The 72089-nt window shown below is 36.3% G+C and overlaps 2 pseudogenes; one reads left to right on the top strand and one right to left on the bottom strand.

Annotated features, from left to right (window-relative positions):
- The first annotated feature begins 24282 nt into the window (after positions 1-24282).
- On the top strand, positions 24283-33152 carry LOC131035576 (chaperone protein ClpB1-like; annotated as a pseudogene).
- A 1755-nt stretch (positions 33153-34907) lies between these two features.
- On the bottom strand, positions 34908-59886 carry LOC131035577 (chaperone protein ClpB1-like; annotated as a pseudogene).
- Between the last annotated feature and the right edge of the window lie 12203 nt (positions 59887-72089).

Genomic DNA, 72089 nt, shown 5'->3' with positions numbered 1-72089 from the left:
CCTTTCTCCAAGAATTGTCTAGGATCATTTCGTCAGATAATATGTAACATTGAATGACTACATCTTTTCTTTGCAAATGCTTATTTTATTTAATTATTATCTGAGCGTGAATTAAAATTTATATCTGTACGGAAGCAGAACATACAAGTTGAAGAGTCATGTGCAAGCAAATTTCATAAAAGAAAGCAAGTAGGCATTATCTTGAATGACATGGAAACAAGCTCATCAGCTGCCTAGAAGAGAGCAATTGGAGAAAAGCAGAGGAAAGTGTTAAATGGTGATAAATAGATAGAGAGAATGCAATACAAATAAACAATGTCTGGAGTGTGTGATGTGACGTCTCTAATTTATGTCCAGAGGAACTAATTGGTTTCGGAGTTCCTACGAAACCTATCGGGCCACGCTTAGAGGAAACCAACATGTTCATGCAAGGAGCACCTTTTTTCTATTATGAGAATGATGCTTTTGCACCGAAGGATATTTGGAAGGCAATATCCAAAAATTTCTATAGTGTGGAACTAGAGTTGGCGAACTCAAAGTAATTTTCAGATTTCAGAAGACCAAGAGGTTATGTAGACAATCTCCCAATAGAAGGCCGATTTCAAGCATTACCTCTCCCCCCCATGACTATTCAGGAAGCACTTCCTCAGACAAAGGACTATTGGCCTCCATGGGATCAAAGAAAAAAATTGAAGCATAGACTCTAGACGATGTGGTGGTGTCTTTCATGAAGAACTCTGCACTATAATTGAAAATTCACAAGGGAAACTGCAAGATAGTGAAGAGAAATACATTCTTGAAAAGTGGGAAGAATGGATCTTGGTTTGGGTGGGGCAAAGTCAGGTGGCTCCTCTAGAGGTTGACGAGATAGAAATCATATTAGGATTTGAAAAAGATCACACTCGTGGAACTTCGTGTGCGACTGATTGATTGCACTATTTGGGTAATGCATTCCAAATAGATATAGTTGCATACCATTTATCTGTCCTGATTAAAGACTTTTATTCTGATGGCATTAAATTAAAGTTCTTTCTCTTCTATCTGGTATTGGTGGAGAAGAGGTTGCTTTGCATCGACTTGACTTGCCACCTATCAACCTCTTCTCCACCAATACCAGATAGAAGAGAAAGTACTTTAATTTTATGCCATCAAGATAAAAGGCTTTAATCAAGATAGATAAATGGTATGCAACTCTATCTATTTGGAATGCATTACCCAAACAACGCAATCGATCGGTCGCACACGAAGTTCCACGAGTGTGATCTTTTTGAAATCCTAATATGATTTCTATCTCCTCAAGCTCTAGAGGAGCCACCTAACTTGGCCCCACCCAAACCAAGATCCATTCTCCCACTTTTCAAGATTTTATTTCTCTTCACTATCTTGTAGTTTCCCTCGTGAATTTTCAATTATAGTGCAAAGTTCTTCATGAAGGACACCACCACATCGTCTAGAGTCTATGCTTCAATTTTTTTCTTTGATCCCATGGAGGCCAATAGTTCTTTGTCTGAGGAAGTGCTTCCTAAATAGTCATGGGGGGAGAGGTAATGCTTGAAATTGCCCTTCTATTGGGAGATTGTGTACATAACCTCTTGGTCTTCTGAAAGCTAAAAATTACTTTGAGTCCACCAACTTTGGTTCCACACTACAGAAATTTTTGGATTTTGACTTCCAAATATCCTTCGGTGCAAAAGCATCATTCTCATAATAGAAAAAAGGTGCTCCTTGCATGAACACGTTGATTTCCTCCAAGTGTGGCCCAATAGGTTTTGTAGGAACTCCAAAACCAGTTAGTCCCTCCGGACATAATTTAGAGACGTCACATCACACACTCCAGACATTGTTTGTTTGTATTGCATACTCTCTATGTATTTATCACCCTTTAACACTTTCCTCTGCTTTTCTCCAATTGCTCTCTTCTAGGCAGCTGATGAGCTTGTTTCCATGTCATTCAAGATAATGCCTGCTTGCTTTCTTTTACGAAATTTGCCTTGCACATGACTCTTCAACTTGTAAGTTTTGCTTCCGTACATATATAAATTTTAATTCACGCTCAAATAATAATTAAATAAAATAAGCATTTGTAAAGAAAAGATTTAGTCATTCAATGTTACATATTATCTGACGGAAAGATCCTAGACAATTCTTGGAGAAAGGAAACATTATTGATAATCACTTTTTGCAAATAACACTGAATCAAATAAATAATAAATGTTTTATGCAATTTTTAAAAGTAGAACTCGTTCAATGCTTACATGCACCGACGACAAAGCCGTTTGACCCACATCATCTCTCGCCGTCGGAATTCCGACGATAACTAATGAAACATCCGACAAGGATGCTGTATATCCGACATCACTTCCATGTCGGACAGTCATCGAGGAGCAAACATAGCATCCGTTGGAATTCCGATGGATATCCGCTGAAATTTGTGGCCAGGGGAGCAAATATAGCCACTGTCGGAGGAGTTCATAACATCGTCGGATGACCAACACAAATGGCATCGTCTGGAAGCCCGACAACGAGTTTTCAATGGTAAAGTTGGTCAGAAGTCTGACCTTGCATCGTCGCAAATCTGACAATTAGCCATCAGAAATTAGGCCCAAATGTACTAGTGCATGGGCAAGGATAGTATTACAAGGATTTAATTTTTGTGAGATTCTTAAAAACAATTGTGATTTATTTAGCAAGGTGATATATTTTTAAAGATGCATGCAAATATAATCTTGTAGAATCTAATAAATTTCATTTTCTTTATGTAGTTGAAATTTCTTATTTAAAGGTCAACATCATTGCTTAGATCCAGGAAATTCATCGAAGCCATAAAGAAGCTTATTTCATATTAGTTAGCATTTCACCATTAGGATGTAACTATAGTTGTAGAGAGAAATACAATTGTCTATCATCCTACGCAAGTGTCATACATAGTAAACATGGTTGTTTTATTGGGTGACCAACATTGGACACTCATATTTATTGAATAACCTTGAAAATTACTTTCAACAAACCCTAAAAACTATTGAGTTATCTCTTCCTTACCAATTCTAAGATTATAAAGTGTAAATTTTTTTTTTCGCAAGGGTAATATAGTATACTAAGAAAGAAGAAAAACATGTTGTGAAGCTAGGTAGAATAGTCAACACCATTTGAGAACAACCATACCATCAACAATAAATGACATCCTAAGACTATTACAACAAGAATAAGATGGTAAATTAACCTAATACATTATAAAACACAATAAAGGTTAGTTACTTAGCTCATTAAGTTACCATCCAGAATAATTATTCAAATACAACAACACTATCAAATATAGGCGTAAGAAGTGTTGGTTTTAATGTTGGGTGTTCTCATTCATCATGATGCCCCTTTATTCTACCGCATTACTCTTCTGTAATGGTTCGAGATCTCTCCTGCTTTACATAATCAAAACATAGTCATAAGATATTATATAACGTCTAATGGGTGATGATTTTATTCTCAAGAGTATCCTAATAAAACCATGGGGGATATTGCACCTTTAAAATATTTTTATGGTATCCATAGAGCTACAATTGACACTAAGAATTGTTAAGATGGAGTTAAAGACATTAGAGAAGACTATAATTAAGTGGTGTTTGTCATGAAAAGATATAAAATATAGGCATGCATCCTTTTTATAGGATTTATGCCTATTCCTAACATGATTTATAATTCTTTCATTTCGCCGAGAGGCGATCTACAATAGAATCCATCTTGTAGTACCTAGTGGGAGTGCTAATATTTCCATTTAAGATAACAATCATGCTAGGTTATTATCATAATTAAAGTAGATTATATCTTAATTTCTTTTATCAGTGTGCCATGTTATAGAGAAGAACAATATAACAAAAGGATGCTATCAGGAAATCATGAAATCCATAAACAATTAGGATCTATTCATGGTTATTAAGGCTACTATAAATATTATAGGATGGTCATGTGCCTAAATGATGTAGAGCATCCTGCCACATAATATGGAGGGGGAGACACGTGTGTGGTGACTGCAAAGGAAGAGTAATGCACAAGGAAAAGAATAAAAACTAGTCTCAAGAAGAATGTGTAACGGAAGGAAGAGGAAGGATGACCTGAGAAGCCACGATTGGAAAAGGCATTGAAGATGTTGCAGATTTGACTTCTTTTTAATTTAAAAACCAATCAACTATGAGAACGTAGCAGATTAATGAGTAATATAACGTGGAGATATAAGAAAGGCTTTAAAAACTTCTATTTATTCCATCGACAAATGTTGGAAATGAAATGGAGTAGAGTCAAAACACCTTCAAAATATGAATCGATGACAGAGTAGTGAATACAAAGCAAGAGTGGGGTGTAACCGCTGCATTAAAGGAAGGAGAAACCGACGGGTAGATGAAAGATTGCTACCCAAAAATGATATGGGCAATCAGTCCATTATATAGGTCATTTTTGATATTAAAAAAGATAGAGGGGGGAGATTTTGGGGTCACAGGTGTTCGGCCCAAGGCCAGGCATTGTGGGATGACTATGTGGTGAAGTGAGTATTGGCTTGCGTAGTAGAGAGGCATGGGGTGCATAGCTAGGTGTGATTGAGGAGTTGCATGGGATCAAAGCATGTGAAAGTTCAGTTAAAAAACAACAGGGAGAAATGTGGGTGAATGTGGTGTGGCAGTCTGAGAGAATGACATAAGGCTACTTGGAAATTGGTTCGAGCTTAGAGAAATGGAGCTTCAAATTAAGGGTCTGAATAGAGTTGAAAGCCCATTGATAGGCCAAGCTTGTTATTTATTGGTTTTAGTAGCTCTATGGTGAAATGAAAATTAATAAAATTGAATGTTGTCTTAATCTTTGTTTTCTTTCTAAACGAGTTCATGAGTTGTGAAATGTCGTTTGTGTAAACTTGTAATTTGTTGTTGGGGATAGAGCCTTTGCATTCCTGTATCAATGGTATCAGAGCCAAAAGATTCTAAGAGTGCAAATAAATTCGCCGGAGCGAGGTAGTTTGCACCAGGATCCGAAGGTTGGATTTTGTGAGATATTTGTTGCATGTGTACATGCAAATTGCAAGAAGAATTTTTTAGAGGTTTGATGAGTTGAGGCTCCTGTAGGTGTAAACAGATCGCCAAATGTGAGGTAGTTTACATGTGCGAGTCTGAGGGTTTAAAGATTTGAGTAGAAAATAGAAGATCGAGGTAAAGTATGTATTTCTTGTTACACAATGAAGGGAATAGATGTGAGACCAAGAGTCCGGATTTTGGACTTAGAAGAAAGAATTGATTTCTGTAGACTTCAAAAACAGATAATAGAGATAAGAAAATAGCATGTATGATTGATGAGATAGAAGAAACAATGGAAGGGACTTTTGGAATTTTGATTAAAAGACATAGTAATGTTGGAAAAGAGGAGGAGAAGATCAATGAAAAGAATAAGATTGCAGATATGTAAGAGATGGTGCAAAATGGGATGAACAATCTCATGAATAGAGTGTCCATATTGACTAAGCTAATTAGAAATAAGAATAGAATTTCAGAGTTTAGTTTAGAAGAAACTAGAGAGGGAAGTGAGAGTTATCTTGAAGAGATGACAACATCAAGTGTTGCAGATTTGAGTAGTGTAGTGGAGAGCGATAATGACATCATACTTAGTCACAAGTTTGAAGATGAAGGTGTGATTGAAGAAATGCATAAAGAAGGTAAAGGTATAGAAGATACAATAGTTTTGTGACAAGCCAAGAAGATACTCAAGATGTGGAAGCTAAGATGATGCACTTTGATTATCCCTTGTTTAATGCAATGATGAGAAGATTAATGAAGATGAGGATGTGATCTTGAAAGAGGAGATTAGAAGAATCAATGGCTTCTTGGAAGGTGAACTTGAGAAGAAGGAAGATATTGTTGTAAAAGAGGAACATGTTGGTTTTGCAAAAGCTAACCAAGAATAAGTTGAAAAGGATGACTTGATGTGTATTGAAGTAGTTGACATAGAAAGGGATGAATTGATTCTAGGTGGGACAAAGGTTGCCTCAAAAGGTGAGGTTGAATAAAACCTTATTGATTTCTTTCATGTGAATGAGAGTAAAAAGGTGGAGGACATAATTGTAGTAGTTGATGGCGTGTTGATGACTTTATTGATGTCAAATTTGAGAAGCTTGATGAGAAGGTAAATTTTTTATAACTTTTGCCATAAAGAATTTGAGAAATATTTTTGTGTTGAAGTGAGTAAAAAGGAGGATAGTGAAATGACAAGGTGGATACAAATGTTGCCTATTTGTTTGTAAGAGTTGTGAAAGATTGTGCAAGTGAAACTTGATGGAAGTGGTCGGTTTGTGGTGGATTGAAATCCGCAAAAGAGCGGAAGCATGGAGAGGATATTTGGTGGAGGAGATCAGCTGATGGTGGGTTGGATCCCACGAAGAAAATGAAGAGAGGAGAGAACTATTGGTGGAGGTGGATGATGCATGGTGGATGCCAATCCACGAGAGGAGTGAAGAGTGGTAAGAAAAGACATGGGAGGAGGGTGACAGTTATTCTTGTGAGATGCTAGAAGAAGAGGAAAAAGAACTAGTTTCATTTGCAATTGTCACAATGATGGAGTTTGCTATAGATTGTTTGCAATCTCAAATAGTTATTTTATCACTCAACTCCACTTTTGTGAGCTTATACTTACAAAATTTCTACCAGACGCATCTGATGTAGATCTTCCTAGCACAGGGAGACACGTGTGTGGTGATTGCAAAGGAGGAGTAAAACACCAAGAAAAGAATCTATAACAGTCTCAAGAAGAATGTGTAATAGAAGGAAGAGCAAGGATGATGAGAAGTTGTGATTGGAAAAGGCATTGAAGATGTTATAGATTTGACTTCTTTTTGAAATTTAAAAACCAATCAACAATGAGAACATAACAAATTAAGGAGGAATATAAGGAGGTGATATAGGAAAGGCTTTAAAAAATTCTATTTATGCCATTGACAAATATTGGAAATGAAATAGAGTAGAGTCAAAACACCTTCAAAATATGAATCAATGACATAGTAGTGGATAAAAAGAAAGAGTGGGGTGTAATAGTTGCATTAAAAGAAGGATAAACTGACAGGTAGATGAAAGATTTCTACCTAAGAAGGATATAGGCAATCGTCCCATTATATAGAGGGGTCATATTTTGATATTGAAAAAGATAGAGGGGGGATATTTTGGGGTCACAAGTGTTTGACCCAAGGCTAGACATTATGGGATGGTTGTGTGGTGATGTGAGTATTGGCTTGCATAGTAGAGAGGTGTGGGGTGCATAGCTAGGTGTGATTGAGGAGCTATGTGGGATCACAACATGTAAAAGTTGGGTTAAGAAACAACAGGGAGAAATCTAGGTGAATGTGGTGTGGTAGTTTGAGAGAAAGACATGAGGCCGCTTGGAAATTGGTTTGAGCTTAGAGAAATGGAGCTTTAGAGGGTCTGAACAGAGGTGAAAGGCCATTGACAGGCCAAGCTTATTATTTATTGGTTGTAGTAGCTTGATAGTGAAATAAAAATTAATAGAGTTGAATGTCATGTATCAATCTTTGTTTTCTTGCTAAAATGAGTTCATGAGTTGTCACATGTCGGTTGTGTAAACTTGTAATTTGTTGTTGGGGATAAAGACTTTGCATGCACGCATCACTAAATAGTCTTATTAAGGTTATTGTAATTGACAAAAATAACGATAATAATATCTTTCTAGGATTTAATTAGGTTTCCACCTTATTGTTAGGTATCATTAAAATTCAACAATAAAAGCTAATAGGAGTATCTCATCAAGAGTAAGAGTGTCTTAAATTCTAGATCAAGACTAATATAATTTCATGTAAAACTCTACCATTTTACTCTTATAAGATAGTGTTCACCAATTGGATAGTCTTATATCACCTAAGAGGATTTTCATGATAATTTAACATCATTTAAAAATTCCATACCAGACATAGATAGAGGAGATAGTCTTCAAATACATCTAGTATCACTGTGATAACCTTGTCATTAATTCAAAATATTGTCATGAATAATAAACACAATTGTCCTTGTATGATTTTATTGAGTATAAAGTTACAAACTAACTTTAAAAATTTTGTATAATTGATAAGATCCTCATCATAGTTGTTACAAGTGTGGTTGTCACTGCACCAAAAGATCGACCTTTTAATGCCCGATATAACCACTAGACTTATAGAATCCATAGGAGGTGGTTAAGCCATGTCACAAACCCGAGCGCTGTGCTGCACAACACAAGGAGACCAAGGGCACACACCTTGCAATAATAGTAACGTAGGATGCCATGACACAATAATATTCATTATTGTTATTTACTGTACAACTTATAGTTTTAGTTCAATTTTCTCATTGATTACTATAAAACAACCTTAAAGAATATTACGAGAAAGGAAAGAAGTTGGGTTGCTAGGATATATCTGTTGGTATTTTGGTATGGTTTTTTCATTGATGTCAACACCTACTAACACTTATCACCTCTGACACTTTGGAGAATCGGCAATGTTCACCGGCAAGCGACTTATGCACAGTCACTAGTATCTAGTACACCGACAAGGATATAAAGTTCACCGGCACTTGGAATGATATGAAAAACACCTAGTTATGTCGAAGACATCATTTGGAAACTTTGTCTTGGAGATTTGTTCATTGGCACATTCGTATTTGCATATTTGTTGTTACCGGTAAATAGGTCTAGGATATACACCGACAGGTTTATCTTTTCCAGATCAACACGACACACTATGGAGATGTTTTATTATTGTTGTAAATGCATCAGGCCGACATGTTAAATCAGTTATTGCATGGGACATTGTTTTATTTGTAAATTGATTTTATTGCAATATCCTTTAGAGCTGACCTACTAAAATTGGTGTTAGATTATAATATAAATGTAAGATCTTATTTGTAAGATCAAGTGTGGAATGTGAAAAGGAATTGTGTGAAGGTATATACGAGAATAAGTAGAGCTATACACACATACATCATTTGAAGGTGAAGGAGGGTTTTTGTGAAGACATTCAGAACTACACCAGTATTGAATCCAACATAGAAAGATGCTAATTTGAGTAGTACATCCTTATTGGATTTAACCATCCAATTGTAGTCAGTGTGACTCCTATTTGTGTTTGAGCAGTGAGCTCTAGGCGCTTGGCCTTTCTGCATGTGCAGACCCCATTTGTATACACATACTATCTGCAGTAGTATCATCTGATTGTGGGTAAGGTTTCCCACCGTGGTTTTTCCCCTTACAGGGTTTCCACGTACAAATATTGGTGTTATGTGTTGTGGATGTTATTGTGTTTCTATTTCATGCATTAATACCTACCGATACTGTAATTAACTGATAAAGCTATCTACCGGCATAAAAGACTGGTTTACTGGTATTAAGCATTAAAGTTGGTTAAGTTGTTTTAGTTTAAATTTATTTGACAATTGATTCACCCCCCCCTCTCAACTATCCCCAGGACCTAACAATTGGTATCAGAGCTTAGTCCTCTTTTGTAGAAGTTTAACAGCTTGAGGAGATCCAATGTCTACTAACTATTTTAGGAAGGACATTCCTAAACTTGATGAGACCAACTATGGCATATGGAAGATTAGAATGGAGACACAGCTGAATTGCATTGGAAAGGACATCTGGGAAGTTACAAAGAATGGCTATACTACTCTTACTCCCGATCAATCTAATCCACCTACCTAAGGAAAAGATGAGGAAAATGATTGCAAAGCTAGAGAAGCACTTTTGAGTGCATTATCAGATCAGCAAATCATGGTATTATCAGACAGGTCTACTGCTAAAACTATTTGGGATCATTTGGAAACACTGAATGAAGGAGATTCCATAGTCAAAATTGGAAAACTTGAAAGTTTCCGGGTCAGGTATGAAAATCTGAAAATGGAAGAATATGAAAGGATTTCTGCTTCTATGGAAAGAGTCAATGAAATTGTTTTGGGTATTAAATGTTGTGGAGGAACCTTAAGTGAAGATGAAATTGTTTCAAAAGTTTTAAGGGGATTGCCACCGGCATATAAAATGAAGGTTACTGCTATAAATGAGTTGAGAACAATGCCTAATACATCAGTAACTAGGGATACATTGATTGGAAAACTTTTAGCTTTTGAAATTGAGGAATTTGGTCTTGTTGCTACTATAAAGACAGATTTAGCTTTTAAAGCATCAACATCATTTGCACCATCATTTGACAAGTCTGATTGGAAAGCCTTTTATGCAAGAGAACTTGAAGAAAGCAGGAGAGAAAATGAAGAACTTGAAGCAATATTTGCAAGGAAAATGCCTAAAGGTCCAGTTGGAAGTAAGTATGAAGGTAAAGAACCCTTTAAATGCTTTAACTATAATAAGACTGGTCATATGGCTTCAAGATGCCCTGATAGACATGCTAGACTAAGAGAAGAAGCTAGGAGAACATACAAGCCTAACCCTGAATATCAGAGATACAGATTTAAGAAGAATAAAGACAAATCTTGTTATCTTGCTGATGAAGGAGTCACTGGTGATTCTGATGAGGATCTGACAGACAATGGATGGGTTTTTGTTGCTATAACAGAAGATCAACCGACACCTACTGTTCAACCGGCAGAACAAGCCTTGGCAGATAAAATTGAAGTTAAGGATGAATGGATTATTGATTCAGGATGCTCACATCATATGACTAGTGATAAAGGTAAATTCTTGAACTTTCAAGAATATAATGGAGGTCTAGTAAGATCTGGAGATGATAAAGCTTATTTAATCAAAGTTAAAGGTACAATATCTCTTGATGGTAAGCATAATAGTGACAATGTTTACTATGTAGAATGTTTAAAGCATAATCTTTTGAGTGTTGGTCAATTAGTTGAGAAAGGATTTCAGTTACAATTCAAGAATGGAAAATGCAAAATTATGAATAGAACTGGTTTGGAAATTGCAACTTGTAATCAAACTAGAGGTAATATCTTTCATTTGAATAATAGTGAAAAGACATGCTTGATTGCACATATTGATGAAAGTTGGCTATGGCATAAGAGACCTTGTCATGTAAATTTTTATTGCATGGTAAGAATTAGTACTACTAAGGCAATTAGAGATTTACCTAAGATTGTTAAGCCTCACAATCCGGTATGTAAGGAATGTCAATTTGGAAAACAAGTTAGAGCTACTTTTAAAATTATTCTAGAAAAATCCAATAATGCTCTTGACCTAATTCATACTGATTTATGTGGTCCAGCTAGAACTAAAAGTTTACAAGGTGATAGATATTTCATGCTAATCATTGATAGTCACTACTCTAGAATGTGTTGGGTTACTTTTCTCAGAAAAAAATCAAAAGCACTCGGGAAGTTCAAATTATTCAAAGCAATGGTAGAGATTGAAATTGGTAAGAAAATCAAATGTCTGAGATCAGACCAAGGAGGAGAATTTACATCCAAGGAATTTAATGCATTCTGTGAAGTGAATGGAATTAGAAAATAGTTATCAGTGCCCCAGACACAACAACAGAATGGAGTTGTTGAAAGGAAAAACATAACTATCTTGGATGCAGCCAGAAGTATGTTATTTGAAGCAAATCTACCACATGTATATTGAAGAGAGGCAGTAAGCACATCGATCTACACATTCAACAAAGTTCACATCAAAGGAGAAACTGGTAAGACCCCTCATGAACTATGGTTTGGTATTACTCCTACTCTTAAATATTTGAGAATATTTGGAACTAAATGTTATATTAGAAGAGATTAGTATATTGGCAAATTTGATCCTAGAAGTGATGAAGGAATATTTCTTGGTTAGTCATATAAGAGAAAGGCATATAGATGCTTTAACAAAAGATTACAGAAAATTGTTGAGAGTACAAATGTAAAGATTGATGAACAATTCAGAGGAACTTCAAGGTATATAGACTCCGAACCGGGAATAGATATTCTGACAAATGAATCTACACTCAACCCACCGGTACAGAATGAAGATCTAGTTACACCAGTATCATCTGAAAATTCCACAATAACTGAGGAACAACAACAAACGAAGACACCCCGGTATATAAGACTGAATCACTCTGAAGGTCAGATAATTGGAAACAAGTATAAAGGAGTTATGACAAGAGGAAGGCTAGAAAATGAAGAGGTATGTCTTATTTATCAAATTGAACCATCATCAATTAATGAGGCATGTGAAGATAAACACTGGATTAAAGCTATGGAAGAGGAACTAGAACAAATTGAGAAAAATAACACATGGACATTAGTTCCCCGGCCTAAAGACAAAAAAGTGATTGGAACAAAATGGGTACTCAGAAATAAACTTAATGAATATGGTAAGGTAATCAGAAAAAAAAAAAGCCTAGTGTGTAAGAGATATTCTCAAAAAGAAGGAATTGATTATAATGAAACCTTTGCACCGGTAGCTAGAATTGAGGCAGTCATATTATTTTTGGCTTTTGCAGCACACAAGAACTACAAAGTATATCAAATGGATATTAAATGTGCATTTCTGAATGGAGATCTTGAAGAAGAAGTTTACATTGAACAACCTGATGGATTTTCTTTGACAAATAACAAAGATATGGTTTGCAGGTTAAGGAAATCTTTGTATGGGTTAAAACAAGCTCCAAAAGCTTGGTATGCAAGATTGGATAAGTATCTTTTGAAGATTGGTTTTTCTAAAGGTAATGCTGACAACAACTTATACTACAAAATGACTAATGATGACATCTTGGTTATAGAAGTTTTTGTTGATGATATAATCTTTGGAGGAGAAGATGGATTATGTAAAGACTTTTTTATTGAAATGCAGCAAGAATTTGAAATGTCTATGATTAGAGATAAAATTCTTTTTAGGATTACAAATTTCACAGACTGATAAAGGTATATTCTTAAGTCAATCCAAGTACTTGAAGGAGTTACTAAAGAAATTTGGGATGGAGAACTCTAAACTGGTAAGCACACCTATGACTACAAATGACAAATTATCACTAAGGGATGAATGTACACCTGTTAATCCGACTAGGTACAAATCTATGATAGGAGGCCTACTGTATTTAACACAAACAAGATCTGATATTATGAATACAGTATGTATTGTTTCAAGATTTCAGAGTAATCCCAGAGAAAATCATGAATCAACAGTAAAAAGGATTTTTCGGTACTTACAGGCACTACAAATCTTGGATTATGGTGTCCTAGAGATGAAAACTTTGAATTATGTGCATACACAGATTCTAATTGGGCAGGAGATGTGGATGATAGAAAAAGCACTACTGGCGAAGCATTTTTTCTTGGAAGCAGATTAATTTCTTGGTTAAGTAAGAAACAAAGTTGTACATCTTTATCAACAACTGAATCAGAATATGTTGCAGCAACAACTAACTGTACACAGGTATTATGGCTTAAGCAAATGTTAAAGGATATAAAGGTAAAATGCAAGGAACCTATTACTATCTATTGTGATAACACTGCAGCAATTGATTATCTAAGAACCCGATATTACATTCTAAAACCAAACATGTTTCTATCAAATTGAATTTTCTAAGGGAGAATGTTGAAGCAAAAGAAATAAAACTGGTTTATGTGAATACTAAAAAGCAGATTGTAGATATTTTCACTAAACCTCTACCTAAGGAGACTTTTGAATATCTCAGAGACCAACTTGGGGTTATACCCCCACTGGTAGAGACTTAGATAGTTGATGTTTGTCATCAATCGACAGAATTAACAGAGAAATCTTTTACTCCGGCTTTGATGAGGAAGCTACTTCTCAAGGGGAGTAGTTAGTGTACTAAATTGGTTGGTATTTTGTATCGAAAAAATGGTTTTTATATTGCTTTGGCATTTGATGTCAAAGGGGGAGAGATTGGTATGTAAAAACACAAGAAAAACACATGTCACTCCCAGGGGGAGAGATTGTTACTTTGGGGAGAGATTGTTTATATCTGAATTTTGATTTTTGGTTATGATCTCTTTTTGGGAGATTGTTGGTTTTTGGTATTTGGTATTTCTGTTTTGGCACTTTGATGGTTTTTCCATCTTGTGTAGCCATCAATGCCAAAGGGGGAGATTGTTGGTATTTTGGTATGGTTTTGTCATTCATGTCAACACCTACTAATACTTATCAACTTTGACACTTTGGAGAATCGGCAATGTTCATCGGCAAGCAAGTGACTTATGCACAGTCATCGATATCTGGTACACCGGAAAGGATATAATGTTCACTGGCACTTGGAACGATATGAAAAACACCTGGTTATATTGAAGACATTGTTTGGACACTTTGTCTTGGATATTTGTTCATTGGCACATTCGTATTTGCATATTTGTTGTTACTGGTAAATAGGTCTAGGATATACACTGACAGGTTTATCTTTTCTAGATCAGCATGGCACACTATGGAGATATTTTATTATTGTTGTAAATGCATCAGGCCGACATGTTAAATCAGCTATTGCATGGGACATTGTTTTATTTGTAAATTGATTTTATTGCAATATCCTTTAGAGCCGACCTACTAAAATTGGTCTTAGGTTATGATATAAATGTAAGAACTTATTTGTAAGATCAAGTGTAGAATGTGAAAAGGAATTGTGTGAAGGTATATGCGAGAATAAGTAGAGCTATACACGCATACATGATTTGAAGGTGAAGGAGGGTTTTTGTGAAGACAATCAGAACTACACTGGTACTGAATCCAGCATAGAAAGATGCTAATTTGAGCAGTACATCCTTATTGGATTTAACCATCCAATTGTAGTTAGTGTGACTCCTATTTGTGCTTGAGTAGTGAGCTCTAGCTGCTTGGCCTTTCTGCATGTACAGACCCCATTTGTATACACATACTATCTGCAATAGTATCATCTGATTGTGGGTAAGGTTTCCCATCGTGGTTTTTCCCCTTACAGGGTTTCCACGTACAAATATTGGTGTTATGTGTTATGTGTTGTGGATGTTATTGTGTTTCTATTTCATGCATTAATACCTATTGTTACTGTAATTAACTGATAAAACTATCTACCGGCATAAAAGACTGGTTTACCGGTATTAAGCATTAAAGTTGTTTTAGTTTGAATTTATTTGACAACTGATTCACCCCCCCCCTCTCAGTTATCCTCGGGACCTAACAATATCATAGTGCTACTACGGATAGATCCTTCTAAGAAACTCCTTGAGTCACATGGTACCATTGAAATCTATGAGGAAATTATTATAAATTTTTGTAGACTCATAAATGAGAAAAATCACATGAGTGGTGAAAAATATTGTATTAGAAGCATAATTAAGGGAATCCATTCAACAAGACTTAATGCCTCAACCTTATGCAAACTACATTATATATTATCCCAAGGTTATTGTACAACTATAATCATAATATGAATAGTTACTTATATGGCGATAATAATCATGATTGATTATAATATTAGAAATATTATTATTGAATGTTGTGTTATATGGGTCCTCTCAATTCAAAAGCATCATGGTAACTAATAATATTCAATAAATATAAAAAATATTATGGAACTATTATAATCTATTACCTCAAAGTGGGAAATTTTCATCATCAATACTAATGCTAATCATGGCACTTGGGACCTTACTAATCTCAAGATCTAACATTGAGCTCTAAACATATTGATAATCATCATTACCTCAATAACTACCATAAAAGGGAGAATTATTATCATGATGGACGCACCTAGTCATCCATAGGAAAATAATTTATCCATTAATAATCACATATTATTGAAGCATTTCCATCAAAATATCAATATTTTATTCATCAAGACTATCATAAAGATAGGAGGATGTATTCAAATACAAAATATTATCAAAAATATAAAGGAGGCTATCATTAAGGAATGATAGACTCATTATCACATAACACATTTGCATATGACTACTCTGAAGCATAGAGCCTCCAATAGAATTAAGAGAATTTCAAAGAGTAGTCATTGGGTAGACAAGTAGGAGGAGATGTGTCTGGAAGCTATTTGGTTCTTTTACTGGCTTTTGGTTGATGAAGGCCCTTTGGATCTTGGTGCGCAAGATGAAATTCTCAAAGAAATCTTGATAAGCATATCACAAGTTATGAATAAACAACTCACCAAAATACCTTCTCTTGAATAGGTTAAGGATGCAGTCTTTTCCTTTGAAGGTAATAAAGTTCTCAAACCTGATGGGTTTCTTATGTTTTTATTTCAACTTTTCTGGAATATTGTGGGAGTGGATGTTGCTAATGCTGCTAAGGAATTTTTTGGGTCTCGATCGCTCCTAAAAGAGCTTAACGCCACTCTTATCATGCCGATTCCTAAAAATCCAAATGCTAGCTACTTCTAGGAGTTTAGGCTGATGGTATGATGAAAGAATAAGTATCCGGTAGAATGCTGAGAGGGAGGGTGAATCAGTATATTGAAAACTTGATACAAAGTTCCCAAACTCAAACTCAGTCACACAAAGTAAACATATCTCAGTCAAGATCAATATTCATAAGAATAATTGACATCAACCTGTTTAACTGTCATGACAACTTAACAGTAAACAACTTCAATCTTGTAAACATCAACAATGCCTAATCATAACTCAACATATTCATCTCTCAATGCTTCTAGTTATCATGCCTTATCAGAAGTTAATCAAATCAACAAATAAGATCATAACCACAAAACATTCACCACTTGACACAAATGTTTATATGTGGAAAACCCAAATAGGTAAAAACCACGATGAGATGAGACTCACAAGGATAGCTATCTGAACTCTTCTAAAGTTCGCCTTGTTAGGAGCCAAGCCTGTTAAAGCTTTACAATAAGTCCTATTAATAGTTAATTCTGGTTAGGAATCACCCAATTAAGGGATTTACAAATATGCCTTGATGAAAAGCACAATACCCTATTAGGAGTAACCTTGCTGGAGGATTTAAAAATCCAAGCTAATGGACCACCTTGTTAGAAGATTTAATGAGTAACCAAGCTTGTTAGAGCTTACTTGGTTAAGGGATTTCACTTTTGCTGTAATTGTTAGAAAATAATAGGTTTTCTTGATCTGTCTGAGTAGCACTACATTTTCTTGATCAGATCCTTTTAAGCTTCAATCTTCCTTCACTCAAAGTGCAGATCCATTCACTGGTTAGGCAACTATGCACTCAACAGGTTTATGCCAATCTTGCCAACAACCTTTACAAACAACTTCATCGACCTTAAATACAAATCAATTAGGTCGGTAACACAACAAAAACCTAACTCTCATCATCGAGATTACAAACAAGTTGATACAATCTTGACCGTTAGAAATCATGACAATCTCTTAACATTCTTCAAGAAAATTCCAACCACTCCATGATCACCGCTTCATCGGACTTTGTAACTCATCACACACTATGCATTAGATGCAATCCACTTTTCTCCTTCCCTAGACAAAAACAAACACGCCAAAACATTTTGAACTTATCCTCATACAATGATCACACATGTCTCCATCATTACCGCTCATCAGATAATAAACCAACAAACTTGATCGGTTAGGGTTTACTGATTACATTGCATAGAAAGGTTTAACCCTTTACACCAATTTATTCCTTCAACTCACAAACTTTACATACCGGTTTACAACATTTTCCACAAAGCTCTTCTTATTGGTTACTAGCCAATATCAAAAACAACAATATCAATAATAACATGAATACCATTACCGGTTCAATTGACATCAATGACAACATATAATTAATGCAATCTCTATGCAAAATGCCAACAAACTCAAAATTCCAACATAGGCCCATTAGCCTCTGCAATTCTATCTATAAGATTTTTTCTAAAATTTTGGTTCTCCGATTGAAGAAAATTCTTCCAAATCTGATTTCATAGCAACAAAATGGTTTTGCCCTGGGATGCCAGATTCTAGACGCTATTAATTCTGTCCATGAGAATATCCATTCTCTTTCAGTTAACAAGAAACTAGGTTTCTTGTTAAAGCTAGACTTACTTAAGGCTTATGACAGGGTGAATTGGTAGTTTTTCACTAGAATTGTTTAGGCCTTTGGTTTCAGTGATCATTTTGTCAATTCATGAATTAGTGTATCTCTACCCCCAAGTTTTTGGCATTGATCAATGGTTCTTCATTAGGTTTCTTCTCGGCTTCCGGAGGAATTTGGTAGGGGGACCCCATCTCTCTGTTCCTTTTCATTTTAATGGGAGAAGCTTTCAGTAGAATCATATAGAGATATGTTAGAATTGTTAGGCTCAAAGGTCTTCGCCCCTCTTGTAGTATTAAGGTAAATGCTCGCATCAACAATTTGTTGATGATACTCTTTTGTTGGGTGAAGGATTGGTGTTGGAAGCTAAGAATATGAAGCAACTTCTATCTCTGAAGGTTATGAAAACTGAACACGAAGCCAGAATTGTCAAGTGTGAAAAGGGTATGGATGAGTTAAAAGGTGATCTCAGGGATTTGGTGGATATCAGTAAAGAAGCCATGAATAAAAACGTCGATGGTCTCAAAAAAGTAAATGAAAAAATCATTTTTCATGAAGCCCAGTCGATCAGTAGCATTATGCCATCAATTGTTAAATCTAAAAACAAGAATCTGGATAAGAATCCACAGGGATTGGATATGTAGGTTTCTACAGGACAATCTTCCAAAACTAGGAGCAGGAACCAAGAGATAAGTGAGACAAGGAGCATCTTGGAGGAGCTCAAAGAAATCAACAAAAACATCATTGAGAAAAATTCTGAGCTTATGGAAGCTCTTGGTTATTTTTTTTGGTAGGATTGACCAGGTTTAATGTTATTTCTGTGTTGAGCTCTATAGGGTGTTTTCTCTATTTTTGTCTTTGTTGGGCTGTTGGCTTCAGACTGTTTTGCTACTGTTTAGTTTGTTTCTTTTGGATATGGATTTTGGGTCCCTGTAAAACCCATTTTATATTAATAAAAAACATAACATATTTGCATAGTTATTACTTCACTTTATTGTGTAATCATAAACAATGATCCTAAAGGGACTACTATACTGTGGTCATAAGAATAACCACACCAATCTTGTGATAGTAAAAAGTTACCTATATGACCTTATGATTTCATCAAGTCATGGACATTAATGTCACATTTTAAAAATTAATTTAGGGTACTCATCATGTCTTTACTATCAAAGGACTATTAATACAATTGCTAAAGTCAAAGTGTCATTTAAGAAATTGTGTTATTAGAGGAGTTTGACAATCAAGGAGGGTTGTTCCATCCTTAAACACTTATTGCCTATATATCAAGGTAATCTTAAAATTCAAAGGTACTTCAAAAACCATACTCGATTTAATGGCAATCATATTTACAATCAAAATCCTAGCTAAGCCATAATGATGATAATGGGTTGTCCAAATATCATCAAATAGAAACATGATGTTTCAACTAAGGTAGAAGAGAGTTATTGTATCGATTTTGTTATGAAGGATAACCAAAATTCAAAGATTATTCACTCATTATATTGCATGACTAGTAGTGGATGCTTTTACTGTTGAGGAGATGCTCAAGGATGGTGGCAAACTGGACATGACAAAGGTTTTGAAGGATGCCATACAAAGGAATAACTTGAAGACCTATGAATGCATGATGTCTATAAATGGGAGCATGTTCTGATCTGAGAAGATTGAGAGATCACATGAGGTCATAGAGGCCATAAGGACATTTTTTTTCTATCTCTATGTTTGACATATGTAATCTTTTATGAGTAATGAAAGGTAGCTACCCCTAGGTATCAATTTGCATAAAAAAGATTTGTAATATGAGTGTTTACTACGATTATTTTTTGAAAAGTTTTAGGAAATATACCTACATATGTTAATACCTATGTGGATTTTGTTTAGGTTTTGAGCATGCTATATAATATTGATTGTTGTTATTTTCATAGTTAGACCTAGGGATTGTTGGTATATTTTCCTATAAATCTAAAACTATGTAAAAAAATAGTGCCTCTTGCACTCATTTTTGTGATTAACATAGATTTATTACCTTACCATGCATGTGGATTTTGGATCATACAAGTAATCAAAAGTATAGGAAAGGCAAAATTGAGTTTTTGTTATAATATTTTTTTTCTTTCACATAAAAGATCTACTGGAATGGAATAAAAGAGAAAGAAAGTATGTTATCATCCATTTTGTTAGAAATATAAGGAGAATGTTCATGTAATAAGATAAGGAATAAAATCTACAAGGTCCCTTAAAAAATAGAAGACTTTTAAAATAGATGATAGAGAGTTGGTAGGGACAAGATAAAAAAAGAGGAGGTAGTACTATAGAAGATAAGGAGGTGGAAATTATTGGTCCTAAGAAAGAAGATCTTGTAATTTCCTCTTTTATAAATGCCCTAGTTTATGCTGTACAATCCTACTATGGCTAGGAACATTAACTCAATCATAAGAGATCTCTAATTTTTGGAGAACTTCAACCATAGGGAAGCTCGAATCAAATGACTCAATAAGGTGACTTAGAGTGCCTCTACACTAGGCCCAAGAGTGGATATACCATCCCTCTTGGTCTCAAGTGGCCCATGCCATACATTTGAGGTGGTGTACCTAGTGAGGTATCCTATAATAATTCCTCTTCATCATATCATCCCATTCCACTTCCTATGATTGGACTCCTTAGCAAGTTGATCCACCATGCTAGAGGGTTGAGGTGTATTTACAATAGGGTGCCCTGTAAGTTCATCCCTTCTAAGCCCAAAGGTAGTACCCCTTGTAATCCCTTGGCCTCATGGGACCATTCAATCATCACATGAGGTAGCGTACCTAGAAGAGTACCCCTTCATCGTTCCCCTCCTTGTAAACCCTCATTGCCCCTATCATGGTTGAATATAGAAATCAAGTAGTATATAATGTGAATCCTATGCAGTCATAAGAATACAACATATTATAAACAATCAGATATATATTATAAATATTCATATATAGGATATTATAAATCATCAATGAGAAGGTAATATTCATCATGTTGTGCATAAAGAACTCATACCCAAATCCACAAGTATATTTGAATTGTTGTACATGTATACTTAATTATTAATACCCAAATCTAATAACTTCAATAATTGATTGATTAAATGAATGATTTCCTTTTATTTGATGATTTGAGGTATTGGTGAGTGACGATTAAGTGAGGGTTGATTTGATAGAATGATTTACTAATACATTGATTGCTTGATTTGAATGATTGGAATGATGATTCGTAAGTGACGCTTGAATGAATTGAATGATCTCTTTTATAATTTATTGGTGAATGGGTGACCACGTTTCATAAGACTTGATTCACCACCCTCCATTAGAATTGAGTCAACACCCTTCATTGCTACATTTAAGATTAATAAATTGATCTCTTTCCATCTCTTCCTCAAATGAACCTCCCTCTTTTTATATCTTCCCATGTGAGGGAGTGACCACATCTCTTCATCATGCCTACCCTTTGGCAAGAGACACAACTTTTAGAATTTCCACCTTTTGAAATAGTACAACCTTTCATATTTTTTTTCCCTTTGAAGGAGACACAACCTTTCTACTTCCCATTCCTTTCTTCTTCCATTAATCCTTGCTTGGTTCACATGCTTCCATTCATTTCTTCCCTCCTTTTTTTTTTCTTTTCCAAATGATCTCTTCTCCCTTTTAAATTTCATGTTTGAGAGACTCATAAATCTTCATTCCCTTTTGACCTTTCATTAACTTAAGCACATTTTAATTATGTTATATTATATTTTTTATTATTTTATGTTTTAATTTATTATTATTATTTATTATTAAATACTAGTTTAAAGAAGGGACTTTACAGGTCAACTATTGGAGGAAGGTGAAGGGGAATTAGTAGATTTGAGAGTTAAAATGGTGGTCTATTAAGATCCCATATTTGAGAGAAGTGGATGAAGGTGGAGGTATTCACTTATTGCAAGAGGAGGCAAGAGAAATAGGGAAGCTATTAGAGAAATCGTTGTTGGATAAACCTAAATAGAAGAGTGGATGTATGCACATCCTATTAAAGGAGAGATCCATATCATGAAGAATATGGAGAAAAGGGTTTAGTGGAGAGAGAAAAACAATGGTTTTTATATTGGAGGACATCTAGGAGAGATCCATATCATGAAGAATGTGGAGAATAGTTATCTTTCCCACACTAGGAATCTAAGAGCATTTATGATGCCTAAGAAAATTCTAAGAGGGAGTAAATTTGTTGACCTAATTATAGTTCACTTACATTATGACATGTTATATAAGGCACCTTGAAATGAAGATAATGAAGTCAACATTTTCACCATAGTGAGAGACAATACCCTTGGCCCTTGAACCATTTACTAAGCTCCATTGAACTCTTGGTTTTTATGATATGACATTTGATTGAACACCAATTTTTTGCATTGTCTTATTCTAGATTTCTATCAAAGTCAGAGTAAAAACTCATTAATTTAGTTGACCAAGTGGGGACATTTGAATTTTAGGAGTGCCCAAGTTGGTGAGTGTATTATGATGATCTTACAATAAAACTAAGGAATATATGTAATATGCCATGCTTAGCTTGTAGACTCATTTTGGGATTTGGGTGGCACATTTTGGATACTTCTAGCTAATGGTTTCCTAATTACCATTTGATTTAAAAAATTCATGTTTTCTCAATCTTTGCTACTCGTGATACTCTTGCAAAGGCTTATACTGTAGAAGTGTATTGTAATAGTTGATTACTTAATAATAGTTTAGTTGCTTTAGAGTGTGGGGTTTTCCTCAAAAAAATCTTATTCTTCACATAAATAATTTTGATGTAGTAGTTTGTTTTTGTGCTTTTTTTTTTACAAAACTATGCGATTAATTTAATTCTTGCAAATACCTCCCCTTATAGATTGTCTAGCTAGTTATTTTTATTTAACTTACCAATTACAAGGAAGCAACAAAGAGACACAAGTGATTCTAACGTGCAATGACAACAACTGGAAAGGTGGCACACTGTTTGGTGAAATATAGTTGTGGATGCATTGGAAATAGATTTCTCCAAGCCACTAAGAGATTGAAAATGTGCAAAGACATGAGAGAGATCACAAAAGCTTAAATTTGATAGTAATACGATTATATTTAGTGATCACACTAAATTATTTTTAAGAGACAAAGAAATTTTTATATAGAATTAAAGAATTATCATAATTTAAAGTTATAGAGAAAAATAATAAATAAATATTATATTTGAACCAACAAAATATAAGAATATTATCATTTAGAAATGATATAACCACAAGAACAATTATAAACATGGGATATAGTGTGGCACATGATATGTGAGTGTTGTGTAACCAACAGACAGTATACCAACCTGAGTAGCAATTCGAGAGGGCAAACTTCCATACATGGCAGGAGCTTTCTTTGAAACAGTTCATATTTGATATGCATCTCAGCGAGTGAATCCTCTCTAATGGTCAGAGAATTAATTATGACATTTTGGATTTGGAAACATTTAACGGTAACCTTGGAAACATCTCAAACAAAAAGCATGCACTGTGGATTATGAATCCGGATAATTTGCTAAGATTTTGGAATGAATGCTGCTATACTGTGCGTCAGCCTATTACATTAATTATTTTAGCAAAAATCTCGTTCAGACATGAAGTTGCAGAGGCAAATTTTCCCTCAAGAAGGGCGCATACCTATATACCTTTGGCATTTGTTCATTGTGCCACTGTAATCTACTGGTTAGCATATTCATTGCTTTGGCACATTAACCGAATATGAATCCAGACAGATTCAGTGATAAGACGAAAGAAGCTCTAGCAGCAAGTGTAGAGCTTGCTCAAAAATATGGGTATGCACAGGTCACCACCATTCATCTGGCAGTGGCTCTTATTGAGGATGCTTCTGGGCGATTTCGTCCACTGCTAGTGCTAGTGGAGATGAATGAGTGGAATCCTTGTAAACTAATTTTGCCTTCGTAGGCTGTCATATATAAAAAGTTGATAGACTTGGAGTATTTAACTAGGGTTCGGACTTGGGGTAGGGTCTGACATTAAGTTGCAGTTTTTTGAAACTAATGCTGTAGGAAAAATGACAACAGAGGTTGTAGGGCCTGATCAAATTGCAGGGGTATGTGTAATCTGAGAGTTTTTCTATTGATACTTTTAGAACTTGTAATTGTAGGTATGAGTTAAATTCAGGGTGAACTTGTAATGGCGGTACTTAGTAGTTTGCATGCTATGGAGACAACAGAAAGTTAATTTGTAGTGACAGTACCATCATTGCACAACATCGAGGATTAATTAATATATTTTACTGATTCATGCGTGTGGTGAGTCGTTCGACTGGTATTCCTGTTAACAGGCTTGCCCAAACTGGTAAGGAGCGGCTCTTAGGCTTGGATGAAAGGTTGCATAAAAGAGTTGTTGGGCAAGGCGAAGCAGTTAAGGCAGTTGCAGATGCTGTGCTTAGATCAAGGACAGGACTTGGAAAACTGCATCAAACTATTGGATCCTTTCTATTCTTGGGACCCACTGGAGTCGGCAAAACAGAGCTTACAAAGGTTCTTGCAGAACAACTGTTTGATGATGAAAACCTGCTAGTCCAGATTGATATGTCTGAATACATGTAGCAGCATTCAGTTTCAAGGCTCATCGGTGCTCCACCTGGTTATGTCTAATGCAATAGGATTCTTGTTGATTGGTCTTATTTCAAATAATTTTCCTTGTTTATATACTGAATAGTGAATAAAAGCGGCCAATATTTCAGCTGAATTTAAATCAATTATTGCAGATATATCAGTTATGAAGAAGGTGGACAACTGACTGATGCAGTTAGAAGACGACCATATAGTGTTGTTCCATTTGATGAAGTTGAGAAGGCACATGTATCTGTATTCAGCATCTTGCTTCAGATGCTTGATAATGGTAGATTAACGGATGGAAATGGTCGGACGGTTAACTTCTCCAACACCGTCATTATCATGACATACACCCTCATGCAAGAAGTAAGTACAATTAAGAAATGGCTTCTTATTGTTTCTTGTACCCATCCTGATCTTGTTGGAGATACTGCCACGCTAAAAGAAAACTTTTGGTGCTAAATCTTCTTTTGCTTTTATTGTAGGTGAGAAAGCGCTTCAGACCAAAGCTATTGGACAGTATTGATGAGATAGTTGTTTTTGATCCTCTTAAAACTGAGGAGCTGAGGGAAGTTGCTAGATCTCAGGTGAAAGATGCAACTGTACCGCTTGCAAGGAGGAGAGTCTGATGTAACTCTAGACCTTGTCCTTGAGGAAGACTGCGATCCTGTAAGTCTATTTTCAGAATTATTTTTCTTGTTCGTATAAATTTCTGTCACATGCTCCGATGCTTGTCCAAACTACTGTTCAATAAGTAAGAAGCATTTTAATGACAGCTGAAATTTGGGCCTTACATCAGAAGGGTCCTTGTCCAAAAGCATGGTTTTCTAAATACCTGAATCTAAGCTAGCTTCCATTGACCTTCCAAAAAAGTGGAGGATCGCTAACGAAATTATAATGGGTAAGGAATGGTTTAACAAAGTAGATGTGGGCATATCACACTATAAAGATCCTGATTCAAAAACATTAACTTGCTTAAACAAAAGTGTGGAAGACCCATAATGGATTGTTAGGACGTCCTAAAATAGTTTAAACAAACTAATCTAAAAATATTTAAAAACTCCTTTCTATAAGGCCAAATAATCTAAAAATATATATTACATTGAAAGCACCACACATTGCAGAGAACTTTATCAAATTCGGATTGTTGGAACTTTATTTAAGGATTTAACTCTAAATGTGATCCCGTTATATTTTGGTTATCAGTGTTATATCGGAATAGTAGATTTTAGCTTTAACAAAACATTCATACACCAACCGGTATACTGGTATAAACATAATTGAAAGAAGTAATGCAACTAATGAGCCAAACACATAAATGAGAATCATAACAAACAAATTTATACGTAGAAAAGAGGAAAAACCACAGTGGGATTTGTGACCCACAATATCTGTTACAAGCTAGGGCTGCCATTGCACTAAAAGATCGACTTGCCAATGCCTAATACAACCACTAGACTTATAGAATCCATAGGAGGTTGTTAAACCATGTCGCGAATCCACATGAGGGATGCTGACCCACTGCCAACAATCCCCCTCCCAGCATCACTCGTCGAGGTCTGCGTGATTTGAACCTGTGACCAAGCTCTGATGCCACTTGTTACAAGCTAGGGTTGTCGTTGCACCAAAAGATCGACCTATCAATGCCTGATACAACCACTAGACTTATAGAGTCCACAGGAGGCTGTTAAACCATGTCGCGAATCCCCGCGAGGGACGTTGACCCACTGCCAACAATATCAATTGACTAGCCATATGAAAACATATTACAATATACGATGGGTCTGCACTTCAGGAAGACTTACAACCTAGAGTACACTGCTCAATCACAATAGGAGCCTCACTAACTACATAAAATTCCAGACAACAATTTAGAGAAGTGTGAACTACTAAGATAGCATCTCTTATGCTAGAATATAGTTTCGGTTTAAGCTCTGTTTGTTCCGGTTAAAACCCTTAACCCCTTTACTGGAATAACCCTTACAATAAATTCCTCACATACATAATCTCTCAAAGTAATTTCGCATCATATTACATTTCCATATCCATTCTAAGTCCATGTTATAAAATGATCTATCAAACTGACCTATATACCCTATACAACTTTTATGCCTTATGTCATCTTACAAAGATATATACAATATTAGATTACATGTTGGCCAAATAAAATAAATGTATAAGCATTAAAACAAATCACCGATGCTGGATCTAAGATATATCGGCCTCCAATACCGATAACCTTTACTATACCATGTCGGCCTGCATTGCCGGTGACCAAAGAAATCTTCTATCCTGCCAGTGCTGGTGTAGAATATGTGAAGTGCCTGCTGATACACCATATGAAGCCAGAACCCAAAATCATGTTTCCATCAATGACAACATAGTGAAACCAACCAATAGAGTGTCAATTGACAACAATCTCCCCCTTTGACATTGATGGCACCACTCATGTGAAAAATGGTCATGGTTTCATTTGTTGGTTTCATTCTACCTTGCTCCCCCTGACCTGAATATGCAAAATAATCCATATCTCCAAAACTCTGAAAACTCTGTAACTCCCCCTAATGTATGCAATTATTTTTTACATCTATACTACTCCCCCTTTGACATCAATGCCCAAAACAATTTGTAAAAATAATGTCAAAGAATAAGAACTGTACACTGAATACCTCCAAAAATGTCTTATCAGAGCTTGACCAGTTTCAACATTTCTAGATAAGCTTTCTCCAGTAATTTCACATAAGTATCCCAACCGGTTTTGAATGTGCTTGAGATAGATACAAGTCCACTCAATAAATGTGCAAAAGATTCTTTCTCATTTACCTCTGCTGGTGTGGGCTTTCCCAGCATATCCATGCATTTTCTCTTATGTACAGAGAGTGAATCCAATCTTGGATTCACCAAACCTCTAAAACTTCTGGCTCTCTGAATGATTTTATCTCTTTCTTTTTCAAGAGCAGAAATTTGGTTCTCGAAAGTCAAAATTTGTCCATCAATTGATGTTGTCAATGAAATTAGTCCATCAAAAGAGTTAGCAATACTAGCAATTTTCTCATGTATCTCTTTTATCTTTTTATCTACATTTGTTGTAAGAATTTCAGTATTGCAACGTACCCTATATATGTTTGTACATTGTTTCAAAGAATTTTCAATTAGAATTAACTTCTCCTCAATCTTCTTCTTCTCTGTCTCAATGATCTGATCAAAAGTGACTCTCTTAGCCTGAGTGAATCTTTCAGGTGCTTGTCAGTTAGAGATTTGTTGTGAGGATTGAAAGTCTTTTGACATATGCTCAGTGATTACCTTAAGCTTGTCAGAAGGGCTCGCTTCATTTTCAATCTTACATTCCGGGACCAATTTGTGCAAAACACTTATTGACTGATCTGTAATCCCCTTGTTTGTAGATCCCCCCTTCATTAGTTTTTGAGCAGCCATCATCATCAGTTCTATGGGACTCATCTGTATGATGGTTTTATTTTCTACTTGAGAAGTGTCAATTATTAATAATGATGGACTCGCAACTAATACCCTACCAGATTCCCCTGTTTTCTCAGATGATTTATCCTTTATTACTTCCTCACTTGCATCGGTGGCTTCACCACTTGGTGCAGTCTGTCCAACTACCGGTTCCTCTCTAGGAACAGTATCCTCAACTTGTAAATTAGTATCTGGAGGACAATTGTTCTCAATGTTAGTATCTTGTACAATATTCTCAGTATTGATTGGTGTCTCAGTATTTGTTTGTACATTTGTGTTTACCGGTGGCTCAATTTCTACTATCTTGATATTTTTCAAAATTGAGGGTGGAGTACCCATAATTCCCTTTCCTTTCTTTTCAGCTGGTGTATCTACACTATCGGTCTTGGTCTTCGGTGAAGTAAAGAATCCTTTGTGTGCTCCCAAAAAAATAATCCAAGCTTTCTAAGTTTCCTTTATTACTTCATTCATTCTCCCTAGCATCAAACTTGTTATCCTGTGTTTGCTATTAAAAACCTTTCTATTTGCAGCCTCAATTGTCTTTTTCATTTCATTTGGAGCTATAGTAACACAATCAACTAAAAGTTATTGCATTTTAATGTGTTTATCTTCTTGCATAGCAGATAACCTTCTAGCATCTAACATGTTATATAATTCAACCGGTATTTGATTTTCTATCTCTATTAAGGATTTCTTATAAATATCTAAGTATAACAGGACTGCTTCCTCTACCTCTCTTTGTTCATCAACCTCTACTTTGTCATAATAAAACTTAACATTCTTCGGTATGCCATCTTTATTTATTTCATCTACAATTTCTGCACAAGTTTTGGGTGGTATGATAGTTACATTACCAGTTTCAAGTGCTAAATCAATACCACTCTTCTTTCTCCTCTTGGCAGTACTGGATGCGGCTGAACATGTGGCCTTAGTTGCTTGCTTCTGTGCTGGTAATTTGATTGTGACCTTCCTAACTGGTTGCTTCTTTGCTTCAACCTTTGGTTCTTTCGGTTTCTTCCTAACAACCCTCTTGAAGGCTAACGATGTGTCATCCTTTGACTCAGAATCTACAGTAACATGTTCAACATGAACCACCAGATCCTTCCTCTTTCTCCCTTTCTCTGGGACAACATCAATTAGTTCCTTTATGTCCTTTGAGACCTCTTGAATAAATTTTCTTTCTTTTCCTTCTCATTTCTCCCTTTTCTTCTGGTTGAACTCTGTTTCAACCTCCAGAGTCTTCTATTGTGCAGTTCCACAAGGCTTCTCTGCCTCATCAATTTCTGCATCAATTAGAATTTTCGCATATGCATCAAGGATTAGTACATCTACCTCATAGCCCATTTCTTCTATCCAAATCTTTTGGGGCTTGACTGCTTCCATGAGAGTCTCATCTTTCTTTAACATGAAACATATGTTGGTAGACTATTTCTCTACTATATGCTCAGGTACTCTTACGCTAGACCTCATAGATTTTTGAAATGCCTTGAAGTAACCCCATATCTTATCATCTATTTGAATTCCTAATGCAACAATTGATTTTTTTAACTGTCTTCCTATCGGAAAGTCAAAAGCCCATTGTTTCCTACCAGAACCGGGTGTATCATTTAGAAAATATAGCATCAAACAGACTAAAAAATTCCTATACCGGAAGGTGCCCTTCTTCTCACCTTTAATTTTTCCTAATTTGATTAATAACTCATCAAGCATCTAACCGCAAAGATCTAACTTTACATTTTCTCTCATCATCTTTTATGCAGCCAAAATACATGAACGAGAAACATAATTCAATCGGTTTGACTGAGTTACCTTATATCTTATAACCATGCTGACAAATTTGATGTCCGTATTAGTGATAGTGCTCACTTTCATCGATCTCTTGTCAGATATAGCACCAGTGATCTTCCTCACAAATTCGTTTGACACTTTCTTATCTGGATGTTTCCCTACCGATGACAAACTAGTAATTGCCTGGATGGATTCCTTAGTGATTTTATAAGGTCTATCCAACCATATGAATTCCCCATGTACTCTACTGAGTACATATTTGATTATTTCATCCTCAAACTTCAGAATATCTAGAATATCTGTAAACCCTAGATCCTCAATATGTTGATATGTCGGTTTAATCTTTCTATATTCTCCCATTAGTTCATTCATATATACATTCCCTTGATCTCTGAAGTTCCTATGTCCTCTATGTGACAATGAATGTATGCCCTAACATTCTCTACATATACAACTCCCTCCGGAACATGAGAAAGCGCTCCAACCGAATCTTCCTTGGTAGCCACATGTGGATACCGCTTGAAAATTGGCCTGGGGCGGTCCTTAACCTCCACTACAGTTACTTGTTTGCAACAAAAAATAGGAACAAAAGATGATCCTTCTTCCATGTTTCAAGAAAAATACCTTTAGATTGCTTCTGGTGAAAACCTTCAACAAGTTCTTCCAGACATCGATGAAATTGCTCAGAAAGAAATCTGAATGCCTCTTAATAGCCTCTGATCGCACTTAGTCGCTCTAAATCGCTCTGAATGTAGGGTGATTAACAATGAAGTGTATTTGACATTTTATCCATAAAAAAAACTAATCTTCCATAGACATAAATGATTGCTGGTGAAAGATATTGAATCTCGCTTAGAATATATCCATGTCAGATAATCCTCTCCAATATCTGGAACATCTTCTAGAATCTCTTCCTGGGGCATATGCATATCTTCATGAATTTTGCCTACCCCTAAGGCATCTAGCTTAGTTACCGGATGAGCTCACTGCCAGTGCAGGAGAAACCTCTTCTGCTGGATAGGTAACCGGGACATTCCCATCTAATGATTGCTCTTCAGTCTTCCTAACCCATCTCCGAGTATGATCATGCCAGATTTCACTAACCTTCTCTTTCCCTTTTTCATTTGATCCTCCATTACTAACCGGTGGATTTTTGCTTCTACAAAACTTAGCAATATGTCCAACTTCATTGCATGCATAACATGTAGCATTATTCTTTTGAATTGCTTTGCTAAAACCGATGAAATTGCTTGACCTGCACTGATTGGCCATATGTCCAAATTTTCCACAAGCATAATATTTTACATTCATTTTGCAGTCTTCTATCTTATGACCAAACTTATTTCATTTAGAACATTTACCGGGAGCAGAATCAGGGTTCTGATTTGCTCTGTTTCTACATTGCCTAGCCATGTGACCAAATTTATTGCAAACAAAACATCTACAATTGAATTTATAAGCATTGAATTATCTTGTCGGTGCCTTATGGTTTTGATCATCATTAGCAGTACCAGAACTCTGTCGTTGCTCAAATCCAAGTCCACTGGAATCTCCAATCTATCTCTATCTCTTCAGTAACTCATCAAGCTGTGCTGAGCTGATTTTGAATTTTTCTTTGTATTCACTTGCAATGGTTAAATCTTCTCTTAGTATTATCATTTGTCTCTCAAGCTCTTGCCTATTGTTCTGGGATTGTACCAAATCAGTTCTCAACATATCATTTTCATGAACTAACCTACCACATTCTTCAAATTTGTTCTTCAGGGATACAACAAGATTTTCTTTCTTTTTCTTTCTATCCTCAATCTCCTTAGACATCCTCATAGTCATAGTTTGCATTTCATTCTTCATAACCATGTTCTCCTGACTCAATTTTTGACATTGCTCCTTAAGTGCATTTTTCTCTTCGTCATCCTAATTTTGCAAAAGTTCCTTCCTCCTAGCTTGAACAAATGATAGCCTCTCTTGTAGGACAAGAATGAATTCCTTAGCAGAATTCATCTCATCTTGTAGCTTTAAGTTCTTCAACCTTTTAGCATCATAATATTCAAGTGCCATCTCAAGCTGCTTCTCCAAAGTCATATTCAATGATTCCAGTTTTAGGATCTTCCTCAAGCTGTTAAACTTCTTCTGAGGAATAAGGCTCTGATACCAATTGTTGGAAACCAATAACAGTGAGAGGGCGGGGGGTGCATCAGCGTTATACCGGAACAGCATATTTTAGCTTTAACAAAATATTCTATTAATACCGGTATACCGGTATAAATAGAATTGAAAGAAGTAATGCAACCAATAAGCCAAACACATAAATGAGAATCATAACACACAAATTTATACATGAAAAACCTCAAAGAGGAAAAATCATAGTGGGATTTGTGACCCAGAATATCAATTCACTGGCCATATGAAAAGATATTACAATATATGATGGGCCTGCACTTGCAAGAAGGCTTACAGCCTAGAGCACACTGCTCAATCATAATATGAGCCTCACTGACTACATAAAATTCCAAACAACAATTTGGAGAAGTGTGAATTGCTAAGATAGCATCTCTTATGCCAGAATACAGTTCCGGTTTAAGCTCTATCTCTTCTAGTTAAAACCCTTAACCCCTTTACTGGAATAACACTTACAATAAATTCCTCATATACATAATCTCTCAAAGTAATTTCACATCATATTACATTTCCATATCAGATTACATGTTGGCCAGATAACATAAATGTATAAGCATTAAACAAATTGCCGATGTCGGATCTAAGATATGTTGGCCTCTAATACCGATAACCTTTACTATACCATGTCAGCCTGCATTGTCAGTGACCAAAGAAATCTTCTGTCCTACCGGTGCCGGTGCTGGAGTCGGTGTAGAATCTGTGAAGTTCCTATCAGTACACCATATGAAGCCAAAACCCAAAGTCATGTTGCTATCAATGACAACATAGTGAAACCAACCAGTAGAGTGTCAATTGCCAACAGACTAGTGGTTGGTTATTCTAACTAGTTGAAATGGTTACCTTTATAGAACAAAACAAAAGAAAATAGAAAATCTTACATTTGGACAATGAGCTCCCTTGGGATTTAGTTTTCTGTTGACTGATCTCTGGTTCGGTTTTTGTAGGTTTATGGTGCTAGACCCTTAAGACGTTGGGTTGATAAGAAAGTTGTGACCCCTCTCTCTCAAATGCTAATCAAAGGAGAAATTGATGACAACTCTATGGTATTCATAGATGCAATGCCCCGAGTTGAGTTTATCTTATCATGTGGAGGAATGAACGACTACTAAATCCAATCACCGCATTGAAATCAAATCTTGGGTTGTCAAGTAAAAGAGAATTGAAGAAATAATAGATGATGAGACAATGGAAGAAACTGTATAATTTTGCGAGGATGAGCTAAACATGGTCAATTGTATGATTTGGTAGATACTTTTATGGTGAGAAATATATTAAACTAGATGACATGGCATCTGAAAGCTGGATGGTTGAGTGTTTGAATGATTTAGCACATTTATCTTTCTAAGTGTTGACACTTTATTGGGCCTATCAAAACTATTGACTTGAAAGACGTACAGGAGAAATATTCATACTCGTTTTGGTGCATTGGGAAATCACCTCGCTATTTTTTTTATAAATAAGGAAAGAAGCAACACAATTATTTGATAAACCTTAAATGGGTAGGACAGATAACCCAAGCAAAAGTAATTTATGTTCAATATGCATGCTATTCCAAAGCTTGTGTATACCGTATAAGTGTATTTAGTGTTGAGTAATATCTAATATATGATAGACATAGGTAGAGGATAAAGGAAACTAAAACAAAACCAAGATAAAATTATGATATATTCAAAATGTCATCTTGCCCGTACAGCTCTGCCAAAGGACTGCCCCTATTTTTCAGACTTAACTTCTAGACTCTTCTATCCACACGTAGCCAAAGACTTGAAGACTGCCCCTCAATTCGTATAAACTTAGAAAAAACAATAGATTAAGATAATGTAGCTTGTGTAAAACCCATGATATATGGGTTACTCTACTCTCCTTTTAAAGAGGAGTTACTTTGTGATGTGGTGCCAATGGAGATCTATTGTTTACTCCTTAAGACATACATACTCACAAGCCATAAGTGGATATAGGACACAAATCATTGGAATACAGTTGTAAAATTGGGCAATAAAAATATAGAATTTCCAAAGAAAAATCATATTCAAAACATGCCATGACAATTCCAAAGAAGATATCTTGCACTTCACGGCCAATTGATGCAATCTATAGTGGCAAAGACTAGAGGAAAATATTCAATGAACTACATATTCATTATTGTGATTTACAAACGAAGATTTACATTTTTATTTACATGTTAACCATCACAGAAGAAAACTCCCTAAACTGAATATTGAATGGGGCTAACCCAACGAACCTTTAAAGATTATTATTTAAATCAACATCACTCCTTCTCAATATTCTGATATTTTTTTAAACTTAAAGCCCTCACATATCCTTCAAAATTTTGGATTTCCCTTTATGAGGTTATGGTATGCAAAACTTCAACAATTCTTTGTGAACCCAATCCGGTAAAGCATCATTAAAAAAATATTTAAAAAACTAAAGACTATGAGCATTACTAATTTGGTCATAAAGCGAAAATAATTCACAACCATAATTTGGTAGCATTTTATTTCTATTAAGAGCCGATTCTAAGAACTTAGACTAGCTAAGAAGAGTCGCAGTGATGCTGAGATCATTTTTCTCGAACTTAGAAGCCAACACAATTAACCATTGCTATTGTGCAATGTGCATTCTTAGAAAAACATCAGTTTAATATTTTTCACACCACAAAATTATCTACCAAACCATACAACTGATCATGTATAGCTCATCCTCACAAAATTACTACTAGATAGGATGCCACAAGGAGGACTAAACACATCACATAGTTTCTTCCATAGACTCATCGTCATCTATTTATTTAATTCTTATTTTTCTGAGAGCCTAAGATGCATCAGATTTGACTGTATTAGTAGGGATTTCCAAATTTTAACTTAGTGATTGGATTTTAAAGTAGTCTTCCATTCCTTTCCACATGATAGGATAACCTTGAGTGCCCAGACAGTACAGTTTTCATCAATTTCTCCAGTGATGAGCATTCGAGACAATTGGGTCACAACTTTGTTTTCCAGCCAGTGCCTTAAGGGTCTAACACTACAAACCTGCAGAAACCAAAACAGAAATTCAGTCAACTGAAAACTAAATGCCAAGACAAGTCATTCTACAAAATGTAATATGGAAGTACCAAAATAGCATATATAACAAAACCTGTAATTTGTAACTGATAAGCTATTTTCTTTTGGTTTTTCCTATAAAGGTAACCAGTTCAATTAGTTAGGATGACCGACTGCTGTTCTAATAACAACAATAAAACACTGATGTATATCCAGAACCAAAATATAATAGAATCATATTGAGAGTTAAATACTCCAAGAAAGTGCCAACAATCTATAATGTTTGGTGCTTCCACCTTTTAGAAATTGGAAAGTAATCAGTTTAGTTTTCCTCATAACGAAGAAGCAATGTTGAAAACTTCACGGGTTTCAGCTATTTTGCTTTGTTTCAGCTATTTTAGGTTGTCCTGACATTTCATTACTTATCTTCCAATTTTTGTGCAAGCCAATTAAGATGTTTGAGTCAACATCTTTATAGGGTAATATGCTTACATCCACTTTGTTGAACCGTTTCCTATGCATTAAACAGTAGCATAATTTTCATTATCGATCCTCTATATTTTATGGAAGGTTAGTGGAAGATAGCATAGATCAAGGTATTTAGATAACTAAACTTTTGGACCAGGGCCTTCTAATATAAGGCCATAATTTCAATCTATCGTTAAAATGGTTCTTAGCCATTGAACAATAGATTGGACCAGCATCGAAGCATGCAATAGAAACTTACTTTGTGTGTGGGTTGGATTCTGATACGGGTTCGATGCAAGTTCATCCCCAGTTATGCCCAAGGTACTACTTGGGAATCTGTGTCCATGCAGTAATCTAGGTGTACCCCGGGCATACCCAATACCGATATATTCAAATTTTTGGATTTCTAGATCTTATATAATTTTGAAATAAACTAACACTTCTGAACATGTAGTAATAAACATCAATTGGAATATGAAAGCATTAGGGAAACTTCTTGTCATATGATATTTACATCTGGCACAGAGTTAATAATGGACTTCAAACTGGTGTAGTAGCGCCTAAATTATATATAAATAGTGAAATCACTAACATTAGTAATATAAATTAGATTTAAACAGTGAAATCACTAAGATCAGCAATAAGAACATGTCCAACCAAAACATTATTGTATGAAGTCTGAAGCACCCTTCAATCAACAACTACAATAATGTTTAGTGACTCACAACCAGTAAACTTCTATTGGAAAAGTGTTACTTATCTATCATCACTTGTAAATAAGGGCATTTTATTGACATTTATTTTCAAATTATAAATGTGAGATATTAAAATATTCTATTATTCACAAGTATGAATATCACTGTTTATAATAAGCCATTACTTAATTGCACACACTTCTTGCAATACTCTCTCTCAGGCAACTTGCATGGTTGTGTGTCTAGAGAGTCCTGCAAGCAAGTACTCTGCTATGAGGTTGGATGTCATGATGATGACTATGTTGGAGAAATTAACTGTCTGACCATGTCTATCCGTCAATCTACTGTCATCAAGCATATGAAGCAAGGTGTTGAATACAGATACATGTGCCTTCTCCACCTCATCAAATAAAACAACACTATATGGTCGTCTTCTAACTGCTTCAGTTAGTTGTCCACCTTCTTCATATCCAACATATCTACAATAATTGATTAAAATTCAGCTCAAAAAATAGCTGTTTTTATTCAATATATAAATAAATTATTTGGAAAAACTCCAATCTGAAATAAACCTATTGCATGATACATACCCAGGTGGAGCACCGATGAGCCTAGAAACTGAATGCTGCTCCACGTATTCAAGCATATCAATCCAGACCAGCAAGTTTTCATCATCAAACAGTTGTTCTGCAAGAGCCTTTGCAAGCTCTGTTTACCAACTCCACTAGATCCCAAGAATAGAAAGGATCCAGCAGATTGATGTAGTCTCCCAAGTCCCGCCCTTGATCTAAGCAGAACGAGTTGGACATTGTTGCTGCTAGGATATGTTTTTGTCATTGATGTCAACATATTCCTGCTCCAATGATTGCTGATTGGTTTATTGGGATCATGGTTTGGTGTATGGAGTATTTAGAGTATCACTGCATTCTTCTATATTGGTTTTGGTGATCTAGGAAGCTTAATTCATCATATCATATGATCCGGTTTTGCAGTTTGTTTTTCTAATTAGTGCTTTATAGAGTTCATTATTTCATCTAGTGTATTCTAGTGTGATCAGATCTTTATTTGAGTCTTTGGGATGGTCTTTTGTATCTTCATTTTAGATAGTTCATGATTTGGTGCTCCACAAGTTATCTTTCTTCCTGACAGTTGTTGTTGTTTGAGTGTTCTTGAGTTTCAGATGTTGATCGCTGAAGATTTGATAAGTGGTGTTGGTACAGTTGTTTCCGATGAATCTAACATGTTTGTTGGTGTTTCCTAATTGTTTCCTATTTGTCCTGATGATCTGCATTGAACATTGTGCGAGGTGTTGGTGATTTTGTTGAATCGAAGATGTTCTTCATGTTATGCGTTTTCTTGGTGGTGTAGCATGTTGCAGTTGATCTTGGCATGATTTCTGGTGGTGTTATGTGTTTGGAGATTTGAATTAGGTCCATGTTATGTCATGTATATCATTGTATTGGTCTGGTGGTCGATCTTTGTATTGTGTGATGCAATTTTGTAATTGTGAGCTGAGGGTTTAGCCGAGTTTGATGTCAAGGTTAATGAATTGTATAAATAGGTGATATTGTCATGCAATTTTGGTGCAAAGGTTGTGTCTGCATTATCATAGAGAAGTATATGTGTGGACAAGCGATTCATCCTTTGACTTTGTGATTGAACAGAGATTGGTGTGGCAATGCAGACAATTGAGTTTAACCGGAACTATCATCAGGCATTTAGAGATGCTATTATTGCAATTCATTTCTTTTGGATTATAGTTTGAATCTTATTGTAAGTCAGTGAGACTTCCTTGAGGGTTGTAGCCTTCTAGGTCATTATCTTTTGAGCAGTGAGTTCTAGGCAATATGCATGTGCGTTCCCCATTGTAATATGTACACATACTACTGCAGAGTATAATCTTATTGTGGGTAGGTTCCCACCGTGATTTTTCCATTAACCGGGTTTTCCACGTCAAAATCTTGGTGTTGTGTGTTGTGCTATCAATTTGCTTATATTTGTTATTGTTGCAGTTTATCAAATCTGTATTTGTGGTTAAGTTTGTGGATCCAGTGAAAACTGATTCACCCCCCCTCTTAGTTTTCTTTCATTGTTGTTGCTAGCAATTGGTAGTAGAGCTAGATCCTCCAGAAGAAGCTTAACTGCTTGAGGAGATCCGGGATGGCAACTGGAACTGGAGGTGTTATCTTTAAGAAGGAGAGTCTTAGATTTGATGGAGGAAATTATGCTATATGGAAGTACTAGATGGAAGTGCATTTGAGATGTCTTGGAGAAGATTACTAGGAGATTACAAAGAATGCCTATTCCGCTCCTCTGAATGGACTGGTTACTGCTGATGAGATCAAGGAAACTGAACATAACATTAGAGCAAAGAAAGCATTGCTGAGTGCCCTGACTGATTCAGAGATGACAAATATCATGGGACTTCAAACCACACATGAGATCTAAGAGAAGCTTGAAACCCTATATGAAGGAGATAAACAAATCAAAGTTTCTAAGTTGCAGAGTTTGAAAAGAAAATATGTCATGTTGAAGATGGGAGAAGATGAGAATATAAACACCTTTATGGATAAGGTGAATGACATTGTCCTAGGTATCAGATGTGCCAGTGGAAGCCTTGAAGAAGATAAAATTGTTGCTAAGGTGTTGAGAACTTTGCCTCCTAGTTACAAACATAAGGTAGTTGCTATTGATGAGATCTGGAGTGTGACTACAATAAAAAGAGATATGTTGGTTGGAAAGATTGCTGCATTTGAGCTAAACCAATTCGGTTAATCACATGGAAAGTCTGAGACAAGATTTAGAGCATCTATATCCGCAAAGCAGAATTATGAATCTGAAGAACACAAAATATCCAGATATGAAAGAGAAAGGAGAGAGATGGAAGAGCAAGAAAGAGAACTAGATGAGCTTGAAGCATTGATTGCCCAAAGATTGCCTAAAGGAGAGCTGGTAAGTATGATGGAAAATTGCCCTTTAAATGTTTCTCTTGCAATAAGGTAAGACATTTTGCTTCTAGGTGCCCGAAGAGAATGGCTAAGTATGATAGGCATGATAAATTTGATAAGAATGACAAAAATGATAGATATGAGAAGCATGAGAAGTATGATAAGCCTTACAAGTCTAACTAGAAGTATAAGAATCATAACATTTTCTATTATGCTGCTGATGAAGGTGTTATAGATAAAGAATCAGAAGGAGATGAAGTTGTATTTCTTGCCATTGAAGAAGATGGACCGATACTTGTTGATTCCACTAGTTGCACTATAGAGGATAAATCTTTAACAACTAAATTTGAAGAAAAAGATGAATGGGTGATTAAAAATGGGTGTTCACATCATATGACAAGTGATAGACGCAAATTTGTGAGTATGGAAAGGTATGATGGCGGAATAGTGAGATTTGGAGATGACAAAGCCTGTGAGATCTGTGGTAGAGGTTATATTTCTTTTGATGGTAAGCATAATACTGATGATGTTCGGTATGTTGAAGGTTTGAAGCATAATATTTTGAGTGTTGGATAGATGGTTGACAAAGGTTATGATTTACAATTCAAGAATGGTAAATGCAAGATCCTAAATGCCTCTTGTATAGAGATTGCACCTGGATCTAAGACTGAAGGTAATATCTTTCATTTGAATGCTAGTGAGAAAAGTTACTCAATTGCTCAAATTGATGAAAGTTGGTTGTGGCATAGGAGAATGTGTCATGATATAAATTTGATTCAATGATTAAGATCAGTTCTACACAAGTTGTTAGAGATCTTCCTAAGATTGTTAATCTTGCTAATCCAGTATGCAAGGAATGTCAATTGGGTAAGCAAACAAGAATTTCTTTCAAGAGAAAATAGTATACATATGATGGATTTCTAGATCTTGTGCATACTGACCTATGTGGACCTACAATTGTCAAAAGTGTACAGGGAGACATATATTTTATGTTGCTAATTGATGATTATTATAGGATGATGTGGGTTGTCTTTTTGAAGGAGAAATTTGAAGCATTAGAAAAATTCAAGTTATTTAAAGAAAAAGTTGAGACTGAGTCATGATTGAAGGTGAAATGTCTCAAATCTGATAGAGGTGGTGAATTTTGTTTTAGTTATTTTAATTCATTCTTTGAGAAGCATAGGATTAGAAGACAATTATCTGCTCCTAGAACCCCTTAGCAGAATGGAGTTGTTGAAAGGAAGAGCATGATTGTCTTGGATGCTGCAAGGACTATGTTGATTGAAGGAAATGTTCCGAAGATATATTGGAGAGAAGATATTAGCACTGTTGTTTACACATTCAACCGAGTTCATATTAAATATGAGACCAGTAAGACTCCTTATGAGCTATGGTTTGGTCATGTTCCTATTGTGATATATTTCAGAATATTTGGTAGCATATGTTATATCAAGAGAGATGACGACATAGGAAAGTTTGATGCAAGAAGTGATGAAGGGATTTTCTTGGGTTATTCTACAAAGAGAAAAGTCTACTGATGCTACAATAAGAGACAGAGAAAGATAGTGGAAATTGTAAATGTGAAGGTAGATGAGAACCTTGGAAAATAAATCAGATCTTGGGGATATGATGATGGTCAACACATTGTTTTGAATCCTATTTAGACTGAAGAATCAAAACAGAATGATCTGGTAGAGAGAGTTAATCTGGATATTGCTGCTACCAATATGATGCTAGTGGAAGTGCAATTGGAGCTATGTTGACCCAGAAAGGAAGACCTGTAGCATATTTCAGTGAGAAGTTGAATGATGCAAGAACAAGATATTCAATGTATGATCAAGATTTCTATGCCATAATTCAAGCCTTGAAGAAGTGGAGACACTATTTATTTCCTAAGGAGTTTGTATTGTACACAAATCATTAGGCTTTGCAGTATTTGAGCAGTCAGAGTAAGTTGAATCAAAGACATATGAGATGGGTTGAGTTTATGTAGAGTTATACTTTTTGTTTTAAAACACCAGAGTGGGAAGTCAAATAAAGTTGTTGATTCCTTGAGTAGAAGAAGAAATTTGATAACAGAAATGAGAGTTGCGGTATTGGGATTTGATAAATTGAAAATCCTGTATTTGGAAGACCCTAATTTTGCAGAGCCTTGGAGAGATTGTGCTGAAATTGTTGTTGTGGACTGGAGTAAGCGGTTTGATTATTTCACTCAGGATGAGATGTTATTTAGGGGAAATCAGTTGTGTATACGTTGGAGTTCTATGAGGGATAGTTTGATCAAGGAGAAACATAGTGGAGGATTGGAAAGACATTTTGGGATTGATAAGACAATGTCTTGGTGAGTGAGAATTACTTTTGGCCTCAGATTCATAAGGATTTCAGGAAATTTGTTCAGAGCTGCATAATTTGTCAAGTTGAAAAATGAAGTAGTCAGAATATCGGACTATATAAACCTTTGACAGTATCAGAGAGACCTTGGGAAGATATAAGTATGGATATCATATTGGGATTGTCAAAGACTCGGAGAGGAAATGATTCTATATTTGTGGTGGTAGATAGATTTTAAAAGATGACACATTTTATACCATGTAAGAAGACAATAGATGCAGTTCATGTAGCAGATCTATTTTTTAAAGAAGTTGTGAGACTGCATGGGTTACCGAAGAGCATTGTTTCAGATAGAGATATCAAGTTTGTTGGTTACTTTTGGAGGACACTTTGGAAGAAGATGAATATAGATTTGAAGTTTACTTCTACATTTCACCGACAGACAGATGGACAGACCGAGGTTGTGAATTGGAGTTTGGGAAATTTGTTGAGATGTTTGAGTGGAGATAAACTCGGAAGTTGGGATTTGATATTGGCACAGATAGAGATTGCATATAATAATTTAGTAAATCGGAGTATAGGGAAGACACCATTTAAGATAGTTACCGAAGTGAATCCTAAGGGATTTTCAAAATTGAAAGATATCAGTCATGAAGCTAAGAGGAGTCCAAAAGCATAAACATTTGTAAATCATATGGAGGCATTACATTTAGAGGTAAAGCGATATTTGGAAGATATGAACAAAAAATTTAAGGAGAAGGAAGATAAGAAAAAAAGACATAAGGAATTTGAAGTTGGAGATGAAGTGATGGTATATTTGAGAAAGGGGAGATTTCTCGTTGGAACATATAATAAGTTGAGAATGAAGAAGTTTGAACCGTGTAAGATCTTGAGGAAATTTGATTTGGGTAATGCAAATGAAGTGGAGCTACCAGATACCTTGGACATATCACCTATTTTCAATGATCTTTATTGATATCATGAAGCAGAACTCAGTGATAGTGAATCAAAATTAAAGTAGTTTCCTGAGAAGAAACTAGATGAGATTGAAGAATTTTTGGATAGCAGAGTTAGTAAGAATGAATGAATGTAGCAAGTAATTCTTTTGTTAACTTTGTGTGGATTTGATTCCCCTTGTCCTGGGAGACATGAGAGAGACTCAATCAAAGTCCATGATTTTATTGCTTCCTTAATTAAAAATTCTGAGGAGTAAATCTATTTTTGATTGTAAATCTTGTGGTTTACATATAGAGTGTTTATCTTTTGAGCATTCATGTGGTGTTGACTGATGAATGTGAAAAACCTTTTTCTCGCTTTCTGGTTAAAAGTGAAGATTTAGCCTTTCGTAATTTTATAATAAATGACTCATGTATGCCCTTAGTTTTGTGAAAGACAAATAGAACCAACAATTGGGTGATCCAATGAATTGTTTACCCTCTGCATAAGGGTGCAACTTCTGATATGATGTTCGATGAATTTTTAAACACACACAAATATTAACTTCACGTTTAACTAGAAAGCGAGAAAAGGCTTTTCACATTCATCAGTCAACACCACATGAATGCTAGGAAGATAAACACTCTATATGTAAACCCACAGATTTACAATAAAAAATAACTTTACTCCTCAAAAATTTTAATTAAGGAAGCAATAAAATCATGGACTCTGATTGAGTCTCTCTCGTGTCTCCCAGGACAAGGGGAATCAGATCCACACAAAGTTAACAAAATAATTACTTGCTACATCATCCACAAACGTATGAAGGTGGATAATCAAAGAAGTAACAGATTCAATACAAACATATTTATCCCAACAGAGATTTCTTTTCTGCATTTAAATACATAGATTTGAAAGTTGCTGAAAATGTCTAATTTTATTCACTGATAAAATGCCTTCATTGAAAATCCACAAGTATCTAAAACTTTTTTTGTCAATCTTTACAAAATTTCTCAAACCTTTTTAAAGTCTTTTTCCAGAAATATATAACTAAAGTTTCTACCTTAACCACTCGGTAACCACAGAGTTACACCGTTCTGCCCAAGGGTAAGTTAAATAGTCTATTTTTGAAACTAACTTATAAAACTATTTTTTAAACTAAAAACAACAGAAAGGAAAGAAAACACGGGAACAACAATCCAATTCATGGAAATGGGCGACCAGTTTGATCCTTCTTCCACTCCGTGAATGCCTATGTGAATTGTTGGATGACAGGTTCATTTGGGATGCCCATGTGTAAAATCCATTGTTGCCAAAACTCTTTATCATGGAACACTTGTTTTACTTTATCAACATGGTTGTTAAAATGATCTATGCATAAAAACACTAAGGATTTGATTTTAGCAATTGTGGAGAAATTTTTCTTTGTGACCACTATTGCATTCCTAACCATATCAATTTGCACTTCATAAGATTTACTTATAGCATTAGCAGTGTCAAGGTTTTCTCATCCTCCTTAATATATTTCACTCCAATGCATTCCATATCATTAAGCATGTTTTGTATCAATTCAGATAATTCTTGCCCAAGTTTAACAAATTCCTCATAGCCCTGTTTTATTACTGAATTTCTCCATTCAATTTTTTTTTGCAAATGTACAAAACATTGTCATCAAATCCTTGTGAAGGATTTTCTACAAGGAACTTCATTACGCCATGATTTTGAACTTCCATGTGGGCTATTGTTTGGGTCCATTTGGCTTCTTTGTTCTTCCAAGTTGTGTTCTCCTTTCCCAATTCTTGGATAACCTTAGCAGCATCATCATACACCTTGCTCAAATGCCCAATGTATTATTTTCCTTCTCCCCTGATAGTATCTAACCATTCAAGGAACACCCCATGCACCATTTTGTTCCTTTGTACTTCTACGAGCAACTTCTGATTGTTAGGGGATTTACAATCAAAGAGTGTTGGTTGCGCGGACAGTGATTGGAAATCTGTCTCACAAATTGCTTCAATATATTCTGTCATTTGTCTCAAGGGTTCTTTTAGTTCTGATGCTCTGCAAAAAGGATTAGAAAATCTGTTTGATGACAACACACACAAGAGCACAAGAAACAAACGTTAGTGTTAGCAACAAAAGATTATCCTAAACAGGCATATCAAGAGAGATATTAAGCATGAAATAGAAAGCATATAAACATAAAATGAAATAGCTAATCAAGATGCTCATAGTTGCTCCTCCCTTGTTCCTCTCCTCTCCAAGTCCCAAATGAGTGTAGCTCTCAGCAGCTTTTTGCACTATGGATGCTTATGGAGGATTGAGATTTAATACTAAGCTTCAAATATGAAATGAAAAGCTAAATACTATGCTAGAGTAGATAGTGATGCTATGAAAAAGCTCTATGCTAATGCCAGTATAACAACAATACTCTAAAATGCTTCTCCTTTTGCTTGAGGAGAAGGGTTCTATTTATAGAAGAAATAGGGAAATGAAGGGTTAAGATTGAGTGGTTTAATCAAGGGCCAAGTTTGAAAGTTGGGGATCCATGTGCACAATTGGCACCAATAAAATGGTGACAAGTGTCAACATAGGATTGGGTTGAGAGAAGAGGTTGGAGGCATTAAAGGCCTGAGAAGACCTCATGGTTATCTAGAAGGTAAGGGTCAAGTCTAAATTAAGATTACCCACTGGATTAAGAGTTAATCCAAGGATAAACCTTTGTGCAAATGATTAAGAGATAATCATGGTCAAAGCATTAAAGGCTTGATGAGACCTTTGGGTTGGGTAGAGGTTGAGTCAAAACAAATGTTTTAACCATGTGGGAGGGTTGAATTAACCATTAATGGTTATTGGAGACTTTGGGGATTAAGTGGTTGAAGGTTGAAAGCCTTCAATGGTTATCAAAGACTTTGAGCCATTTAGTGGTTGAAGGTTGGAAGCTTTCAAAGGTTATCCAAGACTTTGAGGGTTAATTTGTTGAACACACAAAGCATTAATTGTTTTTCAAAGACTTTGGAGTCTTTGAGAAGTGACTCCAATTTGCTTAGGAATGTGACAATATTTAGGGGATGGATTAGGCTAATTAGGAAGGGTTTAGAAGAATTTAGAAGGGGTTTAGGCATACAAGTGGATTTTGTAGGAAAATGCAAGTGGGAGAAATTTTGGTATTTTCAATTAAAATAAAATCATTTATTTCAATTAAATGGTGTAAGTTGCATTTGGATAAATATTTAAATAAATATCAATTTATTTAAATGAGAAAAAGAAGATAAAGCATTAAAATGCTTGAAGACTTTGAGGGGAACCATTAAAGGCTTGAAGACTTTAAGGAAAACCATTAAAGTCTTAAGAAGACTATAGAAGGAAGCCATCAAGTTTGAAGACTTTAAAGCCATCAAGTTTGAATACTTTAAGGGAAACCATTAAAGGTTTCAAGTGGGTGAGGATAAATAGGATTTTAAATAAATAATTTATTTAAAATAGTTGTGCAACTTGCTTTTGTAGGAAAATACAAGTGGGTGGAGGATAAAGGTGATTTAAATAAATTATTTATTTAAAATAATTGTGCAACTTGCTTTTGTAGGAAAATACAAGTGGGTGGAGGATAAAGGTGATTTAAATAAATGATTTATTTATTTAAATGTAAGAGGTGGGATTTTGGGAGATTTAAATAAATATTAATTTATTTAAATGTGAGAGAAGATTTAATTAAACAAATATGATTTATTTATTTAATTAATGGTCTGAATTTGGTTAAGTGAATTAAATCAAATAAATTGAATAATTTATTTAATTAATAGGAGAAGAGGGTTAAGATGAATTAATTAAATATTAATTTAATTAATTATTAATTGATGGTTAAATAATCAAATAAATACTAAGTATTCATTTAATTAAGTGGACAGATTTATGTGACTACATTTGCCCCTCTTTGAGACGGTGCGGTTTATCGCGTCGTTTCAAAGAAAGAAAAATAGGTGTGAAGAAATGCCCCATAAAATGTAAATTTAATGGGTGGTATGCCCCCTCGAGGGATGGGCCGAATGTTTTTTTTTTTTTTTTTTTTTAAAATCGGGCGATCTCTCGAAAAAGAATGAAAAGTGGAGGGGAGGTAGAATAGAAGAAATTAGAACTAATGATGAAAGAATGGGAGAAAATGGAGTGAATATGAAGAAACAACAAGCCAGCGAGTACCCTGAGGTCATGCAAGAGATACATAGCAGATGTAGTGTGGGGTTTGGATTGATGCTATACAATTGATCAAAATTGGTTGGACAATCTGGTGCAATCGGTTTAATTGCCCCGGTCAAGTCAAAGCGTGACAGTTGATGTCAGTTGGTCACTTGGACATGATAAAGTCTGAGTAAGTGAATCAAAGTGACCTGATGTGACTTAGACAATTGATGTAATTGCCCGATGAAGTCAAGGTATATGAAGCAAAATACTCGTTGAGACGTAGACAATTGATGTAATTGTCCGTTGGATTGTGTTTGATTGGCTAATCAATTGATAGTATGTGCGTGTGATGGATGGTTGTGGGGAATCATGGCAGTCCCGTTGAGACTAGGTCATTATGATAAATGCCTGATGTAGTCTAGGATTACCATAATCGATTATCTGTTGAGACCCGAAGATACTTGATCAGAGTATCTGTTGATAGTCTAGGTGTGTGGGAGTCGATGTATCTGTGTAGACATAGCAACTTGCTGGATTGTGTGGATGAATGAGGATGGGAAGCGATGAAGGGATTAGGATGATATTGATGATCAAGATAGGGAGGGTGAGGGGGGATTTGATGTTAGATAGAAGATATGGAGGACCTATTACATTCCTATGGAAGAAGAGGAAAATAGAGTATCCATTGTCATTACTATGTATGAATGATATGCAGCTATTTATGAATGTATGGATGGATGGAATGCAACGGAATGCAATATATACAAATGAGATGGAATGATGATCCATGGTGCTTTATTTTTCATCATTGAGCTTTAAAATGTTGGAAGAAAATACAAGCAACTTGACATAAAGATTCAAGATGACCAGAGTATTTCTTACATGGATTTTGATATAGCAAGTTAATACAAGCAACTTGATATAATGGATCAAGTTGACCTGAGTATTGCTTGCGGAACAGATAAGGATTATCTCCTTTCGTGCATGACTTGGATCGTCCTCCTTGATCTTAGGTTGATCATATCCTGAGACAAGTTCATACCGTACTAAGAAATAAAAACCTTTATCCAAATTGGATGAGGAGGAACCAAAGAATGAGCATTGTACCTGCAAACAAACAGTATATACATAAAGAATAAAAGAATATGGATCCTTGGTAATGGTTCATGCTCATATGGTCAAGGTATACGATGTAGTCAGCAAGCCGTAATGATCTATGACTGCATTTGGCATAAGATCACGTAGCTTAGTGAACTTCCCACGTAGACACCATTAGTACATGCCCCAGAACTTCATCGGAAATAATGCGCAAACGATACAAAACAATGCTGAAAGATCCCGATACAGATAAACAAATGATTGTACTCATAAATCAACCAAGTATTTGATAGCTTAACATAATTTTCTTGTCAAAGAAAACGTCACTTTTGTCTTTGTTTTGGTAAGGAAGGATGCATCCTTGTTTTTAAAGACAGTTTCGGATTTGTTGGATGTGGATTGTGTGGTCGATTGATAAATGGTCATTGTGTGACTACTGTGTTAATGTTTATTTTGTATCTGATCGGATGGGTATGTACAAGGTGTTGCCATGTTTTTGTGTGATTTTTGATGGGTTTTCCGATGTTTTTTGGATTTTGTGAAACAATTTTGAATGTTTTTGGTATTTTGAGAGTCATTTTTTAATGTTTTTGATATTTTCTGATGATTGCCTGAATGAAGAGCGTAATGAATCATATGAGACAATGTAGAATCCACTTCCTTCACGAGGGTAAGGGTACTGCCCCCGGTTTGTAGACCTGACTATGAAAAGGTGGGATGCTAGATGCATGGAGTATTTTCTTAATTGCAGATCAAATAACAAGCCATGGTTGGGATGGATGGATGTATGTGTGCATGAATGTGATCGCAATGAGGCTGAAAGATACTGGAGCCATTGTCTTTACGAGTGGCGCCTGTTTGCCAGGTTTTCACCATCGCACTTACCCAAGGTGCCACCGGAGTGGTTGTTCACCGTTTGGATGCATGATTTTTCTTTACTTTTTTGAATGTTTTTGTATTTTCTTCAGGACATTTTCTGAATGTTTTTGGTATTTTTCTGATATGTAGGGGAGCCTGATGCTCTATACAGCTTAGGTATAAAACCGTTTGAGGTGCATGCTGTTGATTGGATCTGCGAGCGGTTCTCCGTCTGATGTAGCCAACTGATATGCCCCGGACCCAAATACAGCAGTGACAACATATGGGCCTAGCCAATTTGATTCAAACTTGCCTTGATGTTCTCTGTTTGGTTGGTTGCGAGGATTCTCTCGAAGAACAAGATCACCTACCTCAAATGTACGAGATCTAACTCGGTGATTGTAGCTTCTACTCATGCGCTGCTGATAGGCTTTGAGGTGATTGTATGCAGCTTGTCGCTTCTCATCAAGTAACTCTAAGTCCTGAAGACGTGAGACTCTGTATGCTTCATCATCGATGAGATTATGCAAGGAAACTCGTAATGATGGTATCTCAACCTCAATAGGTAAGATAGCTTCTGCACCATAGACCAATGAATAAGGAGTTGCACCTGTAGGGGTTCGAATGCTAGTTCGATATGCCCATAATGCTGGATTCAATTGAACATGCCAATCACGATCGGCATCATTGACTGTCTTCTTTAGGATTCTCAATATGTTTTTATTGGATGCTTCGGCCTGACCATTGCCTTGTGGGTAATAGGGAGTGGAAAAGCGGTGTTGGATATGAAATTTCTCACAAAGCTCACGGACATCCTGATTTTTGAAAGGAAGACCGTTATCTGTGACAATGGACATGGGCACACCATACCGGCAGATGATGTAATTGAGGATGAATGAGGCGATCTGCTTGCCGGTGACTTGAGTAAGTGGAACAGCTTCGATCCACTTTGTGAAATATTCGGTAGCGGTAATAATGAATTTATGGCCGTTGGATGAAGATGGATGGATTTTACCCACAAGATCAAGACCCCATTGACAAAAAGGCCATGGTGTTGTGATTGGTTGCAGTTCTTGTGCTGGTGCATGTATCAGGTCGCCATGAACTTGACATTTCTTGCATTTCCTGACAAAGTAGTAGGAATCCTTTTCTATAGATGGCCAATAGTATCCAGCTCGCATGAGTTTCTTGGCTAGTGATGGACCACTTGAGTGAGTCCCGCAAATTCCTTCATGTACCTCTTCCAAAGCCTTTGTTATCTCATCTTGTTCTAGACATCGAAGGAGAGTACCATCAAGACTACGTCGGTATAGGGTTTCGGCAATAATGGTATATCGAGCAGTTTGGCGAATGAAGGTTTTACGTTGGTTATTTGATTGGTTAGGAGGAAGGGTGTGATCGCGGAGATAGGTGTAGAACTCACCGTACCATGGGGATTCGGAACCGACAAGGCGACATATTATTTCGGATTCAGGGATATCATAAGCGGGGATCCAAAGCTGTTCTACCAAGAACTCGTATCGTGTTGAATTCTGTGGAAGATCTAGTAGAGATGCGATGGTAGCCATAGCGTCAGCAGCTCGATTCTGATCTCTTGGTATCTGCTCAAAAGTGATAGTAGTAAATGATGTCTTTAGATTGTCCACCATTTGCTTGTATGGCATGAGTTTATCATCTTTGGTCTGATACTCATCTGTTGCTTGTCGAATGACTAGTTGGGAATCGCCATATACTTGCAGTTCTTTTAATTTCCATTGTATGGCTAATCTGAGTCCTGTGATCAAGGCCTCATACTCTGCTATGTTGTTTGTGCATGGAAATGTGAGCCTGTAAGACTTCGGGATGCTATCACCTTGAGGTGTGATAAACAGAATGCCTGCCCCCGAGCCGTGCCTAGTGTATGAACCATCAAAGTATAATTTCCATGACTGTGCTTCTGTAATCATGAATATCTCTTCATCTGGAAAATTGGAAATGAGAGGATGATCGCCTATGAGAGGTGCATCAGCCAACTAATCTGCAATAACTTGACCTTTGATCGATTCACGTCGGGTTCACCAAATGATGCTCTGCAAAAAGGATTAGAAAATCTGTTTGATGACAACACACACAAGAGCACAAGAAACAAACGTTAGTGTTAGCAACAAAAGATTATCCTAAACAGGCATATCAAGAGAGATATTAAGCATGAAATAGAAAGCATATAAACATAAAATGAAATAGCTAATCAAGATGCTCATAGTTGCTCCTCCCTTGTTCCTCTCCTCTCCAAGTCCCAAATGAGTGTAGCTCTCAGCAGCTTTTTGCACTATGGATGCTTATGGAGGATTGAGATTTAATACTAAGCTTCAAATATGAAATGAAAAGCTAAATACTATGCTAGAGTAGATAGTGATGCTATGAAAAAGCTCTATGCTAATGCCAGTATAACAACAATACTCTAAAATGCTTCTCCTTTTGCTTGAGGAGAAGGGTTCTATTTATAGAAGAAATAGGGAAATGAAGGGTTAAGATTGAGTGGTTTAATCAAGGGCCAAGTTTGAAAGTTGGGGATCCATGTGCACAATTGGCACCAATAAAATGGTGACAAGTGTCAACATAGGATTGGGTTGAGAGAAGAGGTTGGAGGCATTAAAGGCCTGAGAAGACCTCATGGTTATCTAGAAGGTAAGGGTCAAGTCTAAATTAAGATTACCCACTGGATTAAGAGTTAATCCAAGGATAAACCTTTGTGCAAATGATTAAGAGATAATCATGGTCAAAGCATTAAAGGCTTGATGAGACCTTTGGGTTGGGTAGAGGTTGAGTCAAAACAAATGTTTTAACCATGTGGGAGGGTTGAATTAACCATTAATGGTTATTGGAGACTTTGGGGATTAAGTGGTTGAAGGTTGAAAGCCTTCAATGGTTATCAAAGACTTTGAGCCATTTAGTGGTTGAAGGTTGGAAGCTTTCAAAGGTTATCCAAGACTTTGAGGGTTAATTTGTTGAACACACAAAGCATTAATTGTTTTTCAAAGACTTTGGAGTCTTTGAGAAGTGACTCCAATTTGCTTAGGAATGTGACAATATTTAGGGGATGGATTAGGCTAATTAGGAAGGGTTTAGAAGAATTTAGAAGGGGTTTAGGCATACAAGTGGATTTTGTAGGAAAATGCAAGTGGGAGAAATTTTGGTATTTTCAATTAAAATAAAATCATTTATTTCAATTAAATGGTGTAAGTTGCATTTGGATAAATATTTAAATAAATATCAATTTATTTAAATGAGAAAAAGAAGATAAAGCATTAAAATGCTTGAAGACTTTGAGGGGAACCATTAAAGGCTTGAAGACTTTAAGGAAAACCATTAAAGTCTTAAGAAGACTATAGAAGGAAGCCATCAAGTTTGAAGACTTTAAAGCCATCAAGTTTGAATACTTTAAGGGAAACCATTAAAGGTTTCAAGTGGGTGAGGATAAATAGGATTTTAAATAAATAATTTATTTAAAATAGTTGTGCAACTTGCTTTTGTAGGAAAATACAAGTGGGTGGAGGATAAAGGTGATTTAAATAAATTATTTATTTAAAATAATTGTGCAACTTGCTTTTGTAGGAAAATACAAGTGGGTGGAGGATAAAGGTGATTTAAATAAATGATTTATTTATTTAAATGTAAGAGGTGGGATTTTGGGAGATTTAAATAAATATTAATTTATTTAAATGTGAGAGAAGATTTAATTAAACAAATATGATTTATTTATTTAATTAATGGTCTGAATTTGGTTAAGTGAATTAAATCAAATAAATTGAATAATTTATTTAATTAATAGGAGAAGAGGGTTAAGATGAATTAATTAAATATTAATTTAATTAATTATTAATTGATGGTTAAATAATCAAATAAATACTAAGTATTCATTTAATTAAGTGGACAGATTTATGTGACTACATTTGCCCCTCTTTGAGACGGTGCGGTTTATCGCGTCGTTTCAAAGAAAGAAAAATAGGTGTGAAGAAATGCCCCATAAAATGTAAATTTAATGGGTGGTATGCCCCCTCGAGGGATGGGCCGAATGTTTTTTTTTTTTTTTTTTTTTTAAATCGGGCGATCTCTCGAAAAAGAATGAAAAGTGGAGGGGAGGTAGAATAGAAGAAATTAGAACTAATGATGAAAGAATGGGAGAAAATGGAGTGAATATGAAGAAACAACAAGCCAGCGAGTACCCTGAGGTCATGCAAGAGATACATAGCAGATGTAGTGTGGGGTTTGGATTGATGCTATACAATTGATCAAAATTGGTTGGACAATCTGGTGCAATCGGTTTAATTGCCCCGGTCAAGTCAAAGCGTGACAGTTGATGTCAGTTGGTCACTTGGACATGATAAAGTCTGAGTAAGTGAATCAAAGTGACCTGATGTGACTTAGACAATTGATGTAATTGCCCGATGAAGTCAAGGTATATGAAGCAAAATACTCGTTGAGACGTAGACAATTGATGTAATTGTCCGTTGGATTGTGTTTGATTGGCTAATCAATTGATAGTATGTGCGTGTGATGGATGGTTGTGGGGAATCATGGCAGTCCCGTTGAGACTAGGTCATTATGATAAATGCCTGATGTAGTCTAGGATTACCATAATCGATTATCTGTTGAGACCCGAAGATACTTGATCAGAGTATCTGTTGATAGTCTAGGTGTGTGGGAGTCGATGTATCTGTGTAGACATAGCAACTTGCTGGATTGTGTGGATGAATGAGGATGGGAAGCGATGAAGGGATTAGGATGATATTGATGATCAAGATAGGGAGGGTGAGGGGGGATTTGATGTTAGATAGAAGATATGGAGGACCTATTACATTCCTATGGAAGAAGAGGAAAATAGAGTATCCATTGTCATTACTATGTATGAATGATATGCAGCTATTTATGAATGTATGGATGGATGGAATGCAACGGAATGCAATATATACAAATGAGATGGAATGATGATCCATGGTGCTTTATTTTTCATCATTGAGCTTTAAAATGTTGGAAGAAAATACAAGCAACTTGACATAAAGATTCAAGATGACCAGAGTATTTCTTACATGGATTTTGATATAGCAAGTTAATACAAGCAACTTGATATAATGGATCAAGTTGACCTGAGTATTGCTTGCGGAACAGATAAGGATTATCTCCTTTCGTGCATGACTTGGATCGTCCTCCTTGATCTTAGGTTGATCATATCCTGAGACAAGTTCATACCGTACTAAGAAATAAAAACCTTTATCCAAATTGGATGAGGAGGAACCAAAGAATGAGCATTGTACCTGCAAACAAACAGTATATACATAAAGAATAAAAGAATATGGATCCTTGGTAATGGTTCATGCTCATATGGTCAAGGTATACGATGTAGTCAGCAAGCCGTAATGATCTATGACTGCATTTGGCATAAGATCACGTAGCTTAGTGAACTTCCCACGTAGACACCATTAGTACATGCCCCAGAACTTCATCGGAAATAATGCGCAAACGATACAAAACAATGCTGAAAGATCCCGATACAGATAAACAAATGATTGTACTCATAAATCAACCAAGTATTTGATAGCTTAACATAATTTTCTTGTCAAAGAAAACGTCACTTTTGTCTTTGTTTTGGTAAGGAAGGATGCATCCTTGTTTTTAAAGACAGTTTCGGATTTGTTGGATGTGGATTGTGTGGTCGATTGATAAATGGTCATTGTGTGACTACTGTGTTAATGTTTATTTTGTATCTGATCGGATGGGTATGTACAAGGTGTTGCCATGTTTTTGTGTGATTTTTGATGGGTTTTCCGATGTTTTTTGGATTTTGTGAAACAATTTTGAATGTTTTTGGTATTTTGAGAGTCATTTTTTAATGTTTTTGATATTTTCTGATGATTGTCTGAATGAAGAGCGTAATGAATCATATGAGACAATGTAGAATCCACTTCCTTCACGAGGGTAAGGGTACTGCCCCCAGTTTGTAGACCTGACTATGAAAAGGTGGGATGCTAGATGCATGGAGTATTTTCTTAATTGCAGATCAAATAACAAGCCATGGTTGGGATGGATGGATGTATGTGTGCATGAATGTGATCGCAATGAGGCTGAAAGATACTGGAGCCATTGTCTTTACGAGTGGCGCCTGTTTGCCAGGTTTTCACCATCGCACTTACCCAAGGTGCCACCGGAGTGGTTGTTCACCGTTTGGATGCATGATTTTTCTTTACTTTTTTGAATGTTTTTGTATTTTCTTCAGGACATTTTCTGAATGTTTTTGGTATTTTTCTGATATGTAGGGGAGCCTGATGCTCTATACAGCTTAGGTATAAAACCGTTTGAGGTGCATGCTGTTGATTGGATCTGCGAGCGGTTCTCCGTCTGATGTAGCCAACTGATATGCCCCGGACCCAAATACAGCAGTGACAACATATGGGCCTAGCCAATTTGATTCAAACTTGCCTTGATGTTCTCTGTTTGGTTGGTTGCGAGGATTCTCTCGAAGAACAAGATCACCTACCTCAAATGTACGAGATCTAACTCGGTGATTGTAGCTTCTACTCATGCGCTGCTGATAGGCTTTGAGGTGATTGTATGCAGCTTGTCGCTTCTCATCAAGTAACTCTAAGTCCTGAAGACGTGAGACTCTGTATGCTTCATCATCGATGAGATTATGCAAGGAAACTCGTAATGATGGTATCTCAACCTCAATAGGTAAGATAGCTTCTGCACCATAGACCAATGAATAAGGAGTTGCACCTGTAGGGGTTCGAATGCTAGTTCGATATGCCCATAATGCTGGATTCAATTGAACATGCCAATCACGATCGGCATCATTGACTGTCTTCTTTAGGATTCTCAATATGTTTTTATTGGATGCTTCGGCCTGACCATTGCCTTGTGGGTAATAGGGAGTGGAAAAGCGGTGTTGGATATGAAATTTCTCACAAAGCTCACGGACATCCTGATTTTTGAAAGGAAGACCGTTATCTGTGACAATGGACATGGGCACACCATACCGGCAGATGATGTAATTGAGGATGAATGAGGCGATCTGCTTGCCGGTGACTTGAGTAAGTGGAACAGCTTCGATCCACTTTGTGAAATATTCGGTAGCGGTAATAATGAATTTATGGCCGTTGGATGAAGATGGATGGATTTTACCCACAAGATCAAGACCCCATTGACAAAAAGGCCATGGTGTTGTGATTGGTTGCAGTTCTTGTGCTGGTGCATGTATCAGGTCGCCATGAACTTGACATTTCTTGCATTTCCTGACAAAGTAGTAGGAATCCTTTTCTATAGATGGCCAATAGTATCCAGCTCGCATGAGTTTCTTGGCTAGTGATGGACCACTTGAGTGAGTCCCGCAAATTCCTTCATGTACCTCTTCCAAAGCCTTTGTTATCTCATCTTGTTCTAGACATCGAAGGAGAGTACCATCAAGACTACGTCGGTATAGGGTTTCGGCAATAATGGTATATCGAGCAGTTTGGCGAATGAAGGTTTTACGTTGGTTATTTGATTGGTTAGGAGGAAGGGTGTGATCGCGGAGATAGGTGTAGAACTCACCGTACCATGGGGATTCGGAACCGACAAGGCGACATATTATTTCGGATTCAGGGATATCATAAGCGGGGATCCAAAGCTGTTCTACCAAGAACTCGTATCGTGTTGAATTCTGTGGAAGATCTAGTAGAGATGCGATGGTAGCCATAGCGTCAGCAGCTCGATTCTGATCTCTTGGTATCTGCTCAAAAGTGATAGTAGTAAATGATGTCTTTAGATTGTCCACCATTTGCTTGTATGGCATGAGTTTATCATCTTTGGTCTGATACTCATCTGTTGCTTGTCGAATGACTAGTTGGGAATCGCCATATACTTGCAGTTCTTTTAATTTCCATTGTATGGCTAATCTGAGTCCTGTGATCAAGGCCTCATACTCTGCTATGTTGTTTGTGCATGGAAATGTGAGCCTGTAAGACTTCGGGATGCTATCACCTTGAGGTGTGATAAACAGAATGCCTGCCCCCGAGCCGTGCCTAGTGTATGAACCATCAAAGTATAATTTCCATGACTGTGCTTCTGTAATCATGAATATCTCTTCATCTGGAAAATTGGAAATGAGAGGATGATCGCCTATGAGAGGTGCATCAGCCAACTAATCTGCAATAACTTGACCTTTGATCGATTCACGTCGGGTTCACCAAATGATGCTCTGCAAAAAGGATTAGAAAATCTGTTTGATGACAACACACACAAGAGCACAAGAAACAAACGTTAGTGTTAGCAACAAAAGATTATCCTAAACAGGCATATCAAGAGAGATATTAAGCATGAAATAGAAAGCATATAAACATAAAATGAAATAGCTAATCAAGATGCTCATAGTTGCTCCTCCCTTGTTCCTCTCCTCTCCAAGTCCCAAATGAGTGTAGCTCTCAGCAGCTTTTTGCACTATGGATGCTTATGGAGGATTGAGATTTAATACTAAGCTTCAAATATGAAATGAAAAGCTAAATACTATGCTAGAGTAGATAGTGATGCTATGAAAAAGCTCTATGCTAATGCCAGTATAACAACAATACTCTAAAATGCTTCTCCTTTTGCTTGAGGAGAAGGGTTCTATTTATAGAAGAAATAGGGAAATGAAGGGTTAAGATTGAGTGGTTTAATCAAGGGCCAAGTTTGAAAGTTGGGGATCCATGTGCACAATTGGCACCAATAAAATGGTGACAAGTGTCAACATAGGATTGGGTTGAGAGAAGAGGTTGGAGGCATTAAAGGCCTGAGAAGACCTCATGGTTATCTAGAAGGTAAGGGTCAAGTCTAAATTAAGATTACCCACTGGATTAAGAGTTAATCCAAGGATAAACCTTTGTGCAAATGATTAAGAGATAATCATGGTCAAAGCATTAAAGGCTTGATGAGACCTTTGGGTTGGGTAGAGGTTGAGTCAAAACAAATGTTTTAACCATGTGGGAGGGTTGAATTAACCATTAATGGTTATTGGAGACTTTGGGGATTAAGTGGTTGAAGGTTGAAAGCCTTCAATGGTTATCAAAGACTTTGAGCCATTTAGTGGTTGAAGGTTGGAAGCTTTCAAAGGTTATCCAAGACTTTGAGGGTTAATTTGTTGAACACACAAAGCATTAATTGTTTTTCAAAGACTTTGGAGTCTTTGAGAAGTGACTCCAATTTGCTTAGGAATGTGACAATATTTAGGGGATGGATTAGGCTAATTAGGAAGGGTTTAGAAGAATTTAGAAGGGGTTTAGGCATACAAGTGGATTTTGTAGGAAAATGCAAGTGGGAGAAATTTTGGTATTTTCAATTAAAATAAAATCATTTATTTCAATTAAATGGTGTAAGTTGCATTTGGATAAATATTTAAATAAATATCAATTTATTTAAATGAGAAAAAGAAGATAAAGCATTAAAATGCTTGAAGACTTTGAGGGGAACCATTAAAGGCTTGAAGACTTTAAGGAAAACCATTAAAGTCTTAAGAAGACTATAGAAGGAAGCCATCAAGTTTGAAGACTTTAAAGCCATCAAGTTTGAATACTTTAAGGGAAACCATTAAAGGTTTCAAGTGGGTGAGGATAAATAGGATTTTAAATAAATAATTTATTTAAAATAGTTGTGCAACTTGCTTTTGTAGGAAAATACAAGTGGGTGGAGGATAAAGGTGATTTAAATAAATTATTTATTTAAAATAATTGTGCAACTTGCTTTTGTAGGAAAATACAAGTGGGTGGAGGATAAAGGTGATTTAAATAAATGATTTATTTATTTAAATGTAAGAGGTGGGATTTTGGGAGATTTAAATAAATATTAATTTATTTAAATGTGAGAGAAGATTTAATTAAACAAATATGATTTATTTATTTAATTAATGGTCTGAATTTGGTTAAGTGAATTAAATCAAATAAATTGAATAATTTATTTAATTAATAGGAGAAGAGGGTTAAGATGAATTAATTAAATATTAATTTAATTAATTATTAATTGATGGTTAAATAATCAAATAAATACTAAGTATTCATTTAATTAAGTGGACAGATTTATGTGACTACATTTGCCCCTCTTTGAGACGGTGCGGTTTATCGCGTCGTTTCAAAGAAAGAAAAATAGGTGTGAAGAAATGCCCCATAAAATGTAAATTTAATGGGTGGTATGCCCCCTCGAGGGATGGGCCGAATGTTTTTTTTTTTTTTTTTTTTTTAAATCGGGCGATCTCTCGAAAAAGAATGAAAAGTGGAGGGGAGGTAGAATAGAAGAAATTAGAACTAATGATGAAAGAATGGGAGAAAATGGAGTGAATATGAAGAAACAACAAGCCAGCGAGTACCCTGAGGTCATGCAAGAGATACATAGCAGATGTAGTGTGGGGTTTGGATTGATGCTATACAATTGATCAAAATTGGTTGGACAATCTGGTGCAATCGGTTTAATTGCCCCGGTCAAGTCAAAGCGTGACAGTTGATGTCAGTTGGTCACTTGGACATGATAAAGTCTGAGTAAGTGAATCAAAGTGACCTGATGTGACTTAGACAATTGATGTAATTGCCCGATGAAGTCAAGGTATATGAAGCAAAATACTCGTTGAGACGTAGACAATTGATGTAATTGTCCGTTGGATTGTGTTTGATTGGCTAATCAATTGATAGTATGTGCGTGTGATGGATGGTTGTGGGGAATCATGGCAGTCCCGTTGAGACTAGGTCATTATGATAAATGCCTGATGTAGTCTAGGATTACCATAATCGATTATCTGTTGAGACCCGAAGATACTTGATCAGAGTATCTGTTGATAGTCTAGGTGTGTGGGAGTCGATGTATCTGTGTAGACATAGCAACTTGCTGGATTGTGTGGATGAATGAGGATGGGAAGCGATGAAGGGATTAGGATGATATTGATGATCAAGATAGGGAGGGTGAGGGGGGATTTGATGTTAGATAGAAGATATGGAGGACCTATTACATTCCTATGGAAGAAGAGGAAAATAGAGTATCCATTGTCATTACTATGTATGAATGATATGCAGCTATTTATGAATGTATGGATGGATGGAATGCAACGGAATGCAATATATACAAATGAGATGGAATGATGATCCATGGTGCTTTATTTTTCATCATTGAGCTTTAAAATGTTGGAAGAAAATACAAGCAACTTGACATAAAGATTCAAGATGACCAGAGTATTTCTTACATGGATTTTGATATAGCAAGTTAATACAAGCAACTTGATATAATGGATCAAGTTGACCTGAGTATTGCTTGCGGAACAGATAAGGATTATCTCCTTTCGTGCATGACTTGGATCGTCCTCCTTGATCTTAGGTTGATCATATCCTGAGACAAGTTCATACCGTACTAAGAAATAAAAACCTTTATCCAAATTGGATGAGGAGGAACCAAAGAATGAGCATTGTACCTGCAAACAAACAGTATATACATAAAGAATAAAAGAATATGGATCCTTGGTAATGGTTCATGCTCATATGGTCAAGGTATACGATGTAGTCAGCAAGCCGTAATGATCTATGACTGCATTTGGCATAAGATCACGTAGCTTAGTGAACTTCCCACGTAGACACCATTAGTACATGCCCCAGAACTTCATCGGAAATAATGCGCAAACGATACAAAACAATGCTGAAAGATCCCGATACAGATAAACAAATGATTGTACTCATAAATCAACCAAGTATTTGATAGCTTAACATAATTTTCTTGTCAAAGAAAACGTCACTTTTGTCTTTGTTTTGGTAAGGAAGGATGCATCCTTGTTTTTAAAGACAGTTTCGGATTTGTTGGATGTGGATTGTGTGGTCGATTGATAAATGGTCATTGTGTGACTACTGTGTTAATGTTTATTTTGTATCTGATCGGATGGGTATGTACAAGGTGTTGCCATGTTTTTGTGTGATTTTTGATGGGTTTTCCGATGTTTTTTGGATTTTGTGAAACAATTTTGAATGTTTTTGGTATTTTGAGAGTCATTTTTTAATGTTTTTGATATTTTCTGATGATTGCCTGAATGAAGAGCGTAATGAATCATATGAGACAATGTAGAATCCACTTCCTTCACGAGGGTAAGGGTACTGCCCCCAGTTTGTAGACCTGACTATGAAAAGGTGGGATGCTAGATGCATGGAGTATTTTCTTAATTGCAGATCAAATAACAAGCCATGGTTGGGATGGATGGATGTATGTGTGCATGAATGTGATCGCAATGAGGCTGAAAGATACTGGAGCCATTGTCTTTACGAGTGGCGCCTGTTTGCCAGGTTTTCACCATCGCACTTACCCAAGGTGCCACCGGAGTGGTTGTTCACCGTTTGGATGCATGATTTTTCTTTACTTTTTTGAATGTTTTTGTATTTTCTTCAGGACATTTTCTGAATGTTTTTGGTATTTTTCTGATATGTAGGGGAGCCTGATGCTCTATACAGCTTAGGTATAAAACCGTTTGAGGTGCATGCTGTTGATTGGATCTGCGAGCGGTTCTCCGTCTGATGTAGCCAACTGATATGCCCCGGACCCAAATACAGCAGTGACAACATATGGGCCTAGCCAATTTGATTCAAACTTGCCTTGATGTTCTCTGTTTGGTTGGTTGCGAGGATTCTCTCGAAGAACAAGATCACCTACCTCAAATGTACGAGATCTAACTCGGTGATTGTAGCTTCTACTCATGCGCTGCTGATAGGCTTTGAGGTGATTGTATGCAGCTTGTCGCTTCTCATCAAGTAACTCTAAGTCCTGAAGACGTGAGACTCTGTATGCTTCATCATCGATGAGATTATGCAAGGAAACTCGTAATGATGGTATCTCAACCTCAATAGGTAAGATAGCTTCTGCACCATAGACCAATGAATAAGGAGTTGCACCTGTAGGGGTTCGAATGCTAGTTCGATATGCCCATAATGCTGGATTCAATTGAACATGCCAATCACGATCGGCATCATTGACTGTCTTCTTTAGGATTCTCAATATGTTTTTATTGGATGCTTCGGCCTGACCATTGCCTTGTGGGTAATAGGGAGTGGAAAAGCGGTGTTGGATATGAAATTTCTCACAAAGCTCACGGACATCCTGATTTTTGAAAGGAAGACCGTTATCTGTGACAATGGACATGGGCACACCATACCGGCAGATGATGTAATTGAGGATGAATGAGGCGATCTGCTTGCCGGTGACTTGAGTAAGTGGAACAGCTTCGATCCACTTTGTGAAATATTCGGTAGCGGTAATAATGAATTTATGGCCGTTGGATGAAGATGGATGGATTTTACCCACAAGATCAAGACCCCATTGACAAAAAGGCCATGGTGTTGTGATTGGTTGCAGTTCTTGTGCTGGTGCATGTATCAGGTCGCCATGAACTTGACATTTCTTGCATTTCCTGACAAAGTAGTAGGAATCCTTTTCTATAGATGGCCAATAGTATCCAGCTCGCATGAGTTTCTTGGCTAGTGATGGACCACTTGAGTGAGTCCCGCAAATTCCTTCATGTACCTCTTCCAAAGCCTTTGTTATCTCATCTTGTTCTAGACATCGAAGGAGAGTACCATCAAGACTACGTCGGTATAGGGTTTCGGCAATAATGGTATATCGAGCAGTTTGGCGAATGAAGGTTTTACGTTGGTTATTTGATTGGTTAGGAGGAAGGGTGTGATCGCGGAGATAGGTGTAGAACTCACCGTACCATGGGGATTCGGAACCGACAAGGCGACATATTATTTCGGATTCAGGGATATCATAAGCGGGGATCCAAAGCTGTTCTACCAAGAACTCGTATCGTGTTGAATTCTGTGGAAGATCTAGTAGAGATGCGATGGTAGCCATAGCGTCAGCAGCTCGATTCTGATCTCTTGGTATCTGCTCAAAAGTGATAGTAGTAAATGATGTCTTTAGATTGTCCACCATTTGCTTGTATGGCATGAGTTTATCATCTTTGGTCTGATACTCATCTGTTGCTTGTCGAATGACTAGTTGGGAATCGCCATATACTTGCAGTTCTTTTAATTTCCATTGTATGGCTAATCTGAGTCCTGTGATCAAGGCCTCATACTCTGCTATGTTGTTTGTGCATGGAAATGTGAGCCTGTAAGACTTCGGGATGCTATCACCTTGAGGTGTGATAAACAGAATGCCTGCCCCCGAGCCGTGCCTAGTGTATGAACCATCAAAGTATAATTTCCATGACTGTGCTTCTGTAATCATGAATATCTCTTCATCTGGAAAATTGGAAATGAGAGGATGATCGCCTATGAGAGGTGCATCAGCCAACTAATCTGCAATAACTTGACCTTTGATCGATTCACGTCGGGTTCACCAAATGATGCTCTGCAAAAAGGATTAGAAAATCTGTTTGATGACAACACACACAAGAGCACAAGAAACAAACGTTAGTGTTAGCAACAAAAGATTATCCTAAACAGGCATATCAAGAGAGATATTAAGCATGAAATAGAAAGCATATAAACATAAAATGAAATAGCTAATCAAGATGCTCATAGTTGCTCCTCCCTTGTTCCTCTCCTCTCCAAGTCCCAAATGAGTGTAGCTCTCAGCAGCTTTTTGCACTATGGATGCTTATGGAGGATTGAGATTTAATACTAAGCTTCAAATATGAAATGAAAAGCTAAATACTATGCTAGAGTAGATAGTGATGCTATGAAAAAGCTCTATGCTAATGCCAGTATAACAACAATACTCTAAAATGCTTCTCCTTTTGCTTGAGGAGAAGGGTTCTATTTATAGAAGAAATAGGGAAATGAAGGGTTAAGATTGAGTGGTTTAATCAAGGGCCAAGTTTGAAAGTTGGGGATCCATGTGCACAATTGGCACCAATAAAATGGTGACAAGTGTCAACATAGGATTGGGTTGAGAGAAGAGGTTGGAGGCATTAAAGGCCTGAGAAGACCTCATGGTTATCTAGAAGGTAAGGGTCAAGTCTAAATTAAGATTACCCACTGGATTAAGAGTTAATCCAAGGATAAACCTTTGTGCAAATGATTAAGAGATAATCATGGTCAAAGCATTAAAGGCTTGATGAGACCTTTGGGTTGGGTAGAGGTTGAGTCAAAACAAATGTTTTAACCATGTGGGAGGGTTGAATTAACCATTAATGGTTATTGGAGACTTTGGGGATTAAGTGGTTGAAGGTTGAAAGCCTTCAATGGTTATCAAAGACTTTGAGCCATTTAGTGGTTGAAGGTTGGAAGCTTTCAAAGGTTATCCAAGACTTTGAGGGTTAATTTGTTGAACACACAAAGCATTAATTGTTTTTCAAAGACTTTGGAGTCTTTGAGAAGTGACTCCAATTTGCTTAGGAATGTGACAATATTTAGGGGATGGATTAGGCTAATTAGGAAGGGTTTAGAAGAATTTAGAAGGGGTTTAGGCATACAAGTGGATTTTGTAGGAAAATGCAAGTGGGAGAAATTTTGGTATTTTCAATTAAAATAAAATCATTTATTTCAATTAAATGGTGTAAGTTGCATTTGGATAAATATTTAAATAAATATCAATTTATTTAAATGAGAAAAAGAAGATAAAGCATTAAAATGCTTGAAGACTTTGAGGGGAACCATTAAAGGCTTGAAGACTTTAAGGAAAACCATTAAAGTCTTAAGAAGACTATAGAAGGAAGCCATCAAGTTTGAAGACTTTAAAGCCATCAAGTTTGAATACTTTAAGGGAAACCATTAAAGGTTTCAAGTGGGTGAGGATAAATAGGATTTTAAATAAATAATTTATTTAAAATAGTTGTGCAACTTGCTTTTGTAGGAAAATACAAGTGGGTGGAGGATAAAGGTGATTTAAATAAATTATTTATTTAAAATAATTGTGCAACTTGCTTTTGTAGGAAAATACAAGTGGGTGGAGGATAAAGGTGATTTAAATAAATGATTTATTTATTTAAATGTAAGAGGTGGGATTTTGGGAGATTTAAATAAATATTAATTTATTTAAATGTGAGAGAAGATTTAATTAAACAAATATGATTTATTTATTTAATTAATGGTCTGAATTTGGTTAAGTGAATTAAATCAAATAAATTGAATAATTTATTTAATTAATAGGAGAAGAGGGTTAAGATGAATTAATTAAATATTAATTTAATTAATTATTAATTGATGGTTAAATAATCAAATAAATACTAAGTATTCATTTAATTAAGTGGACAGATTTATGTGACTACAAGTTCCTTTTTACCTTTTTCATCCTTCCAGGTCCTCATTATGATCTTTTTGGTGGAAGCTTCAAGATGAAGAACATCCGTGACCTGGGAAGTTGTACCAATATTCACCTTTTGGATAGTAAAATCCTGGACTATAGGGTCCTCTATTTTCTCATCTATCAATGGACGTGCTATCTCTGCAGTCTGATTCCCACTGTCGGCATCAAAGTCAATTTTTGAAATGGTTTTCAATTTCTTCACTTTAGGGGTCTTCTCCAAGCACTTGCTCACCATATCTTCCAAAGGGACCGAAACTGGAACTACGTTCCTTTTTTTTGCTACTCAGGGTATTTTCTAACCAAAGAGGCCCAGTGCGCATAGAGGTTTCATCAGAGCCGACTTTAGTTTGTTTTTCATTTTTTACTACCAATGTGGTAGTAGTATTTGCCAAAATATCCACCTGCTGAGTGTCATTTGTATCATCAACATTCAACACCTCCAAGTCTGGATGAATTCTGTTGGAATAATGATATATTTGTCATTAGTGAATACACTTAGTGAAAACACTTATTCGATTTTGAATGTTACCGAGCTCATCACTCAGTCTACAACCTATACCGAGCATTCAGTAAAGCTCACCGATTAAACAGTTCAAACCGAGCAGTAAGACTATCACCGAGCATATGAGACAAACAGCAGTTACCGAGAAGTCAGTTCAAACCGAGTCACCAGTGGTTACCGAGTGACACTATATCTACCGAGTCACCACAGCTACCGAGTTCCAAGCTACACTTCGGGACTAGTATGGACCGAGCTTCTACTCTTACCGAGAGAATGACGATGCCGAGTACTGTAGTGGACGCCATGTATCAGAAGATCACCGAGCCAGCTTGAGGAACCGAGTATCTACCGACTCAGTAATATTTTGTTCACCTATGTAAGGCTGACTTAAGAATGAGTTTATGTTATTAATTTGTATGAGGCCGACTTTATGAAATGTAAATGTAATTATGGACGGTATATATATGTGATGTATTATACCATCTGTAGTATGTATGATGTATGTAAGATGTATGGATATGCGAAATTAAAAGGAGCAGAGCAGAAACTGCATTAAGGCAGCAGACCAGAACATTTTCGCAGAGTCAGTAAAGGAGCAGAATCGACATATCTATCTCAGAAGGAGATCAATACTCAAAGGATCTTATCAGCAATAAAGTTGTAAGTCAAGATCTACTGTTTCATCCTAATAGTTGAATCAGTTTGTAAATCCTTTTACCGGGTAGACTTAACAGTCTTTTGTAAATCTCTTAACTGAGTGCATACTTCATTGTATGTTTGTAAATCCTCTAACAAGGTGGACCTAGCAGTCCAAATTTGCTTCTAACAGGGCAAATCATCAGAAGTGATCATTGTAAGCCTTAACCGGCCAACTTTTACTGTAGTACCAAAGTTTTGTGGGTACCATCCCCACCCCAGTTTTACTTTCTATTTGGAAGGTTTCTGGGTCACCAAATCTTTGTGTTATGTGTTGTGAATGATTATATTTTCATGCATGCAGTAGATTAAATGAATGAATGGTTTAATATATGCAAGTGCAGAAATGAATTAAAAGTTTTAAGCGTTACTGATTCACCCCTCCCCTCTCAGTAACTTGGTTAGTCCTGAATATTTTCAACAATTGGTATCAGAGCTTTGTGGTTCTCAGAGTAAAAGTTTGACAACTTGAGAAAAGATCAAGACAATGGAGATATTCAGACTTGACAAAGCTATTGAGAATGAAAAGCTAGATCTGGAAATGGCCATAGCACAACTCAAAGAAGCAAGAGAACATCTTTCCCAATCCCTAAAAAGAAGAAAGGAACTAGCAAAAGAAATAAATGATCATGAGTATGTTGAAACAAAAATTGAAGATCTCTTTCCTACAAGCAGTTCAAATGAAGTAGATGAAGCAAACAATGCAATCAAAGAACTCCTAGAAAAAAATGGATTACTGCAAAAAGAAGTAAGGATGCTAAGAAGAGAACAGGAAATTCAGTCTGCAAGATTTTGTGAAATCTTGGAACAAAGGAATAAAATGCAAAATGAAATAGACGGAAGAAACAATGAAATTGTACAGCATGAAGATCTCACCGAGCAACTCTCCAATGCAAATGAAGAGATCAGAATTCTCAAAGAACAGAATGAAAGTTTGAAAAATGAGCTAGATATTCAAAAGCAAGCAAATGAAAGGATGATGAAATCTCAAACAGATCAATTAAATGAGCAAAATCTTCACAAACAAAAAGGTAACGCTGGTCTTGGTTACAATGAAGAAGGTGAATCTTCCGAGCAAGGTAGCCAAAGAAATCAAAGACCTACATGCAATTACTGTGGTAAGATAGGTCACACATCAAACAAATGTTGGAGCAATGGAAAGACAAGATTCAAAGGCAAATGCTACAGCTGTAATCAGCATGGTCACAAGGCTAGTGAATGCAAGGAAAAACCAAAATTTGAAGGCAAATGTCACAAATGCAAGAAACAAGGTCACAAGGCATCAGAATGTAGAACAAAGACATTCACTCCAGCAGAACAAATTGTCAAAGCAATATTTGGTTGGGATTACAATACCTGGTGCAGATGTCATTATTGTGGAGAATATGGACACATTGGGATGAATTGTACAAGGCATCATCTAAGGAAGAAAGATACAACTATAAGATGTTATACATGCACTGAACTCGGACATATAGCCAAGAACTGCATGAAAACAAAGAAGGTTGAAGATGAAAAGAAAGCTAAAGCTGACAACATTCGGAAACAGATGAGACAGCAGTGGGTTCCTAAATCTACTGAGCAGGATAATTCAAGCAATGGTCCTGTCACTCAAGAATTGGGTGACCCCACCATTACAAATTAGATCCATTAAAGAAGATAAGGAACTGCATTTTCAAAGCCTTACCATAAGCAGTTCCAAAATACAAAAGCATAATCGATGAAATCAGTATTTCCGATACATACAGAAAAGTCACTTACCGAGTTGAATGTTACCGAGCATGGTAAAACTGCAGACCTTACCGAGTTAGGTCAGTCTTACCGAGCAATCGCTAAAGTCATTAAGTCATCTCACCTACCCACTTATCAAGTATTAATGACAGAATTTTAATAAAAAGGGCAAAATCGACTTCATTCTTCACCGCGTTATTTAGCATTCGAAGAGCTTAGGTTTTCAAAGTGCTTAAGGAGATTTAAGACGAATTTGCAGCGAAGGATCTAAAAAGAACTCGTTCCATTCAGCAATGACTTCCACTAGCACCTCCAGCAGGAGCAAGGCGAAGAAGACTTCCAATATGTTAGTGAAAGGAGTTAAATGGACAGCGCCGAACTTCAAACTCGTTCCAGCAATCGCAGAATCAATCGACCCAAGTGGAGCACAGTCCAGAATTCCTTCCAAGGTACTTCTTATCAATGACATTCGTACTCATTTCAAATGCACTATTTAGGAGTTAGGGACTTTAGAAATGGACAATGCCCTAAGTCAGCTATGTGTTGACAAAACCCTAAAACCCGAGCATAGACATTTGGAAATCAAAGGTTTGACCCATATCCCACACCTACCAAGAAATTTTCAAGTGAAATGGATTAGGTATGTATTGAGCCGTGTACATGATGGGCAACTATGGTTAGATCAACCTATCTTAATAACAAAGAAGATGATTCATAGAATCACAAGTTTACCGATGTCAGACAAAGCAAAATCCACCAAAACCCTAGGTCGGGACGAACTACAGGAGTTAACTCTTGCCGAGTGGGATGGCAGAGGATTGAAAATTAACGATGTATCTGATGTTGAACTTAAATTTGGTATTATTATCATTGCATATAAGCTGTATAGTTCCAGTAGGCTAAATAGTGTGGCATGTGAGGCAGTAGACCTTGCCTACAAGGTAGTAAAGAAGAACATGGATTTTGACCTAGCAGAGGTTTTACTAACACAATTCAACAAGAACATGGACAGTATAAGGACATCAAAGAATAATCCATGCAAATTTGGTTCTTTGTTGATTTGTATATTTTTCTATGTACAAAACTTTTTCCCTTCTAAAGGCACAGTAGTATGGAGGAAGGATACTCCAATTTTGTATCAGATAAATGAGTTTATAGCAGAAATAGGTCAGAATTTTGAGACAGTAATGGATAATTATTTTGAAGAATTTAAGGACAAAATGAACAACAGGTTCAGGATTCCTCCTAAGTTGGTAAAAGATTACAAGGATGATATATGTTTCATGGTAGACTATGATAAAGTTTACATCCAGGCAGCCATACCCCGAGTGGCATGGGTAAAACCATTGCCCTATGAAATTAACATAGATGAAGCAAGGGATATAATAGAAGCCCTGATAAATGAACCAGCCATTCCCAACACCCCTGCATTTGGCACTTATGATGAGGCCAAAGCCAGAATTGAGCTTGAAATCAAGCTTCCAAAGGCCATCACCAGTACCAAGAGAAAGGCAGCTAAAGAAACAGAAGAAACAGAAGAGGAATCAGAAGAGGAAGAAGAAACACCAAAGAAGAAAGGCAAAGTAGTAATCACCAAGCCTAAACTTAAAACTGCAGTGTTCTCAAGGAGAACCAGGAAAGGGCAGAAAGAAAGTGAAGTTGTATTCAGGAAACCCCCTCCTACCTTCGAAGAAAAATTGAAACAGTTGGAACAAGGATCTGGCATGTCTAACTTCAAGGCACTGAAGTATGAAAGCAGATCAGATGCAGAAAAGATGCAGATCGAGGAGATTTTACTGAACAAAATGGGTAAATGGAAATATACCCCAGATGATATCAGTTCTCAAATTCCAAATGAGCTTCTAGTCAGGATTAGACCAAGATGGACTTCAGCAATGCAAACTGTCAAAGACATTTATGCACAAACCTTAAAACAGTTGTTACCGAACCTGACATATAAAGAAGTAAAAGAGGCATTAAAGGAGAATGAACACCAAATGACACTTAGGTTTCATACCTTCTTAGTTCTCTCCAAGCAGATAGAAGCAATAGTAAATAATGCCACAATTGTGTGGAAAAGGATATATAAGCTGCCAATGCCATCTGACCCCACGGTAACAATTGAGGGTGATAAAGATGATGAAGAGGATGAAGAGGAGAAGGAAGAAGAAGAAGCAGCTGAGGAAGAAGGTGACACGGTAATAATAGGTGATGAAGAAGACACGGTGATAATAGGTGATGAAGAAGATGATCCTGAACAGGTAGCAGCAGAAGTCATTGCATCTCTTCCTCACTCACCGCAGAAAGGCGCTGCATCATCAGCTTCAGCCAGTAGGATTGTGAGCACAGTAGCTACATCTATTGCTCAATCCTTGCCAATCACCTCTCAGCTCCAGACCCCAACAGTTACCTCATCCACCGAGCTGCAGAGCATGTCATTATCTACCGGGATGCAGAGTGTTGCCTCTACCGAGCAACAAGTGACTTCTTCAGTCACCGAGATCACAACTTCTCCTGCAGCATGTATAGTAAGTTTTGCAACCTCTCCATTTTTGACACATTCTTTAGCACAAATGACCACACCAATCAGCACTCCTGTATGTACATCAATTTTGGGAACAGTCGGTACATCCATGAGTCTTCCTCTAGTAAATCCCATTCCAGTTATAACAACTACTCCAACCTTATCAACCATTGTAACTACATCAAAAGATAAGGAAGTAAGCACAGAAGTAATACAAAAGACACCTTTAAAACTTCTGCTTACCGGCAAGGCTATAGAGGATGATATAGATCTGGATAAAGAGATTGTCATTCCACAAATAGACCTCAATACTGCATCAATTGATGAAATGAGATTGATCAGCCAGTTGTTAGAACAGAAAGAAAAACAAAAACAACTAAGAAGTGAGAGAGACAGGGAATTCAACATCATAAACGGTGCAAAGACCATTCTCACAGATGCCTTAGGTATAAAAGTTGATCCCTCTCAACACATTTTGCTACAACTCGAAGTGGCTGTGAACAGATTCAATGAGGACTCATCAGGAGAAGAGAAACTGATAGAAAGAACCGAGAAGAAATTTGATAACAAGGTGCTTGAGCACATTGCTCAGCAGATAGCAATAAAACAAGTTGAATTGACCACTATTTTGGCCAAGTTAGAAAATTCTTTTAATAATATAACTTCATTTTGTGCAAAGTTATGTGATGTTACCGAGTTCACAAAAGGAATCAGAGATCAACTGAAGAAAATTGATGATGATCTGAAAGTAAGTGCACAACAGTTGCAGCTTGACCCTAGCTCAAGCTCAACTCACCATTCAAACATCAGATTCCTATTAGATAAGCAATCAGAATTGCTCAGGGAAGATGCAAGGATCCGGTCTACATTGTTAGATATTCAGAATATGATCCTTCCTAACATGGATACAATGCAGAAACACATTACACATTCCAAAACATTGATCCATGATAACAGTTTTTCAGTTGCAGAGCATGTAATTGAACTATCAGCCAAAGTTCAAGTTGCATTGTCTATTTGCACAATTTTGCAAGAAAATTGGGATAAGACCTTGGCTCATATCAAACAAGTACACTCAGAGTTTATCTCACACTTTAATATTTCTATTTGAGTTATCTATTCTTTGGCATTATTGTCAAAAAGGGGGAGAATATGGAACATATTAGAGACAAAGGGAGAATGTAAATAACAATTGGTATAGAGATAAGTGTATAGAATTATATGTATATTCTATGGGGGAGTTATGTACAGTGAGATATACAGGTATATACAACAATCTACAATTGGTATCAATTTTGAAGAATCAAGTCAGCATGACAGATTCATTTTTGTCTCATAAGTGTTTTTGTCACTAATGCCAAAGGGGGAGATTGTTGGAATAATGATATATTTGTCATTAGTGAATACACTTAGTGAAAACACTTATTCGATTTTGAATGTTACCGAGCTCATCACACAGTCTACAGCCTATACTGAGCATTCAGTAAAGCTCACCGATTAAACAGTTCAAACCGAGCAGTAAGACTATCACCGAGCATATGAGACAAACATCAGTTACCGAGAAGTCAGTTCAAACCGAGTCACCAGTGGTTACCGAGTGACACTATATCTACCGAGTCACCACAGCTACCGAGTTCCAAGCTACACTTCGGGACTAGTATGGACCGAGCTTCTACTCTTACCGAGAGCATGATGATGCCGAGTACTGTAGTGGACGCCGTGTATCAGAAGATCACCGAGCCAGCTTGAGGAACCGAGTATCTACCGACTCAGTAATATTTT

Source organism: Cryptomeria japonica, chromosome 3 (assembly GCF_030272615.1).
Source record: "Cryptomeria japonica chromosome 3, Sugi_1.0, whole genome shotgun sequence".
NCBI lineage: Eukaryota > Viridiplantae > Streptophyta > Pinopsida > Cupressales > Cupressaceae > Cryptomeria > Cryptomeria japonica.
The sequence above is the reverse complement of the archived record's forward strand: the minus strand, read 5'-3'. Positions and strand labels throughout refer to the sequence as shown.